Below are 60948 nucleotides of genomic sequence, written 5' to 3'. Positions count from 1 at the left end.
AAAAACAGTCCCACCGCAAAAACAAGGTAACTGCATAAATTGGACCCACAACAGCTCTCTTCAGGTCTTACAATTGTCTCCTAAATCTCACATCAAGACAGGAAAGAGAGAAAGCAATATATTGGGCCAGATCTCTATGATGGCAAAGGGAAAAATATATTTTCACTTTGTGTGTTGGGAGTAGCCTTAGTTTCGTTTCATTGTCAGAATTTTAAAGGTTTTCTCTAGGATGCAGTGGCAAAAAAATATCCACCCTTCGTAATAAACGAAAAGTTAAATCTGAAGACCGTGCACCTTTAGGACGAGTTAGGACAGAAGGACCCAGTTAAGTACAAGCACAATAAAACTTTAGACCAAGCCTACAGCACAAAATGTATAAGGTACATTTGTAATTAATGGAACAGTGCAAATGTTGTTTTGATCTAGTTTTCTTCCGTGAGTTAGGATTATTCAGTTTTCCAATTCAAGGTCTTATATATCATAAACATGCTGCGATCGAGAAAAAAAATTGTGAGATAAAACATTTGATACTGATGTTTGTACCTGTCTGGGACCTGCTGGGCGTTATAAAAATATAACCGCAATATTAAGGAGATGTGCTGCTGATATGTGCTTCACTAAAACTTTTCTGCTTACAGACATAGGGACACTCAGAACCTTTTCACTGGTACAGTATAACAAGTTTTTTCTCCATAGAGTGATATTTTGATACCTTCATTGCTTGCCAGTTGTCGTATAACAATAGAATCTGATGCTCTTGGATTTTAGCTGGCATATTTGATTTAATGTTTTGTGTGCTTTATTACTTGCATGTGTATTAGCAATAATCACCAAAATATTGGCTTTACTGAAATGGAGTCTTCAGTTCATACCCTTATATTGTGTTTAGATAAATAGACTCATTGTGACACAACATCATTATTATTATATATACAGGCATGGGACCTGTTATCTAGAATGCTTGGGACCGGGGCTTTCTGGATGATGGATCTTTCTGTAATTTGGCTCTTCATACCTTAAGTCTACTAGGAAATCCTTTAAACTTTAAATAAACCCAACAGGCTGGTTTGGATCAAGAACAAGGTACTGTTTTATTATTGTGTAGAGAAAACAGAGCAGACACTTCCAAAGACCTATGATTGAGTATCTGAATGATATGAAACGCGTAAGGCTGTATCCTTGTGTACCAGAATAAATTACTTATTATTTGACAAGTCTGCCTGGAGGATTTGGTCTTTGGAAGTGCCTGCTCTTTTTTCTCTACACAGTGGTCCGTCCCTCAGCTGAAGGTTCAGGGCGGTGCACCTGGACCTCTTCTCACAATTTGTGAGTTTTACTTTTTGAGACCTGAGAACTTTATATGCCTTTCCATAATTGTGAGCTTTCTGGAAAACAGGTTTCCGGATAACGCGTCCCATACCTGTATATAGTTAGAGTGTAAGTAACTCGTGACACCTTCACAAATAACTTTCTGTTTGAATCTTCTGTGGTGTAAAAACAAATATTTGTTTTATCCATTTTCCTCATAATCCAGGTACTTGTGGACCTGGACCCCCCAATATTTGTCCTTTGATTTCTTTGATTTCTTTTTAATGTGACTACGAAGCAATGAGTTGACAAAAACATGTCCTTCTCCAAAGGTCTTCATAGTTTTCATGAAGTTTGGAAAGATGTTTTGGTGGCTACATAAAGAAAGCTGAATAGCATATAACACAAAAACAGGTGGTAAAACATTACTGAAGACTCATTCCAGTGTGGCTTAGAAACTCACCAAGCTGTGAATCTAACGTTTCGAAGGATTTTAATCCATCAATCGAACGATTTTCCTTCTATCTGAAATTGCTAGAAAAGCCTATGGGGACCTTCTCCATAGGCTAACATTGGTGCTCGGTAGGTTTTAGGTGGCGAAGTAGGTGGTCGAAGTTTCTTTTAAAGAGACAGTACTTCGACTATTGAATGGTCAAATAGTCGAACGATTTTTAGTCTGAATCGTTCGATTCAAAGTCAAAGTCGTAGTCGAAGTAGCCAATTCGATGGTCGAAGTAGCCAAAAAAATACTTCGAAATTCAAAGTATTTTTCATTCTAATCCTTCACTCGAGCTAAGTAAATGTACCCCTTAATAAAGATGAGGGATTAGCGTTTCAGACAGTGAAACTAGAAAGAATCAAAAGTCATGGAAGTAGGATGATAATAATATCGCCCATAAATCCTCTTAGTATATGACTAGAGATTTCCAATACATGTGCATTGTTGAAACATCATAATTATACAAAAGGTGGTTTACCTTTAAGTTAATATGTTATATGTTATAAATGACTAATTCAAAGCTTCTTTTCAATTGGCCTTCATTTTTTTCTTTTTATAGATTTGGAAATATTTGCCTTCTTCTTCTGACTCAGCTTTGAAATGGGGGTCCTATCTAAAAAACAAATGCTCTGTAAGGCTATATACTATTGCTATTGCTACTTTTTAAACTCATCTTTCTATTCAGGTCCTCTCCTATTCATATTCCAGTTGCTTAATCAAATCAATGCATGGTTGCTAGGGTTGGTTGGACCCTAGCTACCAGATTGCTGACATTGTAAACTGGAGAGCTGCTGAATAAAAAGCAAAATAACGCAAAAACCACAAATAGATAAAAATGAAAATAAATTGCAAATTGAATCAGAATATCACTCTTTAAATCATACTAAAAGTTGATATAAAGGTGAACAACTCTTCTAGGTAAGTCTAGATTTAAGTGTGAGTTAATGAGGATGCCTTGAAAAAAAAACCTTAGATTTATAGTTGTAACACTCTAATGTTGCCCACATGGGCAAAAAAGCACCTGAAAATACCTTTGAATTGAAAAACCTGGCAACTGAGTGTTTAGAATCCCTTAATTTTGTGAATATGCTTTCTTTAACATTTTCATATGATTACATGATTCAGCAAACTCAGTTAGTAAAAACAACTGTTTGGAAAGTCTATTAAGACAATTAAAGGAGACGGAAAGGCATCCTGCACTTGGGATAGGAGCACCGCCCTGGGGTTTCAGGTACATCAATACAATCACTTGGGGGTGCCTAACATTTAGCACCCCCAAGTGCAGGATGACTTTCCTTCTCCTTTAAGGAAGACACAAACTAATATTATCAAGTGTCCTTCTTCCTCTCTATGTTAAGGGTTGTCCTGTAAAATAAAGCAGAGGAGTCAAGAACATAGCCATGGTTGCTTGATTTTGAGGTGGCTTTGCCCTTTATTGCACTGTTATGCTGTTATGCTGTTATGTTGTTCCGGCACGGAGATCCAGTAGACAGGGACCAAAGGTGGAGTATAAAATGGGACCAATAAATAAAGTGTTGACTAAGGGGGTGTGGGGGGCAATGTGCACAGATGAGGTATGAAGTTTGAGCAGTTTATGACTCAGCCACCAGTGTTGTGAATTCTAAGGAGACAAAAAAAGAAAGTGGAGATCAGATAAAATCTTTAAACACAAAGGTCAATCAATTAAACAATTAGGAACACAGAACTGTATTTACTGAACCCACTGATATTCGATCAAGCTCAAAATCGGAGGCATGATTATATTTCTTGCCCTTTGCTACTGTAATCTGGAAGTATTTGTAGTTATTTACATAAAACATTTGTCTTACTTTGACATGCCAGTGGAATATTTTGGCTTTTTCCTGGTATTGCAATTAGGGGTTGGGGGTGAATATAGTCTTAACATATTCAGGCACTGACATTTAATTAAGAAGAATTGCGTCAAGATCCGTGGTAAGTTTAGTGATCCAGACTAGTATGCATTGAAAGGATAAGGAAACCTAGGGGCACATTTACTAAGGCTCGAATTTCGAAGTGGTAAAACTTCTAAATTCGACCATTGAATTGTAGAAATTCGATAGTCGCAGGTTTTTTTGAGTGAATTTAGTTGTTTTCGATTGAATTCAAATAGTACGATCGATCGTTGAAATCGTTCGAACGATTTAATCGATCGATCGAATGATTTTCAAAAAAAAAACTTTGACTTCTAAAAACTTAGCCAAATGCTGGCTATAGATCTAGGAGGTCCCCCATTGGCTAACATAGCAATTCGGCAGGTTTAAGGTGGCGAAGTGTCGAAGTCGAAGTTTTTTAAAGAGACAGTACTTCGATTTTCGAATGGTCGAATATAAACTTTTTCAATTCGAATTGAATTTTGGCCTATTCGATGAATAAAAGTACCCAAAAATTACTTCGAAATTCCACGTTTTTGAATTAGAAAATTCACTTCGAATTCACTTCGACCCTTAGTAAATGGGCCCCTTAAAGGGCATGTAAAGGCAAAAAAAATAAAATCCCATTTTTACTTTCTTTAATGAAAAAGAAACCTATCTCCAATATACTTTAATAACAAAATGTATACCGTTCTTATAAGAAACCTGACTGTATGTAGTGAAATTCTCCCTTACTGCTGTGGATAGGAATTGTCAGACGGTCCCTAACTGCTGAGCAGGGAAACAATCATTCTTATGAACAGCAGGGGGAGCCCCCGCCTTATTTTCCAGCCATGCAGAACTCAAGCAGCTTTGTTTATGATGATCCCTGAGCAGTCCAGACCACACTGAGCATGTGCACAGTCTTAGTCTTGCAAAGATGTTTAACAAAGTTACACGATGGTGACCCCCTGTAGCCAACTTTGAAAGCATAAATCATTTGTTTGATTAGGCTTGTGGTGCAGTAAGTTCATGTTTATATTTAGTATACAAAATACAGCATTTCTTGCCTTATTCTATTTTAGAATTTACATGCCCTTTAATGTAATTATAGGGTGCCAATGTCCACTTTAACCATCCACCCCCAAAGATTAAAATGTGCATTAGCTTTAATAGTACTGATAGTATTAACGTTGCTTGAGCCTGATCATACCAAGCAAAGTATGCTAGAAACTATAAACAAGGTTCAATAACAAAGCTAATAAATTAGACTGTCCAGGAATAGAATGCAGATATACATGCAGCTTTGTATTGAAGTTGTTTATTGTGATAGACAGTTAGCTGTAATATATTGTTTAGGCAAAAGGATCCCACGCAATAAACTTGACCTAACTGTCAATCAAAATCTGACGCCAGCATGGAGAGAGACAGATTGCTGAGAGGAAGGTAGTGACGAGTAACCTGATTATATCAGAATCAGTACAGGATTATTATTGGTTGTATGCATTGAGAAAAGATGAAGCTCCCAGTAACTCACTAGTGTAAACCAGCATATACAACAGAGGAGTCATAAATTAAAATAATTGGCCATACAATGAATTGTACAGTTTTCATATCTTTTCTTGCTCAATATTTATATACTGTATGTCAGCAAATTCCAAGACACGTATTTGTTGGAAATTCATTTTCCTAATCCCTACTCCAAAGCATAAGAACTAGATGAGATTTCCAGCTTTAAACTCAATCAAAAATTAGGCTCGTCCCGCTGTCATGATTTCATGGTACTCATAAACATTCTCACTATACAGTCCAGCAGTGCTATTTATTCATAGGAGATGAAAAGTAATGACATTTTGTGATTGGGGGAGAGATGAAAGGATTTATTTCACAACAGACTTATCCAGGGTAGCGGTAATGGAAGCAATCTGCATGGTAAGGTATGTTGGGGGAAAGGCAACGCAATTAAAGAGAAGCTAAAGAGTACGTCTGTGCCAATAAGAGTTATTTTTAAAAATGTCTCAAGGGTTTATAAATGGCCTTTTGCTACAGAGAATATTATTGAACCACTGAGATAGTTAACTGACACATCTTCATAAGGCTCAGGCATGCAAGACTTGTGCTTCCACCAAAGAACCATTGATTTTTTTGTTTTAAAAATGGAATTCCTATTCAGAAACTTGAAAGAAATATCAGCAAACTCATCAACAGTCCCAACTTCACACCATAGCACAATAATTCTCTAATTGATACAAATAAGCATTCACAAAGATGAATACTGTTCAGATTTCACATGCACGTGTAGATGTTCTTATGTACAGGTATGAGATCCCTTATCTGGAAACCTGATACCCAGAAAGCTCCAAATTATGGAAAGGCCATCTCCTATACAGCCCATTTTAAGCAAATAATTCTAATTTTTAAAAATGATTTCCTTTTCCTCTGTAATAATAAAACATGACCTTGTACTTGATGGTAACTATTGGTGGCAAAACAATCCTATTGTTAATGATTATTTAGGGGCACATTTACTTAGCTCGAGTGAAGGAATAGAATAAAAAATACTTCGAATTTCGAAGTATTTTTTTGTCTACTTCGACCATCGAATTGGCTACTTCGACCTTCGAGTACGACTAAAAATCGTTCGACTATTCGACCATTCGAAGTACTGTCTCTTTAAAAAAACTTCGACCACCTACTTCGCCACCTAAAACCTACCGAGCATCAATGTTAGCCTATGGGGAAGGTCCCCATAGGCTTTCTAGCTAATTTCTGATTAAAGGAAAATCGTTCAATCGATTGATTAAAATCCTTCAAATCGTTCGATTTGAAGGATTTAAACATTAGATCGAACAATTATTCCTTCGATTGCTTGAATCCTATTCGAAGTCGAAGGATTTAACTTTGACGGTCGAATATCGAGGTTTAATTAACCCTCAATATTCGACCCTAAGTAAATGTGCCCCTTAATGTTGAAATTATTTTTAGTTGACTTAAAGTATCGAGATCCAAGTTACAGAAAAAAATTCCCGTATCTAGAAAACGCATGGTCCCAAGCAATCTGAATAGTAGATCTTTGCAAGAAAAACTTTTCCAAAACTCTAACATTCTTACTTTTTCTTTATAATTAAAGAAGCTATTTTTTTTATAAGAAGCAAATGTTTTGCAGCTCAGACATGATCAACCTACTTTAAGGGCCATGGCACCAAGTTTGCCTCTTAGTATGATTCCTGCCATGGTTTTAAAGTAATGTATGGTCAAAATACCCCAGATCATCTTCTGTTGTCTCCTGAAGTGCCAACAGCAACATGTGCCAGTGATTGTCACCTGAAAATGGGCACTGCTGAGCTATTACGCAATAATCGGGGGGCAATTTCCAACTGCCACTAAATTGAATTAATCCCAACAATAAGTTGCTTTTATTTACAAAAGGAAAAGGGTTCTTAAATAGGTGATTTTAATCAATTTTATTTTGGGTAATTATTTTCTTTATTTAAGCCAATTAAATATATTTAGAACAAGCCATTAGGAGCCATATATGTCCACTACCACAGTTGCATTTGTGCAACTTTCCCTGCAGTCAGTTGCACATGAGAAACAGGAAAAATCCAAGGTTTCTGTGATTCATTCCCTTTGCCGGATCAGATAATCCATTCTCCTTCAGATAAACAGCAGTTAAATTTGTGTAGATAAACCAGCGCTATAAGCTCGTGATAATATATAGTGTAGTATTTCTTAATTAATTAACACCCGCAGTGAAGTTGGGGTTAATTATTATTGGGCAGAGTGTCTATTTCCCTTCACCTGTGAGATGAACTTGCCCTTTAACCAAACTTTATAGGTGGCATTGTCTGTGTTTCCAAATGTTATACTCACAGACGTTTAAGAATATTGCTTGAGTTGTAAATAGTCGTTGCCCCTTTTTAAGCGTTGTTAACATCCATCGATTTCTAAAGAGATGTGCACAACATCGTGTAAAAAACCTTTAGTTTTAAATGAGAAAATTGCACTCACATAAATATGCTTGAAATTAGCATGTAAATAGTCAATCCGTGGGTATTTCCAGCTCCAGTGTTTCCGCTCCGAAAAGGACGATGGTTATAGCCGGCGTTGTGTGCGTGCCATGCTGGGCTCACCTGGATGACGTCACAGCCTCTGTGACGTCATCCAGGGGATGACGTCAAGCAATATTCTTAAATGTCTATGAGTATAAAATCTGGAAACACAGACGGTGCCATCTATAAAGTTTGGATAAAGGGCAAGTTAATCCCACACGTGAAGGGAAATAGAAACTCTGCCCAAAAGATAATTACCCTAACTTCACTGCAGGTGTAACAATTAATTAAGAAATACTACACTATATATTATCATTTTTCTGTCTATCCCGAGCTTATAGTGCTGGTTTATCTACACAAGTTTAACAGTTGCACATAAGACTCCATTCATTAATGGTACTAATGTCAAATTTACACTTTTTATAGTTGTCCTTGGTGCTGTTCAGTCATTCCTGCCTCTGAATCAAGCTCAGTTGCACCTATTGATGCAGAGAAACCCTGGAGCTAGTGCCACTCCTTGACTTGGTGCAAGTTCCAGTGTTCCCTTGCAAATGCAATTGCATAATTTTGCATCATGTGCAAATGCTCCGATTGACATTGGGGGAAGCCTGGAGATACTGCCACCCTAAATGTGCCTGTAATTCCAGGTTTCCCACAGTATGACATAAATAGGTGCAAAAGGATCACACACTAACACCGCGTGGCAATTAATGTGCTGCAATCCCCACATAATAGCACAACTATGTGGTTGTTCGCAATGATGATGGAATTCTGTAAAAAAACTGCATTGTGTGGCTAAGAACATGGTGATTTGCACACTGCGCTGCATTGACAAATGAGGCATATGGCTGTTTTGTGGGATTTTAATTGCTGAACAGAGATTGCACCATGATCTTCTACTGTTCAAAAAGAAAACAAAAGTCAGTCCAAAGAAGAATCAATAGTTGGAAGAAATTCAGATACTCTACAGAAGAAGAGATCACTGTTTGCATGTTGTACTGTGCTTTGTTATCATTGATTCTTAACATAAATATAGATTACTGACCTAGTAGGGGTATCCTGCAAGATGTTTAATGTGTCAGCAACATCTCTCTCTCTATATTGCAATTCACATAGCCTAATAAGGCATTTCCAAACATTTGCAAACTTTGCAAACATTTATTCGCATTGAGAAGGGAGGATTATGAATGATTTTTGCATTAGCGACAAATATTACATTCTCCCATTAGATACACAGATATATATTTTCACTGCCCCTTCCAAATAAACTGCATCCAAACCAGCTATGATATGCACACAATAGTATACCTCCCAACTGTCCCATTTTCTGGGGGACAGTCCTGATTTTAACAGCTAAGCCTGCAGTACCAGATTTTTATTAAAAAGTCCTGAGTTCCTCTTTGATCTCCTGCACTGAAGCCAGAAAAAGATACACATTTTCTGAAAATAAAAGACTTAAAATAAGAGACTTTTTGGCAGAGATCAGAACACTCAGCATCTGCACTTAAATACATTTGTAACTATTTAAGATAAGTAGGTCTCTTGGGAGAACTGAGTCTAACAGCTTAAAGGGCAATTTCACCTTCATTAGCAAAACTGATGTAACACATAAAACATGGTCCTAAAACTCCCAGAAATGTGTTCAAACTTTCATAACCTGGCAATTTTTTTGCAATGGACATGGTAATTAGTGGGTGTGGCCTAAATGGATGTGCACCCGGGCCCCACAGCGTATATTTCCGTCACTGCACTCCAGCCATGAGGCAAGCTGAGAAACTTGCCTTCGACTGCAGTGCCCCACAGGTTACCAGGGGAATTCTGTTTTTAAATTGGAATATATCTACTATAGCAGAGAGCACATTTGGCCAAAGGAGGCCAAAACACCCCTGCCCATACTTACATATATTAATAAAGAATTATTATTGTTTACTACAATATACATGCAGTGTTGGACTGGCCCACCACGATACCAGGAAAACTCCCGGAAGACTCTCTTGCTTCTAACCATTTAGTTTATTTCATGGTCATTCCCTTTTTCTTTATGGGAAAAAAGAGGCATAATAATGGAAGAATAAGATATAGAAAGTAGATATAAATGACTAGAAGAATAAATAGGTTGAGTGAGGATAGGAAGAATAATAGTTTGGAAAGTGGGCCCACGGTCTAAGGTTTCTTAGTAGGCCCCTGGCATCTCAGTCCGACACTGTATACATACATAGGGCTTGTAGGGATCCCTTCTAGGTTTGCAGTAGTGTAACATGTCTTCAATAAACATGTACTATGATTTTACTTAAGGTGATATGGGTCTTGCATATGTTTATACCGGGGGCCGCAAGTACAAGAGCACTAAGGGGTGCAAAAATGTGCCCTTTAATGCTCAACTACATCGATTTTGCACTCCCCTTTACGCTGTGTTCTGTACTGAGCAATGGCTGAAAAATGCGGTGCACAGGTCAGGCCTGCCCTTACAGCCTGCCTAAGGGATGAGAGGTTGTGACACCTATGGCTGCACACCTACCTGCCTGCCTAACGCAGGCCACACTCGGTTCAAAGAGCACTCAAAAAAGGTGCTCAAAAAGGGAGCATGCCTGTGTCAATTCACACAATACCCCAATCAGTGGGCAAAAGTACAAAAAAATGCCTTTTTTGCACTTTGCATACTGTGTAAGACATTGTGCATGAACCCTTATATGTACACTATGTAGTAAATACATGTTTCTGGGCCTCAGCATCATGAGGAATTAGTCTTAGTTAGTTAATTGTTATGTGTATGGGGATATATGGGTATTGTGATCCTCTTTTATATGATGTTATGGTGTGATTGAATTAGCACAGACTACAATTCAGTGTTTCTGTCAAAGTCAGTATATTATGGTGCAATGCTTTCATTGAATCTGAAGTTATAGCTGCATACAGAAACCGAAACTGAGTCCAGAGGCCTGTAGCTATTTGCACACATACAACCTCAGTGTACAAAGTGTGCATAAATGGCATTTTCTTTTGCTCTTTGCATTGTGCCTTTGGCTTTGCATATGAGGCCTACAGTTTTCATTTAACAAAAGAACTAGAATTTAAAACCAGATTATCCAGTTTGATAATCTGATAATCATGCATTTTAGGGTTCTCTCTGATCCTTATTGATTGGCATAGTAAGTCTGCATGAAACACAAGCGTTTATTAATCAGTTCTTGTTTAACTGTTCTCATTGTTTTTATTTTCCTCCTAATCCTTAACCAGAGGAACAGTTGTTCTGAAGTCAGAACTAAACACACACATACCATCTACTCCGATTTTGCCGTCTCCATCTTTGTCACCTGCGGCGAGGAGTGTCTTGGTTTCCTTATCAGAGAGAGCGCGGCCATCTGGGGTGAATCCTTTTAATACAAGCCTGCGTGACAGAAATAGTCATTCTCTTTATAGAAAAGCAATGGTGGATTCTTCAGCATCTGGTACATTTTAGTAATGCTACAATAGACACAAATAAATTCACTGGTCCCACCATGCAAAATAGTTTGCTTTTCCATGCAATTCATTGCAATTCAGTGCTACTTTGACACTGTAATCTGAGTCTTTCTCTCATAATATTATTTCAGGACTTTTTGGCCCCTTTCCTTCATCCCAACGAATTTATAGTTTTACTTTTTTTCACAGATAAATATTTTTTTGAAATGGCCAGTCATGTGGTTATTGAATAGGTTCTAGCTCAAACCTGTGGAAGATTTTGCTGTCTGTGTAATTGTTGACTTAATTGCCATCTAATTTGAGGGTTTTTCTTGGGGAAAAGCAACACTTTGTCCTTATTTAATACAGACATGGCCCCAGTGAGTTTGTAGTGCTTGTGGGAAGGGCAACTCCAAACAAGTAAGTTATATAAGTTGCTTTTTCTGGATGTGTTTTACATTCACTGGTTCAAATGCACCAGATGTCATATGGTATTATATACCCAATGTATGCAATTGTATACAAGGTGCTGTTTATTGGGCACATATGAAAAGCCAAATGGCATGAGCATCCACAAAAATCTGTTCATGCCACTGAAAACATACACTTACAAACGATATGTTTGAAGAACTAACGCTTAACATAGAAGTAGACTAGAAATGTTGTACATTATGTTGTTCTGTAACAGCCCAAGGCAACCACATCCCTTTAGATGTGAAGATCTGTGTCTCTGAACACTCTCCCTATAGCAATATGCCCCTTTTAACAATATACAGTATACTGTATATAAAATGCACAATACAAGGATAATTTTGTATTACTTGTTCTGCTCGGTAGCCAGTGTATTATGAATCAAAAGCAATACCAGCTTCTATGAGGACCCCTAAGCGTAGCTTTTCAGCAGTGCCCAGAGCACACTGAGCATGTGCAGGGCCGGATTTACATAGAGGGCACCCCTAGGCCCACTGCCATTCGTCACCCTGTCCCCTCCCCTTTATTCGTGCAAATTTTCATCATTGGGACTGAAGCAATGGGGATTGGCGTACGGGAGATTTAAAAAACGTTTGTATTTCCTGTGCATCCCCGGTGTTTTGAACCAATGTGGGTGTGGTTGGGCAGCATTCCGCCCCCTAAAATGCTGCTGTCCTAGGCCCAGATCTTGGTGGCCTTTCCACAAATCCGGGGCTGAGCCACTGGCAGTGAAAAGATAGCCTAACAAGGTCCAAGATGTTAAGCTTCTGTGAACAACTTTAAAGGCCCATAATTGTTGAATTTCACTGTTGGTACAGTAAGTTCAGTACATAAAATACAGTATTGCTAGCTAGATCATTTTTTTGGCTTTAGTTCTACTTTTAAAAAAAATCTCCTACAAATACCATCTTGGCCATATGATTTCGTTTTGTTTGTTTAATTCAAGAGTGTGATTTATTAATCTATAATTATCTTTTTTCTTTTCTTTGAAAGAGTGAGCAAAAAAACAAGTATAAACCCACTTGAGTTCATCCTCTTCTATGAATCCACTTCGATCCTGGTCGAGAATGTGGAAGACTTTTTTGACGTCATCGACGCTCTTTTTCTTCAGGCCGACCAACTCGAAGAATTTCTTGTGGTTAAATGAGTCAGCGGCTGGAGAGATTGAGAATACATAGGTCTAAATGATGAGGGGGATCGATCAGGAAGAATTAAAAAGAAAGGCAGGAGACATAATGTAGCCTTGCAAGTTATTAGGATGACCACAAAGACTAATGACCATCAAAAACCAAAAGGAGTGTGCCATTGTGAGTAAATAATTGATAATGGAATATACTGTACATATTAATACCTGGTTAATAATATTGCTGTTTCGTTGCCATGCTACAGTTTTAGGGGATCATTTTCTAATAAACAGCCAGCAAGTCAGCTGTTCAGAAACCAACATGTGATTGATTTCTATGAGTTACTAGAAGTGGACAAAATATACTCATTTTATTACATTAGTCTAAAGTCTTATATTGTCACTTGTGTAGGTGCTTGTTACACATGCTGTGTTTTATCATACATCTATGATACATATACCAAGGACCGGTAATGCCATAAACTGAAAAGGTTTATTTCTTTTTACAATTTCACTTTTACCAGCATCTACAAATTAACTATTTCTTGCCAAAAGGGCCATTCTACAGTTATGTAGATAGTCATGCAGAATAGCATTTGTCCACGGTTTATTTTCCTGTAAAACCAATGCATTCTACGCAACTTATCTTTTTATGTTTACATGCCGTATAGCCCAATTTCAATTGGAATGGCTGCCCCCGTGGCTACAGGGTATTTTCTTAAAGTATAAATAAGTGCATGCTTGAAAATCATATTTACTGTAAATGCATACGACTCCCTTTTTATTTTTGGCTGTTAACGGTTATTTAATACATAATATGGTTCTCAGAATCTGGACAGCAACTTTCCTTTGGAAGATCTCTGGATCTCCTGTAATCATCTTCAAGTATGAACAATAATATATAGTAATACTGCAATATCAATACAGATAGACACAAATTAAACAGAAATTGCATGTTCCTGTGCGTTCTATGAGGCTACTGCCTTCAATAGCTATAACATTTTGGAAGTTTGCTTGGGACATTGCTGCCTTGTATGGTGGACAGACAATGAAGGAATGTAATAAAAGCGAGTATAGCTACTGCATTGGATGTGTAGCATAAACAGAAGGGATAGTATATAGAAAATAAAGATTATACATTATAATGATTGGGGAGAAGAGATGCAGTGCAAAGCTCAGACATTAACACATGCACAAAGCAACACAAAGGGTTTGAGACTGGATTAAATAATTATATATTTTCAAATTCCGAGTCCTTCTTTGTGAACAAGTGCATTTCCTATTCTTTTGAAGAATATAAGCACTGCATGCCATTTTCTTTTGGAGAATAGGTAACTACATTCATGTTATTTTACAGAAACTGCAGTTCATGTTCTTTTGTAAAATACAGCAACTGCAGTTCATGTTGTCTTTGAGTCCAATAGCATTTAAAGGAGAAGACCTTGAGTCTCCTACTAGAGATTCTGCCTAGAGAAACTGGTACAATACTGTTGAGTTATTTCACGTTACATCTGCACTTTTTACAAATAAATTCTGCTTTACCTCTTGCAATCACACAGGCACACCTTTCTTACCTGCAAAGGCCCCCACAGCATTTTTGATGTCAGCAGCAGCGAGAACATCAGTCATAGACATTGCGGCTCTGGATCTGCAGAAGAAGGAGACAGACTGAGTGGCAGAGTGGGTTCTGCTGGACTCATCACTTCTTGGGGCAGTTGACTTGACTGCGGCTGCTTGAATACACGCAACATCCCGTGATAAAGTGTGAGGGAGGGGGTGGTTGGCTCAGGATGCATCCACTGGCCGGATGCCATGGGGCACTATGCCAGTCATCTGAGCATGCACCAGTTTTACCTTATCCACTGTGTTTAGTGCAGTATGAACTAGGCCAGTGATTTGGTAGGGATAAAAAAGCAGCAGAAACTATATAGGCTGCATTAACGCATTCCCTGCTGCAGTGGTTACTATGAGACAAATGCTAATGTTCTGCAGTTGCATTGAATTTTTTCGTTCTCTTTTCTCACACAGAGAGCCGTTATTGATTCAGTTTTCCTTGTGTTTGATTTTGCATCATTTCCCATCAGTTTATGCTTTCTACTGCATACATATGCTGCACTGCTGCACTCCAATTCTTGCTTCTTACTCTGAAGTCTTGGGTTAATGTCAACCTTATTTAATTCTTATACAGCATTTAACTCTTACAGAATCATGACAAAGGTGTTTTATATTCTATAATAGAACACGGAAACTGCTTCAAATTTTAAAGAGCTCACTAATGTCAAATAATGGTACCATGCTGCAGCCCAATTTGACTTTCCACACCCAGTAACAACAAACATTCCCATGGGTGGATTTTAATGAAGGTTTGGGGAGGCTATGACCAACAAGACCATGGAGGTATCATACATTAAAGGGGTTGGTCACCTAAGAATAAACTTTTAGTATGATGTAGAGAGTAATATTGTGAAACAATTTGCAACTAGTCTTCTTTTTATTACTAGTGTTTTTTTGATTATTCAGTTCTCCAGTTTGGTATTTCATCAACTATTTTGATGCTAAGTTCTAAATTACCCTAGAAACCAGACAGTGGCATAAAATGTGAGGATAGCAGATGAATCGGAGAGACAAAGTGACAATAACAATTGTTTCCTCACAGGACAATAGTTTTTCTGCTGCCGGAGTCCGTGACCCCCATTTAAAAACTGAAAAGAGTAAAAAAAAAGAAGGCAAATGTGCTCAAAAATGATAAACAGAAAATGCAGACCAATGAAAAAGTTGAAAAGAATGGGCCATTCTACATACGTACCTACTAGAAGTTACATACATACAAAAAGGTAGAAAAGGTGTATAAACACTGTATGAACGCCCAGAAATAAATATAAATGTAGTTTTTTTCTACATGAACATACCTGATAGTGGGTGGTGAACTGATTCTTTGAAAATAGAGGGACTTCAAGTCCCAGAATTCATCACTTCACAATGGAAAATGACATGCATTCAATTTTGTGCCTAAGACATTGATCCCCAACCAAAAGCTCTTGAGCAACATGTTTATCATCAATCCCTTGGATGTTGCTCTCAATGGCCTTAAAGCAGGTGCTTATTTTTGAATTCCTGGTGCTACCAAATGGCTAATCGCAGCACTTATTTTGTCCCACCCAGGAACATGTTTATGCATCTGTGCATGTTTTTTACATCTGAATGTGGCTCACGGGTTAAAAAAGGTTGAGGACCTCTGGTCTAAGGGATGTTAGGAAATTGCTTGTATGATTTATCATGGTCTTCTTTCAATCTGTGTAATCAGGTATGTTTATGTATATGAAAAATACATTAATAATTATTTCTGGATAGTTACTGATTATGCACCTTCTCTACATAAGCCCAATTAAATGAGCTTGTCAAAAAGGTAGTTATATTTTCCCCTGACGTTGGCTCTGTGTTGATACTAATATGTTCTGGGGACAATAAATATGCAGTACTGTATTTATCCTACCACATGTTCTGGGGTATAATATATGGAACTGTCCCTGAGACAGTTCAAAGCAGTCTGTGAAAAAAAGCCTTTAATTAGAATTCCCAGATACAAACATCACCCTACAGTACATCTATGACATTCCCCTTGATCCATTAAGCTACACCCTTGCTAGCCTCTTGAATGGTGGATACGACACAATACAAAAGGTTTAGGGAACACTTCAAGTGCTTTTGGCTTAAATCATGCTTTAAATGAGAACTACAGCTTAATTTAAGAAGTAGGCTAGAAATGTACCAGCCCAAGGCAACCACAGACCTTTATTGGTAAAAATGTGTGCCTCTGAAGGTGCCCCAGTAGCTCCCCATCTTATTTTCTGCTGATGCACTGCACATGCTATATATATATATATACTGATCTTCGTCAGGAAAAAAACTGGAAACGATGAGTCCAATAAAGATTTTTTGTTTTTGCACCAAGACCCTGTGAGTGTCACACCCTGCTTTATGCTATATATATATATATAAATATATACAACTGGAATAATGGACAGCACTCATCAATAATGCTCAAAACTTGTATCAAATAGTTAAAATGTTACATCACCATAAATGTGCACACAATTGTTTCACATGGCTTGAGAGAGAGCCTTTATTGGCTCGAAGCGTCGCTGTTACAAATGTGCACATTTATGGTGATGTAACTTTTTTACTATTTAATACAAGTTTTTGTGCATTATTGGCGAGTGCTGTCCATTATTCCAATTGTATACATTATGGAGGACTGACTGGAGACCTCAAGGGACGTACACATACAGCATAACTATATAAGCGTGAGTGCTGTTACTATTGTTTATAATCCATTTATATATATATATATATATATATATCATATAAATGTCACACTATAAGGCTGAGGTTGATAATTATTGGTACATGACAGCACAGAAACTAGATTACAATGTAATTCTCCTACCGCACACCTGTAGTTCACCAATCCTGCAAGCTGGTGGTGCGTTCCTTCCGTTGACCCGGCCGGGTCCCTTAGCAACCAATGTGTAAAAGAAACGGATCCGCACACACACCGATTAGTGCAGTCGGGGATTATCCCCTTTTATTCAGCCACCAAACATCAACGTTTTGGGGGGGGGAACACCCAGGATCCTGATGAAGGGTGGGTGTTCCCCCCCGAAACGTTGATGTTTGGTGGCTGAATAAAAGGGGATAATCCCCGACTGCACTAATCGGTGTGTGTGCGGATCCGTTTCTTTTACACATTAGCACAGAAACTAGCACAATTAGCATCAGATTTTAATAATCAGCCCTGTAGTATCAGCTTACACTGTATAACAGGCCAACCTCATTTTCTGCTTGATGATTCGCATTAGCTTCTCAACAGCTGCCTAGAGCACACTAAGCAAAATCTGAGATGGGGAGCTCCTGTGCAAAACTCTGAAATTCTGGATCATTTCTGCTATAAAGATGCTGAACCTTTAGGCTGGTTCAATAAGTTCAGTATTAAAATATGGCATTTCTAGCCATATTTATTTGTCGGCTGTAGTTCTACTTTAAAGGGATTGTTCACCTCTAAATTAACTTTTAGTATGATGCAGAGAGTGATATTATGAGACAAATATTATTTGTGTTTTTTTAGATGTTTAGTTCTTTATTCAGCAGCTCTTAAAATTTTCAGTTTCGTGAAAATTGGTTACCAGGGTTCAAATTACCCCTAGCAACCATGCATTGATCTGAATAAGAGACTAGAATATGAAAATGAGAAAATGGTCTGATCTGAAAGTTGAGTAATAAAAAAAAATAGCAACAACAAAACATTTGTAGCCTTACAGAAAATTTATTTTTTTTAGATGGGGTCAATGACCCCCATTTGAAAGCTGGAAGAGGCAGAAAAAATAATTCAAAATCTATATTAAAAGAAAAAATGAAGGTCAGTGGAAAAGTTGCTTAGAATTGGCCATTCTATAACATACTTTACATTCAATACCCCCCTTTAAAGTGATTCTGAAAGAGGGCAATAAAGAGTGATTTTGAGTTGACCTTACAGGTTTGGGATACAAAAAAAAAGACAAACAATAAATTCACACATGCTATAATTATTTTAATACAGATCCCTTCATCCTTGCATTATATTTCTCGTGCATATTATGAAAGATTATTTAAAATTATTATTATTAATAAATTATTATTATTAAACATTGTTTTACTGCTTTCTCATAAGTTATCCCGAGAGTGCTTTTGTGGGCACATTTACTATTGGTCGAATATCCCCTCGATATTCGAACCTTGAAGTAAAATCCTCGTACGATTCGATTTAATCCAGTGATCGAACGATTTTCCTTCGATCAAAAAAAGCAAGGAAAGCTTATGGGGACCTTCCCCATAGGCTAACATTGGTGCTCCGTAGGTTTTAGGTGGCGAAGTAGGTGGTCAAAGTTTTTTTAAAGAGACAGTACTTCGACTATCGAATGGTCGAACGATTTTTAGTTCGAATTGTTCGATTCGAAGTCAAAGTCGTAGTCGAAGGTCGAAGTAGCCAATTCGATGGTCGAAGTAGCCAAAAAAAACCTTCGAAATTCAAAGTATTTTTTATTCTAATCCTTCACTCAAGCTTAGTAAATGTGCCCCTTGAAGAAAACTAAAATGAAATCTAATTAGGTTTAATCTTGGAGAAAAAACTGTGGCTACTGCTGCTATTTCCCACATGACAAGCTGACGGCAAAGGATGTAATCAATATATGAACTAGCCATGATGTTTTAATGCAAAAACCTAAACCAAATAGCATTTGCAGTGGTATTCTGCAGCTTTAAGTGGAGAGATGGCAGAGAGTGACTCAGAACTGAACGAAATGCCAAAGGTCTCTCTGTACTGCAGAGTTCTGCCAAGTGGCAGAGTTCTTCTTCTACAAATTGCTGACTGTGCAGAACTTTGGGTATTCTGCATACACCCTCCCCTTCAGTGTTCCCTGGTAACTGTAAGCTTTCTCCATCTCTGTGTGGAGTTGGCAATGATCCCTCATGCACTGTTCCCTGGCAGAGGCATCTGGATGTGAGCAATAGATATATGGGGAACTTGTAGAAGCTCAGCAATATTCTCCACTTCATGTACTTTCTTTTTTCCACTCTCACTGATAATGAAATCTGCACAATGAAACTCCACAAGCCTATCAGCATTATTCTTTTGACACATGGCCTTTATATATCTCTTTCTGAAGCATCATTAGGTATTATCTCAGTTTTTAGATTAGGACACCTTTTTTAAAGGTTAGTGGCCAATTCATGTTTGCACAAATGTTTTATTCTATTTGGCTGTAATTTTATCATAGTGACAAAAATGGCTGTTGATAGAGAACACAAAAGTCTAGTGATACCACCATAGCTTTGGTTATGTTTATTAGGTTTCTTGGTTGGTTGGTTGTGTTGACTAGTTGTTCCTTATTGCTTTGTATAGATTACATATCTACTGTTTTTATCTGGCATTAACATATTTCACATTATTGTCATTTATATACTCTTGCTCTTCCATCACAGAAAATATTGCTCTGTTGAATATGATAGTGAGGGGGTTAAAGATCCTAATTTATTCCAATATCTTAACAGTTTCCTGACTATGTGATTTATTTAAGGGCTAATAGAATAGTCTATTATTTTTAAGTAGAAAATGGATTAAGGGAGATTTAGCGTCCTTAATATTCATAGCGTAATTGAAAGATCAGACTCAAAGTATGAGGTTCACTAATGGATTTAAAGTTCAGGGGGCAGGTGTTAAAGAGCAGAGACGTAATAGAGTGAAAGGGCATGCTCTATATCTAGAAATGTATTTATAATCAGACTGCTAGCTAATAAAAGAATGGCTGGCACTTGGAATAAAATAACAGCGGAACCAGGTGATTGATATAAAGATTGATATAAAGGTCTATGTAGAAAATAAAAATTGTCAAAAAGTAAAATAACAGGTATCGGATCTATTATCCAGAATGCTTGGGAGCTCAGTTTAATTATCTAATGCTTGGGATCTGTACATAATTTGAATGACCTTAAGTTTTTTAAAATGATTTCATCATTAGATGAACCCGATAGGATTGTTTTGCCACCAATATTGGGTTGAGACATCTTAGTTATTATTGTACAAGCTACTGTTTAATTATTACAGAGAAAAGGGAAATAATTTTCAAAAATCAGAATTATAATTTCTTAAAACGGAGTCTATGGGAGATCGCCTTTGTAGCTTTCTGGATAACGGGTTTCCAGATAAAGGATCCAGTACCTGTACTAAGAGAATCTGAAACAAATTGTGACAATTTTCAGTTAATCCTTTATCTAAATGGTCCAAATTCATTATGGGGGTGATTTTTACAATAGGGTGCAGATGCAGAAATTGCTGGGACTGCAACTGGTATATCTATATAGCTGTGATCCTAATCCTGATTCAGATTGATTCAAACATACCCTGGCAAACCAACCTATACGCCTATTTAGCACATTTCCATCACACGTCCACAATTTACATATCAATGTTCTATAATGTCCAAGTTTGGATCACATATATGCTGCTACACAAATAATTCTATTACATTTATGCATGTAAATGTATTCAAAAGCCTCCAACAATCTGCTGCCATAAGTTTTAATCAGTTTCTTTAATATATACTTCCCTTTCATTATATCTAATTGGTATTTATTTCAAAGGAACTTTGTCCTGATGCATGTGTGGCCTTTTATTAAGCTATTAATATGATACATAACATTATGATGGGAAGATGATAAATCTCATTGACTTCTATATGTATCTCACAGTAAAAGCACTTAAGTATCTGCCTTTCTTTCCACTGATATTCCCCAGGGCCCTTTCTATAATATGTGTGTTTTTATATCTTGGATTACTTCCAGTACTTCCACTTAGAGTTGAAGACTATACTATTTTAGGCACCTTTTTTTTTTTTTATTAGAACCTATCTGACAGTAGTCTTTTGAATATTTAAAGAATCAACAACAACATTGCAAGGGATTTGTCAGACACAAAGGCTGACACAAACACAAGTCGGAGGATGTTGGGAAGAAATGTTGTCAGTTACCTTTCTGCATGTTGAGCTATGAATCGCTTGTGATGGCATAAACAAATCGAGGAATTGCCCGTTTTATTTCTCAAGCGATAACATCAGACATTGTCCTTTCTCCATATGTTTGCAATTGTTTGGAAAATACTCGTAAATCAATCCAAATCACAGTATTGCCCTTCTGCTGCCCTGGGACTGCAAATGTTGCCTACGCTATGGCTTTCATAACAAGCTGCATTCTCTTCAGATCTTTCACAGTGTGCCAGCTGACAATGTTTAACAGGAATCTATTCTATACCCTCCTTTTTTTCACACCCTGGTCAATTGCTATGCCCCCTTTAGACTTTGGCTGCCCAAAAACTTCTAGGATTTCAACACCCAAGTAGAGGCAGTTGTGCTTGTTTTCTCTCCATATTTAGTTCAGTCATTCTGCTCTCTTCCATTCTTAGTCCATAACTTTTTGTGTTTCATTCCAAATGACACCAATCCTTAACTCATCCATCTATAAACATGTCCAACACCAATCGATCTGTCATGTGTACCTGCTTTATGGAGTCACTACTGTTCACACTTTCATTTGCCATTATTTTAAGCCAACTATCTATGTAAAGACATATTTTTCTCTTTAATTACATTTGCTGAATGTCCATATTCCAAGCCACAAGGAACCATTAAGTTGTCAGTAGATGTCAGTATCTTAAATTAGAGCATCTCACCAACGCCAACAAATCATCTCTAATGTCAAAGTGCTCTTCCCTTCTTTCCAGTGCAATTACAATACTTTTTAAATGGCTATGCATGAAAAACAATATAAATATGGCCTAGCCTGTTTAATTTTTGCTATATATACTAATCTTACTAATATTTATGTCAGACCTAAACCCTTTTTATAGAATACCGTTAAGACAGTTTAAATTGCTGGCATTATCTAATATATATAATCCTGCTACATAAAGGGAAAAATTCATTGGGATACTTCCCTCCCAAACTGTAGAGCAGTGATAGACATCATTCTTCCCAGGATTATATAACATGTATCTACTGTCAGACTAATAAACCAGTTATGAATTTGTGCTGCTTCTCTGAACCAGATATTTTCTGACTTCCTACAGTATAAGGATCATGTGCAAAACAGTGACAACATTGACAAAACCATTTATTTGCACATTCAGATGTCCTCTTCTTCTTCAGTTTAGTTAGACCTGCACATAACCTTTGAACCCTTTATCAAACAACACAGAAATCTCTTATTAACGTCTTTATCAAACAACACAGAAATCTCCCATTAACTTCTGTCTTCACTCTACCTAATTACTTCCCCTCTTACCTAACTGTTCCAGCTTGATTCTCTGCTTAAACCCACTCATTGCTTGTTCTCCTGCTGCCTGCAGCCATTATGTACATATGCCAGCTAAAAACACACTTCAGTTCCCTGTATTTACATGTTTATTTACTGTTTTCATCAAATCTTTGCACTGGAATATAGAGGTGCTTGTTGCACCTTCCAACTAGCACATCATGCATGCTAGAATCATCATGGTGGCCATTTTCAAAAAATGCAGCATAATAGAAAGAATGAGCAAAACAGACATTTGATCGTAATGCCATTTGTTTGGAATATACAGGTATGTAATCTGTTATTAAAAATGCCTGAGATCTGTATTTTGTCAAATAAGGGATCTTTCCAGAATCTGGAGCATATAAAATATAAAAACATAAAAACAAAACAATATACGATTGTGTCACCCTGAATTTATGCTTGTACGGTTATTATCAAGTACAAAGTAAAAGGAAATCAGTCAAAGATAGCAATAGGAGTTCCTGGATAATGTGATTTCAGATAATAGATCCCATGCCTTATTTTCGCTTGAAAAGTCAAACCAGAGATGCCCATATGCTACATGATTGTGATGTCTGAATGTGTATCTCCTTAGCATGGAACCACCTATTGCAATTGCAAAAATACTTCTACCATCCTTGAGTCACAGTCTTCTTGAAAGCTCTCATCTGTCCTATTAATTCTCATTATTTACCATTCTATTTCTTTGCATATTTGCAGCACTTTTATAAATTTTCTGATGCATTTTTCAAGCACAACATTCCAAAAGAAAAACATCATCATTAAGATGTATCGTTGCTGTGAAGCACAAAGATTCCATTTCATCCCTGGTGCTATACTTTATCACATTCTCTACCATGTTATACTTTGCACCTAATAGATAATTTTTTCTCATTCTGGCACCTCTCTTTGCTTCTTAAACTTTCATCTATTAATACTCAGAAATGGAGAAAATAATTTTTCATGACATGTCAATTTCTTCATATATCTAATACCATATGCCCCTTTGCTGGTACTCACTAAGGGATGGATCAGGATCCGTGGGAAGGGCTGAAGGGAGACGATCAAAAGCCAGCGATGAGATGTTCCAGAGGAGGAATTTCATCTTAAATACTTTATCTATCTGTTCTATTTTGGGAAGGTTCATCCCCTCAACCTTCTCATCCTGGTCCCTTGGTGTCAGATACCCTGAGACAGCAGTAAAGGGATCATGTTTATTGACAAGTAACTCATCAAGAAACTCTATTAATACGCCTGGCAGAGGCTCAGCTCCTGGACTTGGTCTTCTGAGGCCAGAGGAAGGAGGGCTGGGAAAAGAAGAACCTGCCTGCAAACTAAAAGTTGGGGGTGGGGTAGATCTCCAGCTTGCTTATTTGTATTCTTAAATTAATTTAACTTAAAGACTTAAAACCATTTTAATTGGCAGCTAAATATCTGGGAAATGGTTTCAAAGAATATTTTGTACAACATCATGCAAGACAACTGGAGAAAGACTGGGCCTTATTGATATCCTAAATGGAACTGCTTTTGCAAGATCTGGATACACAAGCATACATTATTATACATTAATACAGGATGTAACCTACCAGTATGGCTGAAGATGAAAATTCACAGCTCTCCGTACTTTTTTTGTTGAATTTCTCGGATTTCCCTTAAATGATTTACAAGCCCAAGATCATGCATTTTAAAGACTATGAGATCCAAAATTCTCACTGGTTTGGAATTCACTCATCAACACTGTGGGTCAAGTTGTTTTCATAAATTTCTAAAAAAAAAACTTTTTGAAATATCATCTAATAATCAAACAACAATGGAATATTGCTCTTTGCGCTTGACTTTCTTTGGATTCCAATTGAAAGAGGCAGGCTGCTGTCCTGAAAAGTAAACAAGAATACAGATTGGAATGGAAATTCCATGGATTAACCACAAGTCGCTTGCCCCTCCTGTTCTCTGCAACAAGCCAGGACTCCTGAATGAATAAAGCAGGACACACACATAAGCTTGTTGATTTTACAGGTATGATTTTCAGAGCCATGACTTGGTGGAATCCTGTATTGTAAGCCTAAACTCAGTTGGTGGTTGCATATCACAGACATACATTGAGCACCTTGTTCATTATTAATGCAATAGAATTAAATGCATATGCGGAATGGCCCATTTGGGAATATAAGAGAATACATTTTGGATATGATATAGATTGTTGTAGACAGCACTTGCTTTAAAGTATAACAGCTTACTGTAGTTCTAGTGGTGTATTTTATTCTTAATTCCCTGAATGCCCTGTATTACACTGTAGCTCTGTTTGCCAGAAATATTTTTTTAATGGATATAAATTGTGACCTGTGCCCATGTGCCAACAATGAAGTCAAAAAGTCCATTGTGTTTCCCCATCTACCAACAATAAATTAAAGGCTCTGGCACAAACCTCACACATGTTCGTTTTTATGCTATATTTATTCAGCGACATATAAACTTTTTATGACTTCCCATCCAAGGTGTAAGAGTAAAGGACAAAATGGTTTGATTGATCATATAATGTCCTGGAAATTATTTTCTTAATCGCACTGACTGTCCTAAAATCAATGTCTCCTATATTTTCCTTTCTGTAAGTAGTCATTGCTGTAATGAACTCTCTGCTATAGTATTTTATTTTGGATCATATTTGTGAAAGGATTAAAATAAAAAATGGCAAAATACCCCTCACCCAATTATAATTATTATTATATTATTATCGACCCGCCCTGCCGATGATGTCACAATGACGTCACAAAAGGGTCGAGCAGACGCAAGACTATAAAACTGGAACCTGGAAGTCGGAAGCCGGCATTTGAAGGTGGCGGGGAGAGCAGGACAAGAGCTCAACCCGCATCCGCCCACCACCCGCGAGGAGCAATGCGAGGTCGACCTGAACCCGCCCGACCCGTGGGTCCCGCGGGTATCGGGTATCGGGTCGGCACGCACATCACTAATGCACTGGAACAATCTCTGTCTGTTGTTTTCACACCACACAAAATACACATTGACTTGTATGGGGTTGTTAGATATTTTGCAGACTCTTTTCTCCCTTCAAACCATTTATTACATTTATAAGAGAGAAAGGAGGAGTTGAGAACAAAACATAAAACCTACACCAACAAAATTGCAATTACCCGTAAAAACCATGGGCCACTTAAAAAACAGCCTTGTTTTATATTAATAGCACTTAAAGGAGAATTCAACCCTAAAGTAAAAAAAAAAAACCCTACCCCCTCCCTCCTCCTCCCCAGGAAGTACAAGTCTCAGGAGTGGAGAAAGACATTTATTCATGCAAAACAGCACCTTCAGTTAATACATTTATTAGTTCAGGATTACACTTATTTATAAAAGCAATAATGCATGTGATTCCATCATTAAAGGGGGTTTTCACCTTTGAGTTAACTTTTAGTATGCTATAGAGAGTGATATTCTGGGCGCCATATGATTTTCTTCCCTAATCTTCGGGAAGAAAGTGGTGTATCAGCGCTTGTGCAGTTGGAGCAATTTTCTGTTTCGAGACCACTGCACATGTCCTGAAAGTCACGGCCGCTCTCATTCCGAAGATTACCGAAGAGCCGGAAGATGGCTGCTGTGAACTCCGCTGGACAGAATCTGCATAGAGAGGTAAGTAAAGAGTTAGGGGCATTTGCCCGGGGTAGCAGCTAGCCTGGGGGGGAGGAGAGAGGGGGGGGGGTCTATGTAGGGTAGGGGGGTAGGTTTTTTTTACTTTAAGGTTGAATTCTCCTTTAATGTTTACATGATCTTCTAGTAGACTTTCTAGTAGACAACATCCAAATGAAGGAAAGATCTGTTATTCGGAAAACCCCAGGTTCTGAGCATTCTGATTATCACGTTCCATACCTGTAATTAGATTCCTAATGTACATGAACACAAGGGAACACTGGAGGTAACACCTGCCTTAATGAGGTGGTACTTCCAGGGCTCCTGTATTGTGTTGCACTTACACACACAACATGTACCTAGTGAATCGCAGGCTTTTTGGTAATGCCATAAGTGCATTCAATGATGCGCAATATGTTGGCGCGCTATACATACATGTTAATGTTAATAAAGTCAGTTGGAAGTTCATTTACCACAATATGCCCATGATTTTCTGGGGAAAACTCTGCATTGTGGGTAAAATAAACATGCTGATTTGCAGGAGTTTTTGCACTCTGCATATTGCACTTGCATTTGTAAATGAGACTTTATACTGAACATTGTATGGAACGTAAAACAGAGAGCACTTCTATTTGATTGTCAGCACAACCCCCGAGAGGTTTAATAGCTACAAAGTTCTTTTCGTTAACACCAGTAAACCTAGACAAATTAGAGGATTTAGAGAGCTAATAAAGCTTGTCTCTAATGTCTGCCAAATGGAAACATTATCTATCTTCTTGCCAGTATGCAGCTATTAAGAGAATATATACATATTACATGCATTATTTATACATTGAACGGTTGTTACCGGCATTGCAGTACGGCGCAGCAATCTGTATTTTCATCTTAGAGGGGAGATGTGTCTGTACAATGAGGTTCATCTTAAATTTATTTATAGTTTTATAGTCTTGTATACAATACATGTTAATTCTGCAGCTGCATATACAGTAAATGCATTTTTTTTATACTTAGTTTGAGTTTTTTTTTATGTTACTCTGCCCTGCCCTGTTTAAGAATTTGCCGGGCCCCGGCTTTTGTGGGCCATACCAACCCAGGCCCGCTCCCTCCCCACTCCCAACTGCAGGCGCAAGAAAAAGGTAAAAGATGCGAAGGGGGGTTGGCATCAGGTTTGACTTCTGTGGGAGCTCGCAACTGGAGTGGGGGGCCCTTAAAGGGGAACTTAAATCTAATATAGGATAATGCTAGAAATGCTGTATTTTGTATACTAAACATAAACATGAACTTACTGCACCAGAAGCCTAATTAAACAAATGATTTATGCTTTCAAAGTTGGCCGCAGGGGGTTACCATTTTGTAACTATGTTAAACATCTTTGCAAGACCAAGGCTATGCACATGCTCAGTGTGGTCTGTGCTTCAATTGAGAGATTAAGTTTAGGGATCGTCATAAATTATCAAAACAGAACAAGTTAAATAATTTCTGCCATAGAAGCCAATACAGCAAGACTGATTAATAATCAGAATATGCAGACTGCACTGGGTCTGTGGATACAAATCTCTACACAGTTGCCAGCTGCTCTACAGGGAAACAAACAAAGCTGCTAGAGTTCTGGGAAGTAAGGTGGGGTGGCCTCCCCTCTGCCATTTGAAAGTATGATGATCACCCTGCAGAGTAGTTAGGGACCGTCTGAAGTTTCCTATCCAGTCCAGTAACAGCTTGAAGAGACATTTTATATAAATAATGGGACCCCAATAATTCTGCTTTGTCTTGGGTCCTGCCATTGTTAAAACTAGAACTGTAAACTTTGTGCAATGCTGCATTACTACTATGTGGCAGGGAGTTCTGCACTGTGCATTTGCTCACCCTGAATAACCTCACATATGCATTGCTTAGAGTTTGATTTGAGCCCTGCACAATAACAGACAAAACTGCAGCAATTCAAGTGTGTGTGTGTGTGTGAGTGTGAATATATACAGCAAATGTTTTGAGGTTGCATAGAATTTGGCTACTCGTTCTCACTACTGAGCACGAATATTTACTGTAAGAATATTTAAAATCAACTTGTTTCGAGGAATAATGTTTGTAAAACTAGGGAATGGAAGGAATTGAGTCCCAACATGAGTTACACAACCCACTGGATATAATACAAAATGCATTTTAATTCTGTATGAATTATTTCTGTTCCTTGTATTTTATGTTTAGTGGCCCTTTAATGTCCTGGTGGACAGAGTGGGATTGAGGCCAAAATGAAAAGATTGGCACATGAGTGGGTGTACTGCACTTTGTTAATAGCGTCACATACTCGGTCCCTGTGATTAAAATCCTTCGGGAACTGAACTCCACCAGTAATAGCACATTGTGTACTGAATTCGAAACATGGACAAGCAGGCCCCATAACATCCATCATTTTCAACAGAAATCAATGAGGGAATTACCTATAGTAAGTGGAGAAGAGCTTGCGCAAGCATGCATGGTTAAACACAACTAAGCTAATGGATGACTTCATTCATAGATATAAAATAATGGCCTTCCTTAACTCTTTGCATGCCGTGGGTAAGGCAGTGTACAGTATCTTTTGAATGCCTCTTGGGATAGTCTGTACTATAGGCAATTGGGATTTGTCTATATATAATATATGCACATATACGCACAATTGGGAGTCAGGGAGCCCCCAAAATTTTGTTGTACGGGGACCCATGATTTATAATGTCCTATCTGTATGTTTATGGAAGTATGCACCAGGCATGCATCTGCCTTCGTCTTTTCATGTATTTCTAACCTGGGTTGGACAGGAGCATTACTGGCCCACTGGTGCTGCTACAACAAGGGCCCTCCTAGCAGTCACCGGGGGCCCCCTCTGGACATCCACACTCCCGCAGCCCCCCCAGCGCACATGTGCAAACAGCTGGCGTGTGCATGCGAGAACACTGGCTCGTTTCTGCGAATTTTTTTCTTTAGGGGGAGGCCAGTCCAGGGAGCGGGTCTTAGCCCAGTCCGACCATGATTTCTACCATGCCACCTCATCTGTTTCACCTTATGCTAACATCAGCAAGGCCCTGAATTGATCAACTATATATATGTGTGTGTGTGTGTGTGCTATTGTACCTGCTTACATAGTCTCTTTCCCTAGATCGTTTGCAGTGGTCACTGTATGAGCACCTGTGGTATCCCAGCCACATGTGGGAGCACAAAGAAGGCTGTAATTCTTCAAATGGAGGCACGAGACCTATTGTCCTTGGAGCTGATGTTGGGACCTACGGGGGGATGGGGCAGGTGAGTCTCCAGTCAGCAGGGACAGCCCCCTACCCCTGATAGGTGTGAGCAGGGCCCCCTTCCCCTGGTAGGCATGGGTGGCTAGTGGGGGATATAAGGTGGGGACGAGAGGGAAGGGGGCAGATAACTAGAAGGTGAATCGGTTAGGGGCCCATTTACTTCGAGTGAAGGGATAGAATAAAAAAAACTTAGAATTTCGAATGTTATATTTGGCTTCTTCGACCATCGAATTGGCTACTTCGACCTTCGACTTCGAATCGAACGATTCTAACTAAAAATAGTTCGACTATTCGACCATTCGATAATCGAAGTACTGTCTCTTAAAAAAAACTTCGACCCCCTAGTTCACCACCTAAAACCTAATGAAGTCAATCTTAGCCTATGGGGAAGGTCCCCATAGGCTTAGCAATCTTTTTTTGGTCGAAGAAAAATCGTTTGATTGATGGATTAAAATCGATTTTCGATCGAACAAATTGCGGTAAATTCTTCGAATTCGATATTCGAAGTCGAAGGATTTCCATTCGGCAGTCAAATATCGAGGGTTAATTAACCCTCGATATTCGACCATTAGTAAATTTGCCCCTAAGTGTCGCACTTTGTGCTCTCTTGTGGGAGTTCAGTGATCAGTCACTCTGAAATAGATTTTGATTGTGCAGGTTCATATAGGCCAGACAGAGTGCACTTGTGACATTGGGTTGGATATATTTAATGCCAACCTGCAAGGAGGCATTGAAGGGGTGTTGGGACCAGAGGTTCAGCTAGCAGTTTGAGTTGGTTGGAATTAATAAGGATGGCGGAAAAAAGTGTTAAGAGCAGAGGCGGGCCAAACAGGCCGGGCGCCCAAGGCAGCCCAGCCAGCCTGCTCGTCCCTTCCTTTCTCCCATCACTCGCGCAGTAAGCTCATTCTCGGCGCGCATGCACATTAAAGGCGGTCCCGGCACGGATGCGCAGTAAAGGCTGTCCTGGCGCGCATGAGCAGTCAATGCCTTCACGTTCACTTCAGAGTGCGGCGCTTACTGCGAACAGATTTCCAGGTGGGTTCGGTCTAGGGGTAGGCAGAAGAGGTAGCTGCCCAGCGCCCCCCAATCATTGCGCCCTAGGCAGCTGCCTCTTCTGCCTACCCCTAGTTCCGGCCCTGGTTAAGAGGAGTTTTGGTTGGATAAGGTAGGTTTGGATTGTCCCCTCTTTTTATTATTGGCGGAATGTAGCAGGATGGAGAAAGAGCCAGAAGGTGGGGCTATGCCCAGGCTAGCAGGCTGTGATCTATGGTCAGGCTTGTGTGGAAGCTGTGGACATGGACCACCAGTGAGCGCGGTGAGAAGCAAAACCAAGAAGAGCAGGGCAGGAGGCTCTGTGCTCTTCATTGGAGGATTATATTTTAAAATTACATGGATGTAATTTGGCCGCATTTTTGGTGACGGGGACTTCTAATTGTTTAATAAATCTGCGACCTCTGGTTCCTCAATTGTCCACAAAAAAACCTGGTTTGCAGTGTGGTTATTGGTTTGGTAGGTTTGTTTGAAGTGAATTGAAAGGTTTGGGGAGTAACAGAGGACATAGAACATTTAGGTCTCAAGTACAATTTGGTCCATTCTTGGTCACCCTAAGAAATAATTCCAAATCCTTTGCTATTGTCTTTGTCAAGCAAAATAAACTATTCTTGCACTATATAAATTACTTAAACCATGTTTCTTTCAATCTTTTGGAATACACAATTAGAGCACATAGACAAGCTCCATTTTGTGAACACCATTATTAATTTTTGCATCATCCCAAAATCTGGTTTATGCACCTGGATGGTGGACCTTATGCCCATGTAGTGGCTACACAACTATCAAGACAGAGAGGAGGGAGGGGGAATGTGAGGAAGGGCAGAACAGAAAGTGAAAATAATTGCCTATGGGGCAGGCACTTTATGACTAACAGCGGAAAATTTTAAATACATTTATAACAGGTATGTTAATTAAAAAAAATGAGGTTTCATATTTATTTTAAAAAATACATTTGTGATACAGTCTTGTTGACAGGTCCCCTTTAAACGGGGGGAGGGGGTTCACCTTTCGGTTAAGTTTTAGTATGTTATAGAATGGCCAATTCTAAGCAACTTTTCAATTGGTCTTCATTGTTTCTTTTTGTTTATAGTTTCTTATTTATTTGCCTTTTTCATCTGACTCTTTCCAGCTTTCAAATGGGGGTCACTGACCCCTCTAAAAAATTTCTCTATTTTAGTGAAGACTTGAAATTCTACTAACACCTATTAATTCAAAATTGTTCCTTTGTAAGAAATTTGGAACATAAAAAGGATCTGGACTGATAAAATACCATATAATCGTTTTCACCCATGTCTGTATTTTAGAGACGTCCATGAGACATTTCCATGCAGCCGTATAGAAATCCATCTAACAGCCGTTCAACACGAGACTTTTACAGATGTTTAAAAGGGCTGATGTGGCAACCCTAGCTGGAGATAGTGGATGCCATAAGAATTTATGTTGCATCACAGTGACAAATCAGGAGCTAAATTGGGAAGCGCTAGTGACCAAAATAAATCCAGTAGACTTGTTAGTTAAAAGTAGCAGCATTGTCAGAAACATGTCTGAACACACTTAACATATGTGGTTACAAATAAAAGCTAATAACATGCACATGGAAAAAGTGGAACAACAAGCAAACACAATTGCATTATTGAGCCATTCTGCAGAAATCAATGTTAAAAATATAACCAGAATTAAAGCAGTAATAATATACTGTATATTTGCAAACAGTTGTAAACAGATGTACATACACAATATTTTTTTTCCCTGCAGGTATTAACTTAAACTGTCCCTGCTGTAAACTAAGAGACAAATAAAAACCTAAATACTTATGAACCTGGACCTTATTTCAATCCTCCCCAGAGTCAGGCTATCTCCCTGGCCACTAGACATACAGTTACACCTGATCTGTGCTCCCAATGGCTCCAAGTTCTAATTTAGACTCAGTCGTGGCCACACGGCAGGTGCTGATAAATTTAGTTGGGGATTAAGGAGCCCAAAAGATAGGAGAGGCCCTTAAAAGGAGCCTTAGGGCGGGAGAAACATTGACAAGCAAAGTGTCCCTGACTTGCCTTGAATGGTGATGCAGAGTCCCAGGATACAGAGAAGATGATGCAGAAAATGTCTAGCAATTCTGGGGACAGATTCAGTAGTTCCTCTTGCATGACATTACATGTATCTTAAAACTGCCATGCCTGTACTTATTGCTCCATCTGCAAAATGTCATGGCTCCTTATACAGACCCAATTTACCAATGCCTCTGAAGCAATATCACTCAATGAAAATGGTAGAAATTGCAGCTCAGGTGCTTTGGGTCCAGCAATCTGCCCTAGTCACTAGTTTACCAATAAACATTTAAGAAGAACTAAAGCTTAAGAAGTAGGATAGAAATGCTACACATTATGTTTTGGGGTTCTTTTACAGCCCAAGGCAACCACAGATGTTTAGAAGATTTATGCCTCTGAATATGCTCCACAGTGGAGTAACTATAGAGGTTTGCTTCCTCTATAGCCAACAAGACCAACCTCCCCCCCTTCCCCAGTCGCTCTCTTACCTGTAGTGGGGAAGCAGAGCATGACACATGGGGCGCACAGTGGCCAGAGTCTGGCCGGGGAGTGGGCAGAGTCTGAGTACTTTTATACTTTTACAAATAAACCTGTAAAACAAATGTATTATGCAACATTTCTTAGAATTGTATAGGATCCACTATCTGGAAAACAGTTCTCCAGAAAGATCAAAATTATGGAAAGCTCATCTCCTATAAGCTCCATCTTAATTAAAACATTTAAAATTTGTAAAATTATTTCCTTTTTCTCTGTAATAATAAAACAATACCTTGTACTTGATCCAAACTAAGAAATTATCAATCTGTCTTAGAGGCAAACCAAGCCTATTGGGTTTATTTAATGTTTAGTAGACTTATGGTATGGAGATCCAAATTTCAGAAAGACCCCTTATAAAGTCCAGTGCATTCTGGATAACAAATCCCATACCTGTCATTTATTTCATTAGAATTTTATTTTTAGGTTTACATTTCTTTTAAGTTTGATCACAACCAATGTCAGATTCCTTCATCCTTCTTGATAGATTGGTGGTTTTCCACCACCCAGTGGCTGATTTCTTTTTAGCTTGTTGTTTATCCAAATCATCAGTGTCATCTCCTGTAATGGAAAAGCTATGCCAGTGTACTACTCAGGGGCACTGCGACAATGAAGCGAGTTGAAAAACTTGCCTGAGGGTGGCAAAAAGTCTCTCTTGGTACATTTAAGAATTGCGCTCTCCGCACTAGCATTACGGGCTTCCCTGGACCCCTGTGCAGGAGAGGTAATAGGGAAAGGACGCGGCATTGCAAGAGCCACCTCAGCAACGCCCCTGGTTCCACTGTAACCCTGGCTGCTAACTTTAACCTATTGCAACCAGACTATCCTCTTACAGTGATATCTTCATCTGAGAGCAATGTCAAACATGGCATTTTGACCACCATTACTTTCAATGGAATTCCCCATGTGACGTGTTATATCTACCGCTCTTTCACTGCAATGGTGGTGCTGGTACTCTGTCGACCTGGCAGGTAGCATCCTGATGAAGGGAGGTTGAACCCCCCGAAACGTTGATCTTATTGGTGGTATAATAAAAAGAGGGGCCACATCCCCGACTGCAGATAATAGTGTTTGTGCGGATCCTTGAATTCCCCATGTGACATCGTCTTAAAGCACTGTTATTGCAAATGAATTTGGAGAACTCCAAAGGGAACAGTTCCTTTTTTTTCTAGATGTGTGGCAATATAAAATGTATTGTCAGAGGGTATGCATTTGTGCCGTAACGGAAAAGAGGAGTGCAGTGTTATGGTAGATGCACCGGGGCTTCCGGAATATTGGTGTGATTCCCACATCACCACTTCAATCAGACATTTATTGAATTCACATCCTGCTGGGTTAATTAGCAATTAATTAAGATGAATGATACATTGCGCTGGTTCATGTCAAGCCACATAGGCTGCATCTAAATTATTGCTAATGAGTCATGCAGCTTATGGATTGAATTTGTGAAGGGGCAATTCTGGTGCTGGGGTGAATTTGCCAAGGAGACAAACTCCCATACTTTGATGAAGCTCTCATGTTGGCACCATTATAGTCACACTGGAGCAGGTTTATGGTTTTGAAAAATAAATGCCCTTTTCACATGACAGAGCTAAAGGTCCTTAGTTAAATGATAAGGTCTGGGGAGGCAATATATTTACCGGTTATGAAATGCCTTCATATCTGTTGATGATCAAATTGTTCCTAAAGGGATACAGGTGCCAGCCATCTTGCCCATTATAGTAACTTCAAAGTCTTTTCTTTCTCTTCAATACAGGCATTATTATATGGTTCATTCCTTTATTTGAAGTATGAATATATTCCAGAATATTAAGGGGTATTGCCTTTGCAAATAGTATGTATAACCATTTACTGTATCTATTTATTTATTTAATCTTATATTTCTTAAAATACGTTCTTTAAGCTGACACAGTTGTAGACCTATGCCGTAGCCTTGCATTATAATGTTGACCTGGACAAGTGTTACTGTGCATTCAGAGACATGGTATGACTCTCTGTCATCGGGAAGATAATAAATCTGTTCTGGCATATCGAAATACCCCATTTTAACATCTTATAGAAGATGCCCTAAATGCTCATTATATATCTGGAGGCTTATATATGGAATGTACTTGAGCTGAGTGTTAATATACCTGTTGCACATACTTTTGGGGAAAAAGGCAAGTGGTGAAACCTGCTCTAGGTAAATGGAGCCCTGTACTTCACACATGCCATAAATAGGAGGTAAGCACAGGTCTCCCTTTCTTGATGGTTGAATGCCCATAATGACCCTCTTTGTGGCTACATTGCACTATGCACCAATTATTTGGCAGTTATAACCTTGAAAAGTTGAAATGTACAAATTCCTAATAAAATAGGAGAATTCTGAATTAATACAATTTGTACAAAATGCCTTATGTTTGTTTAATGTATGGTGATTGCAAATGTCTGTATGAGACATGTGGTCACAATCCTGCTCCATTGCTTAAAGGGGAACTGTCACCGCAAAAAATTGTTCAAAATCCTATTGACAGTAGTCAAGCAAAATTAACTTTAATTACACTATATAAATTGTTTGAATCTTCCTTCAGTCTGGGAATTATAGCAATGAGGCAGGAGCCATTTTATGGACACGTTATTAAGACAAGCCTTGCATCATCTCAGAATCTTGTTTGTGCACCAGAATGGGGGACCTGATGTCCATCCCCATGCCCTGGCTACACAATTAAATAGTGAAGAGAACGGGGGAATGTGGGGAGAGCAGCGATTTCTAGGAAGTGCTGAATGGAAAGTGAAAGTAATTGTCTGCCCCACCTCTATGCCCAGGGCATAGAGGAGGGGCAGACAATATTTGATTGACAGCTGAGATGTTTAAATGAGCTTACAACAGCTATGAATGCTTTAATAAAAAATAGAAATTGGATTTCATGTTTAATTCGAAAAGGACTTTTATTATACAGATTTTTGTGTCTAGGTAACAGGTCCCCTTTAATAATTTAAAAAACTTTCCCTTTTTCTAACATTTAATGTTATCACACCATCCTTTTAAAACAAGGATAAAATTCTGCAAAAATACAGTGGAATCTGTCGTATGTATCAGAATTAACTGCTTATTTGCCAGTTGGGGTGTGCGCATTTATGTGTCTAGTTGTAGGGGGTAAGGTGGAGCCCAAAGCTTGTGTGCTGGTGGTTTTATGTTTTGTAGTCAATACATTCTTACTATATAATATAATTAAATGTTGGAGACCAGGGCTGCACAATTTCCACGATAAAGTGATTTCCTTTACATTTTCTATATTAGGGGTGGTTAAAGTTCTACTGCACTTGGAGTAGACAGCCTTGTGCTGCTGCTGGAATGACAAGAATTGTAGTTAGTGTCGAAATGGGGGGGGTCAAGGGCCCGCCAGGGCTGCCACCTCAGGGGCCCCCACACCAACAAACCCAGGGCCTCCTACACAGTCATCATTGTCCACCCTGCACATACCTGTTCTGTATTGCAACTTCGATTGGGAAGGGAAGTTAGGGTTTCTTTCTGGTGTCCATTCCGACCCTAGTTTTAGTTGAAAAATAAGGGCCACAGCTTACCTATATCTATTAAATATGCATCAATTGACTCAAATGAAATTACAAGGGTCATTTATGAACAGAGTACAGACTGAGCAAACTCAGGGGAGCTGCACCAATGAGGCGAGTGGAGAGACTTCAGGCGGCATCGCCCCACTGGTTATCAGGGGCGGCAAAAAATTCTGTGTTTCAAACCCCCTCCATTAGCATCATGGACCTCTCCCTGGACCCCCTCCGGCCAATAAGGTAAGCTTGGGGAGGGGGGCAGCACCAGGGCAGGATTGCGGAAAGTGTAGTATTCAGACACAGATCACCATGTTTTTTTATTAACAATTTTACTAAAATGTGATTCTTTTGGCATAAGGCTGTGACACAAGCTGGTGTGGGTGTCCCCAAGTCAGTGGGTGCAAATGGATGGTGCAGGGTGCTGATCACACCTATATGGAAGTGGAAGGAGTATCTTTAGATGCAAGGAATTTCATCCATACGTGGAACATTTATGCTCATTTTAGTGCTATTGTCCCATGTTAATAATTGACCCGTTCCATACTATAATTTACAGTATATATAGTAAATGAATACACACTATTGATTATTCAGATAAATACATTTTCAAAATTTTCCAACCATAAATAAACAGAAGCAGAAAACCTGGTCTGTGTTTACTAATTTGGCACATTGAAAATATTACCCATGGGCCAGGATAAGATTTCATTCTGGTTGTGCATGGAGCCCATGGACTGTATCCTGCTCACCTCTCTCGCACACAGTCACATCAACTTGTCCTTGTATGAACAGAGCTCCAGTTGGTCGTGCTTTCTCATTTTTCCTCTGGCAAATCTTCTCCATTTTTGTGCTAGTACTGCAGCTGTTTGGGATTCGGGAGGTTTGGTGACAGGCAGCTAATTGGTTGCTGTTTCTAAGAGTAATGGCCTTTTTCATGAAACCCGTATAATTAAAAGCTAGACTATCCTGCAACATAAGAGCCCGGTGCTGTGTAGAAGGCTTTAAGCATAAAAATGATGCAATGAACATAGCACTGCAGTTATGTCTCCCTCAGATGCCATTGTAATAGATCAATCAGTAATCGGCACTATAGAATTCACGGTGATAGAATACAAATGTGAATGCCGACTACATCAGTGCCCTACTCATGTGCCCTTCAGCTGCTCTCTCCTGTGCTGCTGTGTATATCTTCAGCATATTACATTACACTACCCTGCTGGATATGGATTTGCATACAATTACAAATGCATTTTCCAGTGTTTCTTAACCTACAGGGCCTAATGGGTAGGTTTTGGGCAGTATATGCTTTTTAATTAACAGTAAGCACTCCATTCATATGTCTGGTGCTAAGGCGACACTAATAAAAACTTGTAGATAGATAGTCTCAGGGCTGTATATATATATATATATATATATATATATATATATATATATATATATATATATATATATATATATATATATATATATATATATATATATATATATATATATATGAGTTAATGCATCTTGACAAAGGTCCCAGACCATTGACCGAAACGTTGATGCTTTTATTATGTATCACATAAGATAAATAAAAGTTGAATTTTATTGAACCGGAGTGCGTGCCGCTACAGCCTTTCTTCTATGATACAACATTGACACAGCACCCGGAAGTTGAATATCGAAGTTGAATATCGAAGTATAGCGTGTGCGGACGCCAACGGCATTGCATTATATATATATATATATATATATATATATATATATATACACACACACAGCATATAGGTGTCTTGCCAGACCTGATGACTATTTAGCCAGACTTGATCTTCTAACACTTCACTTCTATATGTCCATTGCAAAGTCCCGATACCCAAATTTTCTATTTTCCTGTCTTGATTATATGTCTCCCCCTTCCTAAACTTTAGTATTTCTGCACCATGTACCCATTGCCAGCCAGATATTACCCACACAGGAATACATTGCCTAAGTAGGTGGCACATGTGAATAGATAGCTTGGCATCATGGTCTGGTCAGACAGAAGTGGTAAATGCCCCAGATGTAGCATAGCAGAGAAACCAATCTGGTTAGGGAGAGACAGGCTAAAATAAGCCAAACAGCCCTTTTAACTCTCACATAAGGTATGTCTCCATCCCTAATGCCTTATGTGAGAGTTAAAATCTAATTTTTGGTATGAAGGCAGTGTTATGTATGTGTGTACATCATACCTCCCAACTGTCCCATTTTTCACGGGACAGTCACAATTTTGACAGCTCAGCCTGCAGTCCCGGATTGTTACTGAAATGTCCCGATTTTCTCTTTGATTTCCTGCGCTGAACAGCCAGAAAAAGATACAATTTCTAAAACGTAATTGGCTTTTGGCAGGGAGCCCAAAATGGGTGGCAGGTGCACTAAAATACATTTGTTACAATTTAAGATAATTTAAAATAAGCTAAACAGCATATTTTAAGTTGTTACAATTGTTATTTGTACGTGACACAGTGCATGTGTGTGTGCTAGTAATACAGTCTGTGTAGATTAGTCATATTGTGTCTGCCTGCATAGGTCACGCTCTTTTGCCAGTGTGTGTCTCAGAGATCTGGGTGGGACTCTGATTAAATTTCCCATTTTCAGCAGCTTAGACACTGCCTGTGGCCAAATTCCCTCTCTGCTTCCATCTGCTGCCCACAAATGGCACTGCAACATGGTGTGGAAATAGACTCATGAGAGGTGGCTAGAGCATTTTATAAAAGAGTAAAAAGAAGCTTCTGAGCACAAAAAAAGAGAGAATTGGTCATTATTGTAGTATTTGATTTTGACAGTGGTTTGTTGCATGAGATTTTAATCCTTTCACTGCACAGTGAATTAAGTGGAAGACCCCTGGCAGGAGAGGTGTTAAAAATGTTCTGACACATTAACTCAGAACTGTGCTGTGTGCCGACAAGCTGATCCTGTGCCAAGTGCCTTTCATTTAGGGGAGTAACAGGATCACTGGCCTAAAGGGAATTCCCAAAGTGGAATCCTCTGCTGCAGATTTGGATCTTTTCACGTTGAGCTAGAAATTGGAGCTCCTGATTATATTTTGTTCTTGCTAGAGGGTTATGTCACTGCCCCATGTCTGTGCTGAAAGCTCAGTACTAGTCAAATGCAACTTTAAAAACAAACTTCTTCTCTAGCTACACAAGAAGGGCTTCCACTCTGCCTTTGCTCTGAGATGGCAACACCCATTGTCCTAATAGTCAGCAATTCCAGCACACTGTGCTCTAGACTTAACCTGCTATAAAAATAATTACATTTCGCTAAACTATTACACCTACCATATGGAGAGTTATGATTTGTATAGAACCACTAAGAACAGTCCATTGGGAAGCAGATCTAGAGAAACTGGACTTCAATTATAACCTCCTTGCATAGCTACATTGCACTAATGTGTTTGAATTACTACTGTGCATACTTTCTATACAGCTTGTGGTCATGGGTGTCCGCAGAAAATTTTCCAGGGTGGGGCAAGGAGGCATCTGTGGGCGGGCCTGTGAGATAGGTGGGTGTGTCACTGCCATCAAGGGGTGGAGCTATGCCACGGCGATCAGCCGATCGCCGGGTCAATCAAGGGAATCCTGCACAGTTTCCCTAATTTGACCCGGGCAACCCTTCAAAATACCGGTTGTCTGACAAGTGGCAACCCTAGTTCACACAAAGATGGCAAAGTGGCAAGTTCATGTATAAATACCCCCAGAACTCACAAACAGATGGCACAGGGGCACGTACATGCATAAATACCCCCAGAACTCACAAACAGATGGCACAGGGGCAAGTTCATGTATAAATACCCCAGAACTCACAAACAGATGGCACAGGGGCAAGTTCATGTATAAATACCCCCAGAACTCACAAACAGATGGCACAGGGGCAAGTACATGCATAAATACCCCCAGAACTCACAAACAGATGGCACAGGGGCAAGTACATGTATAAATACCCCCAGAACTCACAAACAGATGGTACAGTGGTAAGTACATGTATAAATACCCCCAGAACTCACAAACAGATGGCACAGGGGCACGTACATGTATAAATACCCCCAGAACTCACAAACAGATAGCACAGGGGCAAGTACATGTATAAATACCCCCAGAACTCACAAACAGATGGCACAGGGGCAAGTACATGTATAAATACCCCCAGAACTCACAAACAGATGGTACAGTGGTAAGTACATGTATAAATACCCCCAGAACTCACAAACAGATGGCACAGGGGCACGTACATGTATAAATACCCCCAGAACTCACAAACAGATAGCACAGGGGCAAGTACATGCATAAATACCCCATGTAGCCACATGTTCTTTTTTTACAATTCATTCTGCTGGGTACCTACATAATCTAGATGACAGTCCCAGACCCAACACCACAGTAATAAAAGCCACACAAACATGGGAGATAAAACAAACACTAGAAACCCACTGGTTACCAGGGACCCCCATACAAGTTAAAAAAAACAATTGGTGGTTAGGATAGGGGCCCCCATAAAAGTTAAAAAAAAACTTCATTGGTGGACAGATAGAGACTGTAGAAAGAGAGGGACTCACAGAGAGAGTCAGAGTGCAGAGAGAAGCAGAGTGCAGTGAGACAGAGTGCAGAGAACAACAGAGTGGAGAGAGAGAAAAAGACAGAGTAGACAGAGAGAGAGAGAGACAGTGCAGAGAGAGACAGAGTGCAGTGAAAGAGAGAGTGTAGTGAGAGAGGCAGAGTGCAGAGAGAGACAGAGACTCACAGAGAGAGACAGAGTGCAGTGAGAGAAAGAAAGAGTGCAGCGAGAGAGAGACAGAGGGACAGAGAGAGAAACAAAGACTCAGAGAGAGAGAGGGGTAGAGAGAGACAGAGTGCAGGCTAAAGAGATTCCTGAGAAGCACAGTGACTGCTGGCTTCCCCTTCTTACCACATCAGTTCCTGTACTTCCGTCTTCGGCATCAGTGATGTCCACGCTCGTAAGGGGGGCTGGCTAATCCCCCTTTGAGCCTAAATCCTGCCTGGCCCAAAACTTTCTTCCTTGTTCCCCCCTGATGGCAGGCAGGCAGGCAGGCCTGCACACAGCACAGCATGAGAACGGAGACGAGTGGAAGGGGCGGAGCCACAGTGGGAGCTGGGACGGAGGAGCGGTCCTAGAGCCCACAGTTTGAAATGAACATTATAGATCAGGAGCGGCCCACATTACAAAATGCCCGAATAAACAGATGGTCAGTCTGCTGGTCCCAGGGGGGGGCACTGACCCCTCTTGCCCCCCTCTGTGGACGCCCATGCTTGTGGTGTTAGAGTTGCTTACTGTTGTGTAATGGCTGCATGACTCTGCTAATAAAGCACTGTTATACTCTACTCATCCTCGGCTACCAAAACATAACATATTGGCGAGGAGATGTCTCTTCTATCTCTGCAGCAGCCTGCACCTTTTCTCCCAAACCCTGGTGAGCCTACCATACCTTTTACTGCTTGGTCCATATGTTTGAAAATTACATTATTACTGCTGACCAAGGGGAGATTTCTGCTGCTGGAAAGCGTGCTTTACTTATCCACTGCCTAGGAGCAGAGGGACAGTATATATTCTATACATTACCATTACCTGATGAGACTTATGAAACTGCTCTTACTGCTATAAAGAACTTTTTCATGCCAAGAGTATATGTGGTTGCTGAAAGATATAAATTCCGCCAACGTGGACAACGTAATGGCGAATCCACAGAACAATTTGTAGCAGCTTTGAGAGAGCTGGTTGTTACCTGTGAGTTTGGGAATCTAACAGATGAAATGCTAAGAGACCAAATAGTGGAAAAAACAAACTCACCTCGCATTAGAGAGAGACTGCTCCTAGAGCAGAATTTAACCCTTGCAAAGACTATTACAGTTGCTAGCCAAATCGAAACAGCAGTGGCAGAGGCTAAAACTCTCAGTCAGGGAACTGCTGGGAATGTACAGACTGTGAATTCAGAACTGTGGCCTAATAATGCACAGTCACAGGCAAAATACAGTCCAGGAAAGGGATTCACTGTGAAACTGTGCAGCAAATACAAATAAAAAATACTGCTTTCACTGTAATTCAACACAACACACTGCAAATTATGTTAAATGTCCTGCAAAAGCTGTACACAGATGCTCCTATAGACTGTAGATTTGCTATAACCTTGATAGACTATTACAGTAAATCGCCTGAAATTGGATTTGTTTCTCATATAACATCAGCTACAGTAATAACATTTCTGTCTACAGTCTTTAGCAGAGAAGGTAATCCAAAGGAGTTAATATCAGACAACGGGCCTCAGTTTGTCTCATATGAGTTTGAATCCTTTCTGAGAGAGAGGAATATTGTGCATAGGAAATCTTTAATTTATAACCCACAAGCAAATGGAGAAATTGAGCGATTCAACAGAAGTCTGAAAGAAGCACTTCAGACAGCAAATCTTACTGGGAAATCTTGGAAAGTATTTACAACAGAGTTCCTACATAATTACAGATCAACTTGCCATGCAACAACCCAATCATCTCCAGCTGAATTATCACATGGCAGACAGATGCAAAGTTACATGTTGCAGATGCGAAGTTACATGTTGCAGACTTAAAACTTCATTCACAAATAGAGAATCAGATGGCACACACATAAGCATTCGTGCTAAATAGTTGAAATTTATTGAGATCCCAACAATGTTTCGGAGGCAAAGCCTCCTTTCTCAAGTGCTCAAGACTTAAAACTTCAACAAAATACTGTGCCTACAAAATTGTCTACTGCTGACATTGTGAAATGTCAACAGGCCAAATGCAAGGCTTATACTGACAGAAAACGTGGTGCCAGAGAAGTATACTTTCAGCCTGGATCTTTAGTCAGAATTAAGAAACCAGGACTACTGAAACAAGGACAATCTAAATTTACTACACCACATGAAGTGAGACGCCAGCGAGGACATACACATATGAACTGTCTGATGGTCGCATATCGAATGCAAGTCATCTTGCTCCTGTTAGATATGACTTTGGAGAAGCTCTATTTAATGAAGGACATTTTCCTGCTCCTGATGTCAACTGCAATAGGCCTGAAGAAAGTGAACCTATAAGGCATACTGAGAGAATCAGAAAACTACCTGCATGGACCAAGGACTTTGTGATGTGAAGAATGTATAATATTGTTTTAAAATGCATACTGTTTAATTGTTGCTCTTTATTATAGTTGTCCAAATGCTTTCCTACTATAAGGGGAATATGTGGTGTTTATACAAATGGCCTGTAGATGTCACTTTGCTCAAGACTTATACTGTGCATACTTTCTATAGAGCTTGTGGTGTTAGAGTTGCTTACTGTTGTATAATGGCTGCATAAGCCTGCTAATAAAGCACTGTTATACTCTACTCATCCTCGGCTACCCAAAACATAACAAGAGTTTAAATGCCAAGAACTTCTGTTACCAGTCAGTTGAAATGAAGAAGCTGCTCAGATGAGTAATGAAACGCCTTCAATGATTACTCAGCAAGTCCAGTTGCTCTAGATTTACTTTTACTAGATATAACATGACCTAGATGAATGAAAACCTTCATAGTCATGGGGGCAAATTTACTAAAGGGCGAATTTTCGCCTCAGAAGGCTCCACCACACCTTGTATGAGTCCACCCTAAACCAAAAGTGGAATGAGCTTCAAATGGTTAAAACAATTTTTACAAAACAGTTACAACTTTTAAACATAATGGCACATTAAAATATGAAAAAACGCCAGCGATTTGCGTTTTTTTTTCATGACTTTCTGGCATACAGGATATGTTGTCACTGACATAAGATTGAGGATGCAGCTTCATCTTATCAGTATAACCTGGTGAAGCAGACTCTGGCTAAAAGGGTAAAGTAGTGGAAGCTTCGCACTTCAAACTTCGAAACTTTGTAGAGTAACGATTTTCGTCTGAGCGAAAATTCAACCTGATGAAAGGGCTCTAAACTTCATAAGCGCTGACTCTTTTGCTAGTGAATTGTCCTCCACGCCTTCTAATAAATTGGTGATGTCCCTGCGTATTGCCATTATGGTGAATTTTTGTTAGTGGCAGCTACTCCACCCTTTAGTAACTCTGACCCATAGTGTATAGTGGGGTTCAGTAAAACTCTGCCATTGCATGAAAATTTAAATGGAGCACTATTATGTATGTCTGTATAAAAATGGTTTATTATGTCGGCACTAAATGTAAGAGAAAGAATTCTGCATGCAATGAAGTATATTACAGCCCCCCCCCCCAACATTCTTGATTTATAAATCGACCTAATGCTCTCAAGCAACAGTTCTTCCCAGATATCTCAGAAGGGTGGATATGTGTGGGTTCCCCAGCACACCAAATATCATTTGTGCTACCTGGACCCAATCTTCAATGTGCAGCACAATCTGTGGATATGGATATGAGTCTCTTATACAAAGTAGGGAGAAAGTCCCCAGCCTCCACAGCTACATGGTTCATTGCATTGTTTTTACCGAAGAGTAGAACTCTATATAATATTTAATGCAACCATAAATGGAAGCACATGTTACATTAGCTAAACCTGTAGCTACGTGCCCATGTGAAATAGTCCCTTTCTTGGAAAGTTTATTGAGAAAGCCTGTGCAATGGGAAGTGATGCAATGCAGCAATGGGTCAGTAAACACACACACACAATACAACTGTGGTACAATGACTGCCTATTTAACACATCAGCTCTAAAGCTCTTGCCTATGACTCCCCTTTTCAATCCATGAGCAGTGCTGGAGGTAGAGCATTGGGGTACCCAGCCTTCAGTGGCCAGTGGGATGTGGGAAGTGCAGTTAAAACAACAGCTGGGAGACTTCAACAGAGACATCCACGATGTGTATATGAAATATACTGCACAATTGTTACAAAAAGGTTTTTTTTGATGATGCTGAGGTCAAACGGGCTCTCTGCGCCACCCTAAGACCAAGTTGTACTTTTTATTCAGTTGACTAAAGTAAATTTCAACACTTTGGGGCACATTAACTTAGCTCGAGTGAAGGATTAGAATAAAAAATACTTTGAATTTCGAAGTATTTTTTTGGCTACTTCGACCATCGAATTGGCTACTTTGACTACGTCTTCAAATCAAACTAAAAATCGTTCGACTATATGACCATTCGATAGTCGAAGTACTGTCTCTTTAAAAAAAACTTCGACCACCTACTTCGCCACCTAAAACCTACCGAGCACCAATGTTAGCCTATGGGGAAGGTCCCCATAGGCTTTCTAAGTATTTTTTTAGCGAAGGAAAATCATTTGATCGATGAATTAAAATCCTTAGAATCGTTCGATTCGAAGGATTTAATCGTTCGATCAAAGGATTTTTCCTACGATCGTTTGAATGAACGAATTGCGGTACATCCTTCGACTTCGATATTCGAAGTTGAAGGATTTTACCTCGATGGTTGAATATCGAGGGTTAATTAACCCTCGATATTCGACCAATAGTAGGGGGCAGATTTACAAAATTCGAGTGAAGAATTCGAATGTAAAAAACTTCGAATTTCTAAGTATTTTTTGGGTACTTCGACCATCGAATTGGTTAAATTCGTTCGAATTCGAACGATTCGAACGATTCGAAGTAAAAATCGTTCGACTATTCGACCATTCGATAATCGAAGTACTGTCTCTTTAAAAAATACTTCGACCACCTACTTCAGTAGATAAAACCTACCGAAGTCAATGTTAGCCTATGGGGAAGGTCCCCATAGGCTTGCCTGTGATTTTTTGTTCGAAGGATTTTCCTTCGATCGTTGGATTCAAATCCTTCGAATCGTTCGATTCGAAGGATTTAATCGTTCGATCGAACGAAAAATCCTTCGATCGATCGATCGCAGGATTTGCGCAAAATCGTTCGACTTCGAATATCGAAGTCGAACGATTTTAGTTCCCAGTCGAATATCGAGGGTTAATTAACCCTCGATATTCGACTATTGATGAATCGGCCCCTATATGTGCTCCTTTATCTTCCTTTTGTGTGGTACACATGATTTCTCAACATACTCTAATTACACTAATGTCACATTTGATATTCAAGATTTTTGAACTTTTGTTTTTCCATAACCGAAAAAAAGATTTATAAATTCTAATTTTCATAAATCTGCCTCTCAAAAACTAATGTGCCAGTTTTCAAATGTTTGCATTAAAATCATTGTGGCATAAATGCTTTATTTTAGCCTTATATTTAGGTGAAGCTTAGCTTGGGTATCTGTATGCACCTGCCATTTTTCTCTTTCCCTAATTGTACCCTGGAGGCTTAACTAGGGCTCTGGTTTACATTTTGCAACTGCCTTGCAGAGTATTCTGTAGCCCCATGTATAGTTGTGGATCAGAATTAATTATTCATTATTTACTTCCCTGTGATCTATAGGCCCCTGTAAGTTCTCTGGGCACTGGTGCAGATGCATCACTTGCCATTGTCGGACTGGGCCATTGGGGCACTGGGAGAGAACCCAGTGGATCCCAGCCCTCAAGGGCCCCGCCTCCCCAGAACCACTGTTTGCCCTGGGGCAAGATCAGATCTTGTTGTCAGCAGACAGGGAGGTTCATGCTAGTGTGGTGGGAATCAGTGGGGTAGTGGGCCTGCTAGATGGCAGCACCCGTCAGCCATAACATCCCAGACTTGCAACCCCTGTAGTAACACCCCTGACTGTGCCAGCAGACTCTATAGGATCTAGAGAAATGTAGAAATACTGCAGCATTGATTTCCTTGCACATTCAAATGAGATACTTAGATAGTACTTATAACCATTCTTATAATCCATAGCAACCACTCAACAGGCAGCATTTGCTATTTCAGTTCAAACATCTGACTAGTTGCAAAGGTTGAAAATATTGTTATTACACGAGCCCATTTTGACCCAGACTGTTGGGTATTGTTTTCCAGAATAATCCGGACCTGGGGTTTTCCAAAAAATGGATCTTTCTGTAATTGGGATCACCATACCTTAATTCTATTAGAAAACGATTTAACAATTGAATATATTCATGTTGCTTTCAATATGCTGGCCATAGATGCAAAGATCCGATCGTACGAATCATCGCACGATCGGACTTTCCCATCTCCCGACCCTCCACTAACCATTCAGATCAAAGTCTTACCAGTCAGATTAGTTAAAGAACAGATCAGCAATGTTCTGCCCCTGACAGCAATTTTTTTGCTTCCAATAAGGATTAATTATATCTTAGTTGGGATCAAGTACAAGGTACTGTTTTATTATTATACAGAAAAGGGAAATCATTTTTAAAAACTTGGTTTATTTGATCATAATGGAGTCTATGGGAAATGGCCTTCCGTAATTCGGAGCTTTCTGGATAACGGGTTTCTGGATAACAGATCCCATACCTGTACAGAGAAAAAAGGAAATCATTTTTAAAAACTGTTATTATTTGGATAAAATGGAGTCTATGAGAGAATCCCTTCCCATAATTTGGAGCTTTCTGGGTAGCAGGCTTCTGGCTGATGTGTTTGTGTAATATAGAACTGGGAATGTGCTTTGATAACGACCCTGCTGGCAGATCCTCAGCGCTGGTAGGCAGCTTGCTTCTTTATGATTTACATTAGGTGTTAGACATTTCGGGCCATATGGTTCTCATTTGCAACATAAAATAGATGTCTGTTAAAGCATCCATTTCATCTTTGCAGGGCATCAAACAGCATGGTAATGTTACCATGGGCTGCAAAGTTTTACTCTATGGGTTTTATGTATAATGTTATTATCGTCCTATTTATAAACCAGGTTTATCCACTTTTCAGTCTAGTCAAATGTAGCAGCCTCTTCACTAAATGACGGGACCAGTTTTACTGCTTCCAACTCCAAATTACATCTACATTGCAAATAACTGTACAATAATTAGAAATTATATATATATATATATATATATATATATATATATATATATATATATATATATATATACACAGGTATAGGACCTGTTATCCAGAATGCCCGGGCCCTGGGGTTTTCCAGATAATGGATCTTTCCGTAATTTGGATTTATACTTTGTCTACTGGAAAATCTTGTAATCATTAAAGAAACCCAATAAGCTGGTTCTGCTTCCAATAAGGATGAATTATATCTTATTTGGGATCAAGTACAAGCTACTGTTAATATTACAGAGAAAAAGTAAATCATTTTTAAAAATCTGGATTATTTGATTCTATGGGAGAAGGCCTTTCCGTAATCCGGAGCATTCTGGATATCGGATTTCCGGATAATGGATATATATATATATATATATATATATATACATATTGCAAGTGTGGCATAACTAGATGATACTGGGCCCCACAGCCCCACAGCAACATTTTAGGGCCCCCAACATTTCCAGAGGTTGTCCTGTTTTACTAATATTTATAGAAATTGTAAATGAATTAGAGCCTAATGGGGCCCCCCTATACCTCCTGTCCTGAGCCCCCCCTGCAGCTGCCGGGTTTACTTCCTCTATAGTTACGCCCCAGCTTACTGCCTGTTTTTTTCCTTCTTTTCACCCTCTTTCTCTATTCTGCTGGGAAAAGAGGGAGTGAAATTATATTAAACTAAAGGTCATGCCTGTATGTTTGTATATTACCTCAGTGCCTGTGTGGGTTTCCTCCCAGGCTATTTGGCTCCTGATAAACTGATCCTTATGTGTGTGAATGTGATAGGGATCTTAGATTGTAAGCTCAACTGGGGCAGGGACTGATGGGAATGAAATATGGTATCACTCTGTATTGTGCTATGTGAGTTCTACTGATATTCTAATTTATCTTGCTTCCTTTTAGATTTTGGCTTCATTGTAAAGAGAAGGCTGATTGCTGGGAAGAGAGATCAGGGACATAGGGAAAAAGGTGAGCACAGGAGGGTGAGCCACTAAGCAGAGCCACTAAATGGGGGGGTCATTTCAGTTTCAAATTTGGAACTGTGGGGAAGTCACAGGAATACATTGCAATGGGGATTTAACAGAATGGAATTCAAGTGGGCATTATTTTAGGGTGCACTTGTACAGATCCTGGTGGGAATTGTGGGTGGAAGCTGAATTCCTTCTTGCAGAAATGGTGAAGGAAACCTGGATTCCTTGGAGCAAGTTCACTAAAGGGTGAATATTCGCCTGCGAAGGCTTCGCCGCACTTCACACGACTCACCGGCCGTTAATTTGCTGCCACTTCACTAAGGGGCAGATTAATCAAGGGTTGAAAATTTTTAAATTTGAATTTCGAGTTGATTTTAGTTTAATGCAACTAGGGAATAGTCCAAATTAGATTTCAAATTTTGAAATTTATCATGTACTGTCTCTTTTAGAATTCGAATTCGACTATTCACCATCTAAAACCTGCCGAATTCGTGTTTTAGCCTATGGGGGACCTCCTAAAACCAATTAGGAATCACCTTGGTGTGAGAAAACTTGAATTGAATTAGATCGAATTCGATTTGAATTCAATTCAAGTTTGCAGCTCAATCCTATTCACCTGTTTTAAAAAAAAATCAATTTTTTCAATAAATTTCGATTGGTCGTTTTTTATTAGAATTTCGAGTTTATGGGAACTGATGGGAGTTTTTAGAAACTCCCATAAACTTGAAATTCGACCCTTGTTAAATCTGCCCACCAAACTTTTGTTAGCGTAAATTTCATTGTGAACTTTCACTAACATTCATTTCTGCCTACAGAAACTTTGTTTAGGCCAATCTAGATATGATAGGTACATATAGGTCTATAGTATTTCTTTATTAGTGATGTTGAAAAAAAGTGTTTGAAGTGGCCATTTATTATTAAAAATTTTCAAGGAAGCAAAATAAAGGCAAAAGAGATCCTCTGTTGTCATAGATAAGGGCCCACCCTAAAACAAATGTGGCATGACCCTCAAATGGTTAAAAAAAATATTATAACAAACATTTTTAACAGTTACTTTTAAATACAATCCCACTTTGACGAAAGGGCGCGAAACTTCGTTAGGGATGAACTCACTAGCGACGGCCACTTAGCCCTTTAGTGAATCTGTGATGACTTCCTATGTCTTTCTGAAGCAGTTCGGAGGGGGGGGGGTCGCCGACTCTGTAACTGTCTAAATTGATACATTAGTCAAATCATTTCTTATCTTTGGCCCTGCTGAGCAGAATCCCTGAGTTTTATTAAAGGCAGCTGTTGAAATTGATACAATAGTTGCTAATATTCCTACAGCAATGTATCAACTAATGCAGAAAATTGTAACAGATTAGAATCTGCACCTGTATCGCTGAGCTGTCAGACTGCGACACCAGAAACACGAACATTAAAAAATAAACTTCAATTTTGAAAAAATGATCTTCCCCTCCAGCCTAGGTGGTACCCGAGGCAAATGCCCCAAACTTTTTACTTACCCCTCGGTGCAGATTCTGTCCCCCGCAGTTCACGGCAGTTACGGGTTTGTTTCTCCTTTAACCCTTTGTACTTGTACTTCACCAACCTCTCTCTAATCTTACTTTCTTACTTTTCCAACCTCGGGCAAACTTGGTGATGGTGTCCACTCTTTGTGGGTCATTTTTTTATACTTGATCCAGATAACACAAACATTATTTTCTGTATTGGAGAACATAGGTCTGGAGATTGTTAGCTCCATATCTCTTTGTTTTCCTTCAAGTGAAGTAACCCACTGACTAATTTCTACTACTGGTAAGGCCATTTGAAATGGAGGCTTGTCTGACCATCTCCCAAAAATGGCTGTCCTCACACTTTAATTGGATGGAAAAACATAACTTCTTTTTTTTCAAGAATTCAAGAATAAAACTCTATTAGAAAAAGCATTTCATTTTTGCTATATTTAAATTAATACCCTTGAATGAGAACCACCCTATTGGTTTCTGATGCAAAGGTTGTGAAGAATAGAAGGCACTGATATATAGTTATTGACCATTCACAGCTCTTGTTAATATCTTTAAATTACCTTTTAGAGTAACATCGACATCAATATTCTAAGACTGGTTTGGTTTTTATTTTTCATGGTTTTTCCGTTACTTTTTGTCCTGCAGCTCTCCAGTTTGGAAATTTTGCAGCTATCAGGTTGCCAGGGTCTTGTTTACCTTAGCAACAATGCAGTGGCTTGAATAAGACACTGGAATAGTGGGACTGAAAATAAAGAAATCTTTTGAAAGCTGTAAAGATGAGAAGAGAAAGGCAAATAATGAAAAAGCTATACAAAATAAATAATGAATGAATCAGATTGCCTGCCAAGGGTGCCCCTATGGGTAGGTCCACTTTTATTTAACTTGTTCATTAAAGGAGGGTAACATATCAGTATTTGTAGATGATACAAAATTATGCAGCTCAATTAATTCCATACAGGATTCAACATCCTTGCAACAGGATCTTGACAAACTGGCAAATTGGGCAGCTAAGTGGCAGATAAGTTTCTATGTTGATAAATGTAAAGTCATGCACCTGGGATGTAAGAATATCCAAGCCACTTATACCCTTAATGGGACTGCACTAGGCAAATCCATTATAGAAAAGGACCTTGGAGTTCTTGTAGACGATAAACTTGGTTGTAGCAAGCAATGCCAGTCAACAGCATCAAGGGCAAATAAGGTCTTGAGCTGTATTAAAAGGGGCATAGAGTCAAGGGAGGAGGGGGTCATTCTTCCACTGTATAGAGAACTGGTAAGGCCCCATCTAGAATATGCCGTACAGTTTTGGTTTCCATCACTCAAACAGGACATTATTGTATTAGAGAGGGTACAGAGAAGGGCAACTAAGCTGGTAAAAGGTATGGAAAATCTTAGCTATGAGGAAAGACTGGTCAAATTGGGGATGTTCACGCTGGAGAAGAGGCATTTATGGGGTGATATGATAACTATGTATAAATACTGTATATAAGGGCAGCCGCGTTTCAGCCTGTAATGCCACCTGAGGCAGCGGTCGAAATGCCACCCCCCCTGCCCATCACGCTAACCTTAAAATCGACAATGGGGGTCCAAGGTGGCAGCATCGCTGGTGCAGAGAGTGAAATTCGGCACTTTAAGTTACCAGGAGAGGCTTTTTGCTCATGGCAGAGGCGCCACTGTATAAGTAGATGATATAATAATCTCTCTAATGCTTTATTTACCAGTAGGTCTTTCCAGCTGACGTGGAAATTCTGAAGAGGTATTTTTTAAAGTGAGAGCTTTGAAGATTTGAAATTCTCTCTCTGAATCAGTGGTACAGGCTGATACATTAGATAGCTTTAAGAAGGGGTAGGATGGTGTTTAGCAAGTAAGGGAATACAGGGTTATGGGAGATAGCTCATAGTACAAGTTGATCCAGGGACTAGTCCGATTGCCATCTTGGAGTCAGGAAGGATTTTTTCCCCCTCTGAGGCAAATTAGAGAGGCTTCAGATGGGGTTTTTGCCTTCCTCTGGATCAACTGGCGGTTAGGCAGGTTATATATAGATTTTAAAAGGTTGAACTTGATGGACGTGTTTCTTTTTTCTTACTATGTTACTACTATTTATTGGTGCCATGGCCCAGAGATGAGGGAGACCGCATTATTTAACCTGCAGATCTGAAACTGTTGTTGAACTCACAACATCATACAACCTACTTTGGCTGCATAACGGGTACTGAAATTAGCATTTTGGCACAAATGACACCAAGGCATCTGCCACCTGAGACAGCCTAATGAGTGAAATGGGTAGGTCTTACTGTGTCACCACTTCCTACTCCCGTCCTTCTGCTTTTCATAGAGCAACTTCCCCTTTGTGAAGAAACAGCAAAAGTACAGTGTGTCATTAGAGAGCAGCGGAAGGCTGGAGCTTCGGAATTACAAGCCCTTACTCACAGGTGACTGCACCCAACCCGGCCACATTGTTCTCTCTGACTCTTTGGAGCTGGCAGACATCATTTTGTCACAGGTCACATAACTGGTGATAAAAATATTTTCTTTTAAAGGGACTAAAAATTGTGACGGGACAATACTGTTCTAGTGGTATCAGACTGTCTATATGTCAGGTTAATGCTGGTGGGATCAGACTGTCTCTATTGCAGGTTAATGCTGGTGGGATCAGACTGTCTCTATGGCAGGTTAATGCTGGTGGGATCAGACTGTCTCTATGACAGGTTAATGCTGGTGGGATCAGATTGTCTCTATGGCAGGTTAATGCTGGTGGGATCAGACTGTCTCTATGTCAGGTTATCGTATGTGGTGTTAGGGGCAGGTTTATTATGTGGTGTAAAATATCAATTTGCAACACATCGCCAGACATTGCCATGTAAAAAATTTAGTTAAGTTTTTTCACACGCTTTATCTTTGATCAACTTCCAGAGCATACTAACAAAGGTCTGAAGCATTGTTATATAACGGCAGCAAATCTGGCATTTGCATGGCATGAAATAAAATACACCTTGATAAATTCAGCATTTATGTTATGACATGTTGGTGCTCATTTACTAATACATGTTGGTCCCACAGGGGTTAGCCTGCAGGTAAGTTACTTAATACCCACTTGTGTTGGGCACAGCTCTGCATATATATTAATTTTATATATTAATTATATATTAATTTAATGTATATTATGTATAATTTAATGCTAATGCCTCTGACAAGTCACATGGAGGCATTAGCCAAAAGGTTTCAGTAGAGAGTCCTATTATAATTGAGATCATTCATGGGTTTCAGCTTCTCTCTTGCTCTCAATGTACCAATGTACTGTATATGTATGTATGTTTAAATATACAACAGGTCCCTACAGTAAATCCACTAGCTGTATTTTTAACAATTGATATTGATAAGAGGTACAATGGCACCCCCTGCAATAAGGTTTCATATTACAGTGCAGGCATTTTTTGAATCCTAACTTTTTGTGTTGTAAAATTGGATACAAAAATGGGTGGCAGTGAAAAAGGTACATTCCCTATCATTATAAATCTCTAGCTATAGGAAGAAAAAAATAGATATATGGGACCCCTTATCCAGAAACCCAATATCCAGAAAGCACATAATTATAGGAAGGCCGTCTCCCATTTACTCCATTTTAATAAAATAATTCACATTTTTAAAAATGATTTCCTTTTTTTCTTTAATAATAAAACAGTACCTTGTACTTGCAGGAGTGTTTCTTCCTCGAGGAAAGGTAAGCACTTGCCTCAGATGGCAGTTCCCAGTAGTTACTGTAGGCAACCAAAAGTCGCTTCTGGTAACTTCAAGAGCCACATTTCCGGTTATTAATGAAATTGGGCTTTTCTAGAGCAGAGAGGGAAATTTCGCTCTCTACTGCCTCAGGAGGCTTTAATGCCGAAAACACAATCCTTATTGGTGGCAAAACAATCCTGTTTGGTTTATTTCATGTTTAAATATTTTTTAGTACGTAGATCCCTTATATGGAAAACCCCAGGCCCAGGTTCTGGATAACAAGTCCCATACCTGTGTATATTTTTTAGATAAATAGATTTCTTTATTGTCACATACAAACTTATATAAGTACAACCTGTAGCAAAATGTACCCTGATCATTCCAAAACGTCATTTTTTTTAAAAATAACAATATACTAGTGCATATAAAAAATAGAAGATACAAATTATTTGTACAATGCTGGAGCTGCCTTTTCCAACCTTACCTATTTTATTATGTTACAGACTTACATATTACCACTCAGGCCTACATATTGACAATTATGAAGTACGTTACAGTTTCTGAGACCCCTGCCTTTACATGGTCCCAGTCATTACTCTCTGTGAATTATAAAATGCTTAAAATTTAGAGTAGGTATGCATTATCACATATGCCTTTGTCTTGTCTCAGGTCCATGTGCTGGTGATACCCAGGCTACTAAGGTTCACAAGGTTAAAAACATTTCCTCTCAAGTGCAGAGAAGCTGACCATGTCCCTTCCACGTCAGCTGAGAGATGAAAGGTGAGTTACACAACTGTATGGTAAGTGAATTAACATGGTGACTGCAATGTATAGTGACCAGTGATGGACGAATTTGCTGCGAAATTCGCAAAACGGTCTGCCGAATTTATTCGTCCATCACTAATAGTGACCCGTCATCTGTTTGCTGCTTCTTCAGGCAAAGTACATTTACTTTTAAAAGAATGACACCAGACAATCAAGTGACCAAAGCTGTATATTGTCAATTTTATTTTTGGACGCGGAGGCTTTTTCGCCGGCAAATGGTCGCTGCAGTTTCGAAAATGTTTTTGCTTGCAGCGAAACGTGGAAGTTCGCCGCAAATTCGTGTCTGGTGAATTTATTTGCCCCTCAGTACTGAAGATGACAGAACCCCCACATCTGTGAATCCCCCTTTATTTAACTATTGCTACAGCTATCTTCATAATATTAATGATTCTGAGCTTGTCACTAGGAAAAATCGATATGTGCTAATATTGGCAGAAAAATGAGTGTTTGGCTGTAAATTTCACTCATAGTATGTATCAACATCGGCATCATGGGGGTTATAAGATGTTGGCCATTTCCATGCTTCTCAATCAGAGCAAAATAGAGCCCAGATGGATCTAACAGTTGGTCAATGGCAGGTGCATGGTTAGACTGATATCCCAGCACACTGTGGTCATTCACAAGAGATAGAGCTAAAGACTGGACAAGAAGATTCTCCTATTGACAGAACATGCTACACTGGCCTTGTGCATAAAATTGCCATCATTAAAATGCTTGTGTATGGGCGAGACAGCCTGGTAAATGAGCACCTTTGTTGTTTTTCTAACAGTCTGTTGCCAATCTATCCTTTAATAATCAGTACTGATTCCAACATTACTGTGTTTCTTTTGATGTCCTCTTCTTTTTCTTAGTGATTTTGAACAGTTACCAGAAGATTTTCCTGTATTTGCTCATATTGCAGACATGGAGGAAAGGAGAGGCTTCTCTCTGTACTATGTAAGTCCATCTGTTTCCATGTCTCCATGACAATACAACATAATTAACCATAGCAATAATTTCATGTTTTAATGAGAGTCTGTGCCCCTAAGCACAAAACTTCCCACTCTTTCTCTTTGTAATACTAACAATATTTTTATTGCAATTCCATAAAGCTGATTGCCTTCTGTTGCTCCATTTGGTCTCCCACTATGATTCCTTTTGTTAAATGTAAACTCCTTAAAAACCTATATATATACTGTGTATGTGCCATGGGATATCTATTTTGAAATAGAACATAAACTGACCCTTATAATTTGGCAGTTTTATTCTTTGCTTCTCCGTCAGTAGTGCTGTGGGTGGGGACTGAATTACAGGTATCTAGAAACTTCCTTCAGGAGAAACAACAAACTGAATAGAGGGTGCTATTAACAAAGGTGAAGCAAACAGTAACAATTGGACTATTGGAGTAAAACGATTGTAAAAAGAACAGTTTTTGAATGACAGAAATACGTAAGAACAATTTAATAACTGGCCTAAACTCCAAAAGCACTGTCCAACTGTCAGAAAGCATTTGATTTAGGGTGCAAAGATCTTTGCTCACGTAAAAATCGCTGCGCGTCAACACTATTCGGACGGCCATTGTTTAACGCCAGCGTCAAAATTGACGCAAGCGACTTTGTCGGACGCGCATCCAAAATTGGACGTGGGAGTCAAATTAGATTTTCACGACTTTGTCGCTGTTTCACAAATTTCAAAAATCACCCTCAACTATTGCACGAGCACATGCCTCTTCTGCCTACCCCTGCTTCGTGCTCTTTGATGGTGCAATAACCGAAACTGTAGATAAAAATATGGTGATTTGTTTTGCATAAAAAACATTTTATTTATTTATTTTTAATTCTGGGCTAACTGCACTGTTGTAAATTCCCTTCACATTGAGGGGAGTGCATCCACTCTTATAGCAGACACAACAGATCACTCCTTTGCAATATGTTGTAGGGCAATTGAGTAGCAAATGTAAATAAATAAATACATTTATCCATTTAATAAATAATCATTTTTGCAGTTATGCATATAACACTATCTGCAGACCAGTTTGGCTATAGTTTCAGTTTAGAGCAAATGCAACAACTTCAAAGTATCAACCAGGGTGCTGAAACTGCAAACTGGAGAGCTGCTCAATAACAAAGCTAAATCATTTAAAAACCACAAATAATAAGCCAATGAAAACCAATTGCAAAAAGCATTATACTAAAAGTTAATTTAAAGGTGTACATCCCCTTTAACCACTCTTTTACAGTGCTACTACCAATTTTCTCAGGATGTATTAGTTTATCTTTACAATGTCCTTGTAATCTGGATAACTAATATATTCCATTCCATTATTAACCCTGACATCAGTAAACTATATAATTTATAACTAATAAAAAAAGTAATTTCCCCATATTTGCTACCAGCAAGTGAAGCACTAACCCTAATGCACTAACACATCATGAGCATTGCCATTCTAATGTGGCAATTGCCATTCTATTTGTTCGAGAAGGTTCATAATTAAATTCTGTCTGAAGGAGACATTTTAATTGTTGGCTGAGGCAGAAACGCATATATACAGTATTTCCTCCATTGGATGAACATCATTCAATAGTCATGTCTTGCCCATATAATTAAGGTTGCCACCTTTTCATAAAATAAATATGGGCTTTTCATATGTTTTTTACATTTTACATTTTTACTGGTTGAGCAGGTAAAATACTGTCCGTGTGGCAAGCATACATGATAACCTTTGCACTAAAAAATATTGTTCTTTTTTTACATCTGACACATATAATTTTACTTCAACTGCCATAAGGCTCATCTAAATGCTTCTTTTCTCTCAGCAGAATGAAAGACATTTACTATACCTCTGGGCAGAAGTTATTATCATTAATAACATATTTATATAGTATTTATATAGCGCCAACATATTTTGCAGCGCTGTAAATGTGCTTATAAAACATGAATTACATACATAGAACATATGGAGTTACTTACTGTACATCGCAAATAATAACAGTACAAAAGGTGAGGAAGGCATTGTACGAAAGGGCTTACAATCTAAAGGGAAGGGAATAAGACACAAGGTATGGAAGTGGGCAAGATCAGAATGAAGTGGGTGAGAGATGTAATACTGTATATGGTATTGCATTTGGTGTTTTAAGAAAGTCAGACAGACCATGGGAGAGCATTCCAGAGGAGATGTGCAGCCCTTGCAAAGTCTTGAATACGAGCGTGTGAGGAGGTAATGAGAGAAGAGTTGAGGAGAAGGTCAGTAGAGGAGCATAGTAAGCAGTTGGATGAGTATATAGAGATGAGTTCAGAGATGTAAGGTGGGTCAGAGTTATGAAGTGCTGCATGAACATGAGGGGTACATGAGCGCACCCTTTAATGCTCATGCACAGATCACTTCTGCCTGGGGCAATGGCTGTGCTTTGCAAAAGAGCACTGTTGGTCAGCAGCCCTGTCCTTAGCTCCACCATAGAGCAGGCAGTATTAGGCCTAGGGCCACCACTGTGGCCTGCATCTGTCACCAATAACACCAGTACCAATAACTTGCCTACGTTGTTCTCCGGCCCCCACCCCTCATGAATGTAGTCTGCTGAACGCATTACATTTATGGTGGTAGCAAGAAGCAGAGCCCAGCAATCGGTGTCAATTCTTTATACAAGAATGGAACATACAGCAATATACTTTCCCCATAACTATAGCTCTGCCAGTGTTTGGCAGCGAGAGACGCACTTGCCAATGGATCTCAACCTTATCACCTCCCCTATAGCAACACAGCCCAAGGTGCACTGTGCAATTATGTTTTGAACACAAGTGCTTTCTGAAAGAGCACTGGGTTTTGCATTGTCTACAGTATCTATTTGTTAATGTTTCCTTGTATTAGCTATACGTACAGTACTTATACACAGGCCCTGAAGCAGGCGCTACCAAGGCCACCAGCAAATTGAATCTAAGGCAAAGCAGACTGCACATTTAAATACTTAGAATATTTTTGGAGCAGTATTAGGGGATGCTAAGCTTTGGATGGGTATTACTACCAGATGAAGGTTTATTGCAACACTCTTTTTGTTTTGCAACTGATTGTACTTGCATTTTCTTACCTAGAACTACCTATTTCTGTTACCCCCTTTTTCAATATGTAGTTTAATGTCCCTATATTCTTGTTAGACATTTGTAATTGAAGTAAAAACAAGAGGCGGCGGTAAGTATTTCATACACCGGAGATACAGCCAGTTCCTCACTCTGCACACAAAGCTGGAAGAAAACTATGGCCCTGAAAATGGTATGGCCCCTTACATCTGCATCCTTCCTGAACTGCCATGTGAGTATCATTGTTAGATTTCCTCAAATACAAGTCAAGGGTTATGGTTAGCAGTACCAGTCTTTGGGGAATATTTATTGAAGTCGGTAAACCAATTCACTCCTCTTCAGCTTAGGTCTGTAGCTTACAGTACTTTATCCTGCCTTATGGTGGAACTTCTGCAACCTCTACTCACCGGTACCTTCACAGTGATCTGTTCTATACAGTCTCAGGGGCATAGGGCTAACCCAAGCTCTGATTCTTTCCATTTATTGAGATTCTCAGAAAAAAAGTAGAACAACAGTTAAACAATTCAGTTTGGTGCTTTTTGAATCATCTGTCTATGAACAAATTTTTCTTATTCTGTCCTGTGCTCCAAAGGGACATACAACTGAATAAAATCATGTTTGTGTCCTGCAGCAAAGATTTATGTTGGAAACAAGAAAGACATTGCAGAGTCTCGCATCCCCCTTCTTAATGGCTACATGAAGGTACAGTATCCCAGCTGAATTGGATTCATCTTCCTTAGTAGTGGTTGCATTTGCTTACCCACACTATATTTCTCTTATTTTGCTATATGGCATCATTTTATACTGTTTTTATATTTATGCACTCTTTATTTAGTGCAGGTACAGGAGCTATTCTAATATCTGAAAACCCTGATATGGGACCAGTATTTTTTAAGCTCTTGCCTTTCTCCCTGTTCCACTATGTCGTGTAAATGATTTCCACTAAACCAACATAAATCCATGCTATTTGGGCTGCTTAAATATTTTAAGCATGGCGCATCCAGCAATAGTAAAAAAAAAAACTGCATTCAAAGCATTTGGGATAATAGATCCATGAAAATAACACTCTGGCGTCCGTTTACTAAAGTGCGATAAACAGCGTTAATAACCTGCACCAGAAAAAATGCCACAAAAATCACAATAGCAGGTTTATTAAAATGCGAGCACTTCTGTCATTGGGAATATTCACCCAAACATATTTATTAAAGCCTATTATCGAATTCATGCTACATAAGTTGTCTCGCATGGTTCACTAGAGATTATTG

At 39.1% G+C, this 60948-nt stretch overlaps 2 protein-coding genes and 1 long non-coding RNA gene across 5 annotated transcripts in view; 1 reads left to right on the top strand and 2 right to left on the bottom strand.

Annotated features, from left to right (window-relative positions):
- Positions 1 to 3218: 3218 nt before the first annotated feature.
- On the bottom strand, positions 3219 to 23731 carry pvalb.S (parvalbumin S homeolog). The gene is given in 5 exon segments (NM_001093858.1): positions 3219 to 3428; positions 11009 to 11118; positions 12665 to 12797; positions 14340 to 14413; positions 23668 to 23731. Coding segments are annotated over 4 exon segments (333 nt in total). The 5' UTR covers positions 14401 to 14413; positions 23668 to 23731; the 3' UTR covers positions 3219 to 3399.
- A 2235-nt stretch (positions 23732 to 25966) lies between these two features.
- LOC121393351 lies at positions 25967 to 42022 on the bottom strand. Its single transcript, XR_005961006.1, has 2 exons — positions 41663 to 42022; positions 25967 to 26274 (listed from the first exon to the last, which is right to left on the bottom strand). It is a non-coding gene; the product is annotated as an uncharacterized LOC121393351 (long non-coding RNA).
- An 11401-nt stretch (positions 42023 to 53423) lies between these two features.
- The window catches only part of ncf4.S (neutrophil cytosolic factor 4 S homeolog), a 16662-nt gene continuing 9137 nt past the window's right edge, over positions 53424 to 60948 (top strand). The window contains exons 1-5 of one of the 3 annotated variants that reach the window (XM_018261271.2): positions 53424 to 53520; positions 55478 to 55588; positions 56485 to 56569; positions 59762 to 59915; positions 60315 to 60385. In XM_018261271.2, coding sequence (XP_018116760.1) covers positions 55557 to 55588; positions 56485 to 56569; positions 59762 to 59915; positions 60315 to 60385 — 342 coding nt within the window. In that variant the 5' untranslated portion in view covers positions 53424 to 53520; positions 55478 to 55556. Of the gene's footprint in view, positions 53604 to 55477; positions 55589 to 56484; positions 56570 to 59761; positions 59916 to 60314; positions 60386 to 60948 lie in introns of all 3 variants that reach the window. The other 2 variants (XM_018261270.2, XM_041561669.1) reach the window with 2 other exon arrangements.

Source organism: Xenopus laevis, chromosome 4S (assembly GCF_017654675.1).
Source record: "Xenopus laevis strain J_2021 chromosome 4S, Xenopus_laevis_v10.1, whole genome shotgun sequence".
Taxonomy (NCBI): Eukaryota; Metazoa; Chordata; class Amphibia; order Anura; family Pipidae; genus Xenopus; species Xenopus laevis.
This window is presented reverse-complemented; position numbering and strand designations above follow the sequence as displayed.